The sequence below is a fragment of the Ipomoea triloba genome, chromosome 8 (genome assembly GCF_003576645.1).
Source record: "Ipomoea triloba cultivar NCNSP0323 chromosome 8, ASM357664v1".
In the NCBI taxonomy this organism is placed as follows: domain Eukaryota; kingdom Viridiplantae; phylum Streptophyta; class Magnoliopsida; order Solanales; family Convolvulaceae; genus Ipomoea; species Ipomoea triloba.
Window position 1 is genome coordinate 8,140,650 of NC_044923.1, and position 70,697 is coordinate 8,211,346.

The 70,697-nt window shown below is 34.6% G+C and overlaps 6 protein-coding genes, 1 long non-coding RNA gene and 6 other non-coding genes across 14 annotated transcripts; 8 read left to right on the plus strand and 5 right to left on the minus strand.

Moving 5' to 3' along the window:
• Positions 1-3,314: 3,314 nt before the first annotated feature.
• Positions 3,315-3,396, minus strand: TRNAS-UGA. Its single transcript has one exon. It is a non-coding gene; the product is annotated as a tRNA-Ser (tRNA).
• Positions 3,397-8,421: 5,025 nt separating this feature from the next.
• LOC116026891 (glycosyl hydrolase 5 family protein-like) lies at positions 8,422-11,757 on the plus strand. The gene is made up of 3 exons (XM_031268316.1): positions 8,422-8,772; positions 9,787-10,381; positions 11,324-11,757. The coding sequence occupies exons 1-3, from the start codon at positions 8,422-8,424 to the stop codon at positions 11,755-11,757; spliced, it is 1,380 nt and encodes a 459-aa protein (XP_031124176.1).
• Positions 11,758-16,258: 4,501 nt separating this feature from the next.
• Positions 16,259-18,934, plus strand: LOC116026542 (glycosyl hydrolase 5 family protein-like). Of its 2 annotated transcripts, XR_004099857.1 has the most exons (3): positions 16,259-16,830; positions 17,269-17,878; positions 18,875-18,934. XR_004099857.1 is itself a non-coding variant. In XM_031267857.1 (2 exons), the coding sequence occupies exons 1-2, from the start codon at positions 16,480-16,482 to the stop codon at positions 17,728-17,730; spliced, it is 813 nt and encodes a 270-aa protein (XP_031123717.1). In that variant the 5' UTR covers positions 16,259-16,479; the 3' UTR covers positions 17,731-17,931. The 2 variants fall into 2 exon arrangements, 1 of the variants encoding a protein (XP_031123717.1); XM_031267857.1 differs by lacking the exon at positions 18,875-18,934 and having other exon boundaries at positions 17,269-17,931.
• Positions 18,935-21,550: 2,616 nt separating this feature from the next.
• TRNAS-UGA lies at positions 21,551-21,632 on the plus strand. Its single transcript has one exon. It is a non-coding gene; the product is annotated as a tRNA-Ser (tRNA).
• Positions 21,633-22,297: 665 nt separating this feature from the next.
• Positions 22,298-24,813, minus strand: LOC116026892 (glycosyl hydrolase 5 family protein-like). The gene is made up of 3 exons (XM_031268318.1): positions 24,250-24,813; positions 23,373-23,973; positions 22,298-22,824 (listed from the first exon to the last, which is right to left on the minus strand). Exons 1-3 carry the CDS (start codon positions 24,811-24,813, stop codon positions 22,406-22,408), a joined length of 1,584 nt encoding a protein of 527 aa, XP_031124178.1. The 3' UTR covers positions 22,298-22,405.
• A 1,682-nt stretch (positions 24,814-26,495) lies between these two features.
• Positions 26,496-26,568, minus strand: TRNAA-AGC. Its single transcript has one exon. It is a non-coding gene; the product is annotated as a tRNA-Ala (tRNA).
• A 2,265-nt stretch (positions 26,569-28,833) lies between these two features.
• LOC116026893 (glycosyl hydrolase 5 family protein-like) lies at positions 28,834-31,349 on the plus strand. Its single transcript, XM_031268319.1, has 3 exons — positions 28,834-29,397; positions 29,674-30,274; positions 30,823-31,349. Exons 1-3 carry the CDS (start codon positions 28,834-28,836, stop codon positions 31,239-31,241), a joined length of 1,584 nt encoding a protein of 527 aa, XP_031124179.1. The 3' UTR covers positions 31,242-31,349.
• A 665-nt stretch (positions 31,350-32,014) lies between these two features.
• On the minus strand, positions 32,015-32,096 carry TRNAS-UGA. Its single transcript has one exon. It is a non-coding gene; the product is annotated as a tRNA-Ser (tRNA).
• A 1,279-nt stretch (positions 32,097-33,375) lies between these two features.
• TRNAA-UGC lies at positions 33,376-33,448 on the plus strand. Its single transcript has one exon. It is a non-coding gene; the product is annotated as a tRNA-Ala (tRNA).
• A 5,381-nt stretch (positions 33,449-38,829) lies between these two features.
• On the plus strand, positions 38,830-42,253 carry LOC116027283 (serine/threonine-protein phosphatase PP1 isozyme 6). The gene is made up of 4 exons (XM_031268808.1): positions 38,830-39,205; positions 40,810-41,369; positions 41,448-41,657; positions 41,755-42,253. The coding sequence occupies exons 1-4, from the start codon at positions 39,028-39,030 to the stop codon at positions 41,767-41,769; spliced, it is 963 nt and encodes a 320-aa protein (XP_031124668.1). The 5' UTR covers positions 38,830-39,027; the 3' UTR covers positions 41,770-42,253.
• Positions 42,254-47,475: 5,222 nt separating this feature from the next.
• On the plus strand, positions 47,476-57,157 carry LOC116027281 (probable serine/threonine-protein phosphatase 2A regulatory subunit B'' subunit TON2). Its single transcript, XM_031268807.1, has 12 exons — positions 47,476-47,809; positions 48,420-48,511; positions 48,659-48,721; positions 49,283-49,381; positions 49,622-49,780; positions 50,062-50,133; positions 50,246-50,378; positions 50,510-50,574; positions 50,785-50,860; positions 55,283-55,384; positions 55,629-55,821; positions 56,614-57,157. Exons 1-12 carry the CDS (start codon positions 47,668-47,670, stop codon positions 56,855-56,857), a joined length of 1,440 nt encoding a protein of 479 aa, XP_031124667.1. The 5' UTR covers positions 47,476-47,667; the 3' UTR covers positions 56,858-57,157.
• An 865-nt stretch (positions 57,158-58,022) lies between these two features.
• TRNAK-UUU lies at positions 58,023-58,094 on the minus strand. The gene has a single exon. It is a non-coding gene; the product is annotated as a tRNA-Lys (tRNA).
• Positions 58,095-60,867: 2,773 nt separating this feature from the next.
• LOC116027882 lies at positions 60,868-62,965 on the plus strand. The gene is made up of 2 exons (XR_004100016.1): positions 60,868-60,948; positions 62,217-62,965. It is a non-coding gene; the product is annotated as an uncharacterized LOC116027882 (long non-coding RNA).
• Positions 62,966-70,697: the final 7,732 nt, after the last annotated feature.

The window sequence follows — 70,697 nt, forward strand, 5'->3', positions numbered from 1 at the left end:
CGAGAGGTGGAGTAGCTGGAAGCGGGGAGAAAGACCTTGGAGAGGTAGAGTAACCTGGGAGCTGTCTTGTGAAGATCCTGAGGCTTGACGCGGGCTTGGTGATCAAAGGTCAAGTGCTCGAGAGGTGGAGTAACAAGAAGCGGGACGAAAAACCTGAGGCTTGAGGCGGGCTTCGTGATCAAAGCTCAAGCGCTCGATATTGTACTAAATAAGGGAAGTTTTTAGTGCAATCCTTCCAGGGAGTTTCTGGAAGAAGAGTGGACGTAGGCGGGTTGGCCGAACCACTTAAAAATCTCTCTTGCATTTACTTACTGTTTTTATCTCTCGCTAACCTCTCGATTGCACTGCATATAAACGCACTTCTCGAACTAACTCAAACTCGTGCTAACTAAAAGGGGATAACATTTCCGCTGCGCATAAAACTTTGTCTTCACCTCGTGAGGTATCGAACCTAAACATCCTAAGTTCAATACACACGAGAGGTTGAAAAGATTTGCAAAATCTTATACAAGTCTATTCACCCCCCCCCCCTCTAGACTTGTACCCCATCCTTTTGGGACCAACATGCCTAAGTGGGCAAAGAAAGTTTATAAAAGAAGGAGCATTGAGGATCCTTAAAGTTTATAAAATAAAAATTTTCTCCAAAACGTTTTGGTTACTATTAAAAAAAAATATTAAGTTTAAGGAGCCTTTTCGGCCCCTCATTACTGCACAATTGGACAATGAAAGTTTAGAGAAGAATGAGCCTTGAGGATCTTTAAAGTTTATAAAAATAAAAATTTTTCCAAAACGCCCTTTGTGACTATTAAAAAAAACTTAAGTTTGAAAAGCCTTTTCGGCCGCTCATTACTGTCCAAGTGGGCAAAGAAAGTTTAGAAAATAATGAGCCTTGAGTATCCTTAACGTTTCTAAAAATTAAAATTTTCCCCAATACGCCCTTGGTTACTATTAAAAAGAACTTAAATTTGACAAGCCTTTTTGGCCCTCATTACTGCCTAATTGGGCAATGAAAAGTTTTAAGAGAAGGAGCCTTGAGGATCCTTAAAGTTTATAAAAATAAAAATTTTCCCCAATACGCCCTTAGTGACTATTAAAAAAAAACTAAAATTTGACTAGCATTTTCGGCCCTCATTACTGTCCAATTGGACAATGAAAGTTTAGAGAAGAAGGAGCCTTGAGGATCCTTAAAGTCTATAAAAATAAAAATTTCCCCTAAACGCCCTTGGTTACTATTTATAAAAAACTTAAGTTTGAGGAGCCTTTTCGGCCCCTCATTACTGCCAATTGGGCAAAGAAAGTTTAGAAAAAATGAGCCTTGAGAATCCTTAAAATTTATAAAAATAAAAATTTTTCCCCAAAACGCCCTTGGTTACCATTAAAAAAAAACTTAAATTTGACGATCCTTTTTGGCCCTCATTACTGCCCAATTGGGCAATGAAATTTAGAGAAGAAGGAGCCTTGAGGATTCTTAAAGTTTATAAGAATAAAAAAATTTCTCCAAAATGCCCTTGGTTACTATTAAAAAAAACTTAAATTTGACTAGCATTTTCGGCACTCATTACTGCCCAATTGGGCAATGAAAGTTTAGAGAAGAAGGAGCTTTGAGGATCCTTAAAGTTTATAAAATTAACAATTTTCACCGAAACACCCTTGGTTACTATTAAAAAAAAACTTAAATTTGACGATCCTTTTCGGCCCTCATTACTGCCTAATTGGGCAATGAAAGTTTAGAGAAGAAGCTTGAGAATCCTTAAAGTTTGTAAAAATAAAAATTTTTACCAAAACGCCCTTGGTTACTATTAAAAAAAAACTTAAGTTTGAGGAGTCTTTTCAGCCCCTCATTATTGCCCAAGTGGGCAAAGAATGTTCAGAAAAGAATGAGCCTTGAGGATCCTTAAAGTTTATAAATATAAAAATTTTTCCCCAAAACGCCCTTGGTTACCATTAAAAAAAAATTAAATTTGACGAGCCTTTTCGGCCCTCGTTACTGCCCAATTGGGCAATGAAAGTTTAGAAAAGGAGCCTTGAGGATCCTTAAAGTTTATAAAATTAAAATTTTTCCACAAAACGCCCTTAGTTACTATTAAAAAAAAACTTAAATTTGACTAGCCTTTTCGGCCCTCATTACTGCCCAATTGGAATGAAAATTTAGAGAAGAAGGAGCCTTGAGGATTCTTAAAGTTAATAAAAATAAAAATTTCCCAAAATGCTCTTGGTTACTATTAAAAAAAAAACTTAAGTTTGAGGAGCCTTTTCGGCCCCTCATTACTGCCAAGTGGGCAAAGAAAGTTTAGAAAAGAATGACGTTTGAGGATCCTTAAAGTTTATAAAAGAAAAAATTTTTCCCCAAAATGCCCTTGTTACTATTATAAAAAAAAACTTAAATTTGACTAGCCTTTTCAGCCCTCATTACTGCCCAATTGGGCAATGAAGTTTAGAGAAGAAGGAGCCTTGAGGATCCTTAATTTTTATAAAATTAACAATTTTTCCCCAAAACACCCTTGGTTACTATTAAAAAAAAAACTAAAATTTGACTAGCCTTTTCGGGCCTCATTACTGCACAATTGGGCAATGAAAGTTTAGAAAAGAAGGAGCCTTGAGGATCCTTAAAATTTTTAAAAATAAAAATTTTCCCCAAAACGACATTGGTTACTATTAAAAAAAAAACTTAAGTTTGAAAAGCCTTTTCGGCCTCATTACTACCCAAGTGGGCAAAAAAAGTTTAGAAAAGAATGAGTCTTGAGAATCCTTAAAATTTATAAAAATAAAAATTTTTCTCCAAAACGCCCTTAGTTACTATTAAAAAAACTTATTGAGGAGCCTTTTCGGCCCTCGTTACTGCCCAAGTGGGCAAAGAAAGTTTAGATAAGAATGAGCCTTGAGGATCCTTAAAGTTTATAAAAATAAAAATTTTCTCCAAAACACCCTTAGTTATTATTAAAAAAAAAGAGTTAAATTTGACTAGCCTTTTCGGCCCACGTACTGCCCAATTGGACAATGAAAGTTTAGAGAAGAAGGAGCATTGAGAATCCTTAAAGTTTATAAAAATATAATTTTTTACCCAAAACGCTCTTAGTTACTATTAAAAAAAAAAGTTAAGTTTGAGGAGCCTTTTCGGCCGGTCATAAATACAAGTGTGAATGATGAATGAGTTTAAATCTGAGATAACCTTTGCAATCCTCTAGACTGACATTAAATATAATAATATATGTCATTAAACCTAAAACACTATAAATAAATCTTCAGAATTCACAAAACATGTTCCAACGGAGAATGGAGGAAAACAGTGAATTAGTTCGTAGGTTACTAAAAATCGTCGAGAGCAGGGTTCGAACCTGCGCTGGCGAAGCCCAACAGATTTCAAGTCTGTCTCCTTAGCCACTCGGACATATCGACTTCTGTTGCCTCCGACTAGGGCTAGTTATACTTGAATTAGTTTAATTAAGAGCTCAGTGGCTTGTATATTCTGGCCAAGATCCAAAGCCTTAGGGTCGTTTAGCAACTTGGAAAAATGGAGAATTGAAGAAGTCGAAAAAGGAAATTTGGAGAGATTGTTTACTAAATTTCTTCTTCCAACTTCATTCTCCACTCCATTTTTCCAATTCCTATACAAATTTGGAGAGATAGAAATCAATGTTCTCCAAATCGAAGAATGGTTCACGTGGGTGAACAGTAATCCGGATGCACAATGTGCGAGGTCATGGGATCAATTCCTGCCTGTGGTGTTTTTTCCCACTTCTTTCTTCTTCTCTTCTTTTTCACCTCCGTGTTCCTTCTTCTTCTTCTTCTTTTTTTCTTTTCATTTCTTTCTTCTTCTTCTTTCTTATTATTATGGCAAATTGCGAATGATTTCTTTGGACTCCAAATTTTGACTCTTTCTTCTTCAGACTTATTATTATTATTATTATTATTGTTGTTGTTGTTGTTATTATTATTATTAAATTAATTTATTACTATTATTAATGTTATTATTATTATGTGTTAATACCGGGTCCAAACTTCTTCAGATTTATTATTATTATTAAATTAATTTATTACTATTATTAATGTTATTATTATTATGTGTTATTATTAAATTGACCACCCACTGTCCGTTAACTACTTTTATTACAATGCAGTATCTGTTCATAACTACTTTCTCAACCTATTGAAGCACAAGAGTAAGTATTGCCTCCAATAAAGCTCGAACCCACCACCTCCCGTATAAAGGGAAGGGTTTGATGCCACTGGACCACAAGGTCCTTGGCATTTCCTTCCTCTTTATACACAAAGATTTGTTGTTGTTGTTGTTGTTGTTATTATTATTATTATTATTGTTATTATTATTATTATTGTATTTAATAAAATTAGAAAATTAGAAAAAAGAAGAACTGGAGAAATGGAGAGATGGAAAACTGGAGGAATGGAGAAGGAAAACTGGAAAATTGATTTTTGTTAACAAATTAAATGCAATGGACTTCCCTTTCTTCGAAGGAATTTCATCATACAAGCTAAGATCTCCCTTTCATAAGCCTACAAATTTCAATTCACATAAGTTGAGCGAACGTAAGTTTGGAGCAAATTATACTCTGGACTATTAATAAAGGTACATTTTTAATATACTGAATGTACATTATTCGGTAGTATATTAAATAATATATTTTCTAGGGAAAATGGCACTTTTTCCCCCTATGTTATGTGCTTATAGCACTTTTTCCCCCTATGTTATTAAAGTGGCAGTTTTTCCCCCTTAGTTATTTTAAAAGTGGTAGTTTTCTCCCTTGTAATATTAAATTGACATTTTTGCCCTTAAAAATAACCATTTCATTTAATTTTATTCTTCAACCAATTATTACTAATATGTATGGAAGATCACAGTTCGATGCGAACCTAATTGAACACTGTAGCAATTGAACTTAAATAGTATAGACGGTTACGGTTACGATTCAGAACCGAAAAAATAAAATAAAATAATTGTTGAATTTAGACTATTTTTAAATTAGAAATAAAATTATAAATATAAATAAATAAATAAGTTTTGATTGGCGGTTCAAAATCGAAATTGGAACCGAACCGTACCGATTTATCAAAATAAGTGATTGATCATTTTTACTATATATGATTGTGGTTAAGTTCCGGTTCACGGTTCAACAATTATTTAATTTTATTTTTTCGGTTATGAATCGTAACCAGAACCGTCCATACTATTTCGGTATGATTGCTACAGTGTTTGGTTAGGTTCGAACCGAATTGTGATCATCCATGCCTATAAGTAATAATTTGTTGGAGAAGAAAAATAAATGAAATAATTATTTGTAAGGGTAACAATGTCAATTTAACATTTCAGGGGAAAAAACTGCCACTTTAATAACACAGGGGGAAAAAGTGCTATAAGCACATAACATAGGGGGAAAAAGTGCAATTTTCCCTTTTTTCTAAAAATAAATATTCAATATATTAAAAATGTACATTATATACGGTGAACCATGGTTCACGGTATACTGTATAATGATGAACTTTTTGCTTATCCTAGCCAGTGTACTGTTCTTTTGAATGAGAGTAATTAAGCTTCATCCTAAAGCATTGAGGCAAGAATCTCAAAATCTTATTGGACTTTGTTTGACATTTTTAGTTGAAAAGCTAGTAGCTAATAAGATAACTAATTGATCAAAATTGTCAAGCACTTTGTGTTCAGATGGCATATAGTGACTCTCTCATATAGGAGGTTATGAGACCAAGTCTTAGTGGAGATTTTGTCAAACAGAACTTATAGTTTATTTATAGTTTAAAATAAGTTATAAACTCTACCTAACAAGACGATCTTTTTTAAAGGGAATGCTTCACCCATCAATAATGGTTTCGATTAAAATTAAAGATTTTGAACTCAAGTGTTGAACTGGACTATGGTTTCATCTTCCCTCACCCTGAATCGCTCAAACTTCGAATGATTCTACTGCAACTTTGACTATTGCATGGAGCATGTTCCATCATTGATTCATAGGTAGTTCATAAAATTTCCCAAGCCCCACCTCTGCTTCAATGCAACCAACAATGAATGAGAGGCCAGGTACTAAGGGTCTTATTATTGCAACTAGTTTTTTCATTGCGCTAATAAAATAATACTCAATGTTTATTTTTAAATAAGTATTTCAAAGTATATTAATGCAAGATTATATAGGAGATGTTCATGCATATGTAATTGAATGTTGAATTTGTTTATTTAAATTGGTAATTCAAAGTATATGAATACAAGATAATATATATGAGAGATTGATTATAATTGTTATTAAAATAAATGTTTACAATTTTGTAAAAACGCTAGTCTAAATACATAGTTTAAAAATATAATGATAGTCTACATAAATATTATTTTTGGTTTGAATTTCTCGAAGTCTTTTTAATTCACTTTCAGATAGTATTGTCATTGTCTTCCTCTTCAGTACTTGTTTATTTATTTATTTATTTATTTATTGATAATGTGTCATATGCAATTGGGTTACTAGTGGTAGTATAAAGGACAACGTCATGCAATGAAATTATAGTGTAGAAAATTGTGGATTTGCCTCGTTGTGTTTGTGTATATGACTGGAATCTTAGAGTTGTATTATGAACTCTTGATGTTGCAAGCGTCTGTTGATATTTGGCAATGGTAGTTTTTTCCTACATGTTTCATATGTTGTGAGATGTGTGTCGTACATTCTCATGTGAAAGTATTGAACAAAACATTAATATTTATTATATTTGTAGAAGGTTAATGAGTAGTACTTTTTGTTCTAGTTTCATAACTTCTTTACTTGATAGTAACAACAATGACTTTGTAGGTAGTTTAAATACTAATGCCGTAATATGTCTAGTTTCATCAACCGTTTCTACATCCATTTTGCACATGCTCATTTTGACATTCATATTTTTTAAATTAGTATGAATGAGTGTAGTACTTGATTTTGTGTGTGCATGTGTATCAGTGTATGTGTGTGTGTGTGTGTTTTTTTTTTTTTTTGTAAATTTTTTGTTGTTGAATTGTTACTAATCTTGTAGTACCCATTGTTGTCTTTTCACTACATTAATGCATGCAGTTAAATAGTTTGTCACTTTGTGCATAAACATTTTTAAACAGTAGTGGTTACATCCTATATACTAATTAATTTTTTTTGCCAAGATTGATGGTGATTTTAATTTTCCTTTAATCCAAACAGGTTGAGTGTAGAAAATGAAATGAACTGCAAATTTATATTAGTTCTAATATATTTAAAGGATGAGCAATAAGTATTTTACATTCAGGTTTAAAGAATGTTGTAACGATGGATATTTTTTAAATTTCTTCATTTTTTTGTATTTGAAAGATTGATTCCAACAAAGTTGTAGTTTCAGCATCTTTTCAATGAGTTAAGTGTGTCATAATGTTCTATTGCCCTACATTGACATTTTTAATAATGAGTTTTAAATATAGCTACGTAAGATAATGATCTAATTACCATTTACATATTATTATCAGTATAAAAACATACAAGTCCTTTAAGTGTTCTGCCCGAGGTACTTTTGGTTCAACCATTATAGGCTATGGTTGGCAAACCTAGCTGAAAAGTAGCTTAAAACTGAAAAGCTATAAGCTTGAAGCTGAAATATGAAGAGATGTTAAGCAAGCTGTTATGCTTAAAAGTGTTTGGTAAAATTAACTTTTTGATAATAAGCTTTATAAATGTAAAAAGACTAAAAAGGACATCTTCATACAATTTAATTAGTTTTAAATTTGAATAGGTTTGTTTATATATTAAAATATAATATAGCAAAATCAAAATAGTGAAATAAAAAATAGCCTAAGGAGTCCATGTAATGCAAAATAGTCTCAATTCTAGAATTCTTTGAAAAAATAAATCTTTTTTATGTGGGGTTTGATTAGTTTTTTTTTTACTTCCATATCGTGGTGTTTTGTTTTAATTTGTTTTGGATTTAGGGCTGAGAAATCGTTTTTCAACACTCTCAAACCAAATTCTCCCCTAACCCCTCAAACCAAATTAACACCTCTATATATTATATTACTATTCTCATTCCTTAATTAGCTTGTTGTTAGAGCTACCTATACACCTTCTAACCATCACCTGTGTTCTTTACAACTTCATTTCTTTTTTGTCTTGTTTAATTTGTCCTAGCAAGATTGCAAGTTTCTCATCTCATTATGTTAAAAACCATTCATTTGTAACAGGACTAATCCACCATTTCTCCTAACTTAACATGACACCATTCCTAACAATCTTGCTACTTTCCTTTGCTTCTCTCTCAAACTCTCTACCTCTCTCAGCAAGCTCAAGATGGATCACGGATGACCAAAGTGGGGAAAGGGTGAAATTGGCCTGTGCTAGTTGGGCAGGCCACTTGGAACCCATGTTACCCGAGGGCCTAGACAGGAGACCTTTAAGCCAGATTGCCACGCACGTCTCAACGATGGGTTTCAATTGCGTGCGGCTCACGTGGGCCACCTACATGTTCACTCGCTACGCCAATATGACGGTGGGTCAGTCGTTCGGGGATCTGGGATTGACGGAGGCGATTTCGGGTCTGGCCAGTAATAACCCGAACCTGTTGAGCTTGAATCTGGTGGATGCTCGGAAGGCGGTGGTTGAAGAGATTGGTAGACATGGGATCATGATGGTGCTTGATAACCATGTTAGCAAACCCATGTGGTGCTGCGGGGACCGCGACGGTAATAGCTTCTTCGGCAGCGTATACTTTGATCCTGATGAATGGTTGCAAGGCCTCGCCATTGTTGCTAACATCTTCAAGGATACGCCCATGGTATATATATGTGTTTAATTTGTTACACCAACTATTATCAATGCTAACCAAAACAAAATACTGCTTTTATCACTCACTTTACTTTTCTACAAACAGTTAATGCAGATCAAAATAGTTAACATAATTAGTTATTCACTATGCTATTTTAATTGTCAAACATCTCTAAACCAAAGTCAAAAGAATCCACTTTTATATTTTGATTATTGGTGGAGATTAATGTACACTTTTGCTATTTTACGTACTTTAGGTTCATTGGTATTAATTACTTATGATACATGATTCTATTGATAATTTGATAGACATGATCTGCGAAAATCCCGCTCAGGCACAGATTAATAGGCGCCTAGGTGTTGACCGGTCACGTAGCGTATCACCATAATCGGTGGTCTAGGCAGTCGACTAGTCCGCCTAAGCGCGGATCGCCTAGGCCTCATAGGCACCAACTAGGTCGCCTAGTCAGTGGATTAGCTATTGTCGTTCCCGTCTTTTTTAAATGGGTTATTTTACTCAAAGCGAAATAATCCTAAATTGTTCAATAAACTCTAATGTTTTTAGGTTAATATTTAATATTTTAGTATAAACTATTAAAATATTAAATAGTTTATAATTATCAAGCCTTAAAAAATTAAAAATCTAAACAATTAAAAAAAGATATACACAGGCACCTAAGCACTGATTAATCGCTGCCTAGGCGCCCCCGAAGGAGCACCTAATTTTTTCAACCATGGAAAGATAAAATTTCATTACTTTAATTTACTTCTAGACATGTTTATTTTCAGATAATAAAGTCGAGTTTGAATCTTATTATATAATGATATATCCTTTTAATTTGTCATTGAAAGTATTGAGTACAACTAAATATGGTATACCAAGTTGTAAAGAGCATCATTAGCACGGATACGGTGTTAACAATACTCGATACAACGGAGTATGATTAGATACTTTCTACTGGCATGTTTATTGATTCAAAACACAAAATTTCAATTTGTTGTTTTGCTTGCATGCCCAATTAAGGTGGTAGGCATGAGCTTGCGCAACGAGCTACGCGGCCCCTTACAGAACGTGGATGTATGGTACAAGTACGTAGAGAAGGGTGCAAAGACGATCAACAGCGCAAACCCAAACCTCCTGGTAATCATCTCGGGACTGAGCTACGATCTGGATTTCAGGTTCCTAAAGCAGAGGTCATTGAAGCTGAAGACGATGAAGAAGAAGGTGGTTTACGAGACGCATCGCTACGCGTTCACCGAGGGGCAGTCGAAGGCGTGGGTGGCAGGGCCATTGAACAAAGTGTGTCACGACATCACACGAGAGATGGAGGAGAAGGAAGGGTTTTTGGTTAGAGGGGGAAATCCCCTGTTTGTGAGTGAGTTTGGGATTAACCAAATGGGAAATTCTGAGGCTGACAATCGTCACTTGCCGTGCATGCTTTCGTATTTGGCTGATTTGGATTTGGATTGGAGTGTTTGGGCTCTCCAAGGAAGCTATTACCTTAGGGATCGGCATCATGGTCCTGATGAAACATATGGCATGTTTACTGCCAATTGGACTGCCCTTAGAAATCCCAATTTCCTCTCGAAATTGCAGTTTCTGCAACAAAAGCTCCAAGGTATGTACATACTTTCTTGTACATAAATAGGTAGAGATGTTCAAATTAACCCCCAATTATAGGACTGTCAAAGTGGGCCGAAACTTGCGTGTTGGCCTGCATTCACCCGCGGTGAGGTGGACTACGACTACAAAAAAGATAATCCGGGAAAGAGCGGGCCTAACGGGCCATGCCCCCTAAGACCCACGGGCCGCGCAAGTTGCGGGCCAGACCCTACTTAAAAAATTTATATATATATATATATATAAGTAAATAGTCCTGAAGATACTCGTACTTTAATCATTGCAAAAGTGAAGAATATTTAATGAAGACAAAGCCAAGTGCACCACATCTTTTGAAAAAGAAATACTCCATTAAATTTGTCTCAAAGGCCTTTGTTTTTATTAATCTAGGGAATTAGAAGCTGATGAGGTTGATTTCTTGCACAATTTTTTTAAAAATATTTTTTTAGAAAGAAATAAGTGTCCACCCGCATGGCCTTCCAATCCGTATAGGGTGAGTTAGGGTCACACGATTCTTAGCCTACGGGCTTGACTAGCTGGCCAGCAAAAGTCCGTGGTGGTGCATGCAGGTCTAATGGGATTGGTCGGCCCGCTTTGACAGCCCTACTCCCAAGTCCCAATTATACGCTGAGGGTGCTCCAATGTTTCCTCTAATTATGCAAGGTTACACATCCATATTTAAGTCATTAGTTTTAGTTAAAAATGAAAGTAAGTCAAATGTAGAATTTAAAATGTACTAAACATAATGTAAACTGTTTAATGAAATCTATCACTTAAGGTTATCAAATCACTCTTTCGGTGCATCATTAGGGTGACAAACACTAACTCTCATCATCAAGAAATTAATTTGGATCAGAAATTTCAATTAGCCATAAAATTAACATTTTAAACAAAATATGTTATTGACATGACTAATAATATGTTTTACTCGCATATGAAGATCCGAAGTCAAGCGAACCAACTTATCACATATTGTACCATCCACTAAGCGGGCGATGTGCACGAGTGATCGACGATCAAATACACATGAGCGATTGCTTGGGTGCGAGTCGATGCATCCAAGAGGCAGATGGGAAGCCAATACAGATGATTGGGTCTTTGAAATGCTTGGCAGTTGTTGGGGAAGATCTTCCCCTCACCCTCTCCACAATCTGCAATAATGATGGGCAAAGTAATAATACATGGAGCTTGGCTTCCAATTCAATGTTTCAACTAGCTAATAGGGGTGACAATGGATTGGTATTGTGCTTGGATTTCGATTCCTCGTACTCCTCCTCGACGATTTTGACAAGGAAGTGTGTTGGTTTGGAAGAGGGTGACATGAGAAATCCTCAAACTCAATGGTTTAAGCTCATTGCATCGAATACAAAGTAGATAAAGATTGCGAGAGTTGCATATAATTTATATTTAAACATGTGTGGTGCAAAATGTAACATCTAACATGCATAATTAGGTTGGCTTTACAAAGTAAACCATAACAAAGGTTCAGAGAAAGGCAAATTATTCAACAAATAATAAATTTTCATGTTTATTTCTTTACAATATTTAACAAAAGAAAACTGATAAGAAACAACACGAGTGAAGAAATACTAATTGATGGAGAAAATAGAATTCTCCATAATAAAAAATATGAATACTATAAAGTGAGTATTTATAGGAATTGATAATAAATAAGCAAGACATACACAAAAATAATTAATGTGGAAACTGAAACGGTGAAAATCATGGGCCTTTTTAGGATAAGTCAAGTCATAAATGTATATATGTGTGTGTGTGTGTGTGTAAACATACATGGTGTTTATCTAAAAGGTTTAATGTGTTTGGATGTAAATGGTCTTAGTTCTTAACCAAGACGTTAATGATTCAATTCTTAATCTACACAAAATAAATTAATTTTAATAATATTCATTCAAAAAAATTAATAAAAAAAATAAAAATTTAAAGTTAATAGGCTGACGGGCTGGGCCAGCCCGTCCTACACGGGTTGGGTTGGCCAAATTCCAACCCATGGAAAAACGGCCCAGCTCGCCCCAATCCGTTTTCGGATCAACCCGAGACGAGCCATCCCGTATGGGCCGGACTTGACCGTTTTGACAGCGCTCTCTCTCTATATATATCTACACTTAAAATAAGAGCCAATAATGTTAGACCCTTAACTGGAACTAAAAAAAAATATTGGTGTAGTAGTATGCTATAACATATTGTACTTTGTGTTTTTCTTATTGTGCAACTTCCAATTAACTTCCTAATATATCCTAATCTTTTATAATTTTACCAAATTTTCCGTTAAATATAACGGAAGTTTAACATTAAATTCTTTAGGCAATTTGTTTCTTTATTGCAGTTTTCAAACAAATTGGCAATATTCTATAATACAATTCTGTATGGATTCCTAACTTAAAATTAGAATATTTAAGTATTAATAAGATTATATAATACAATTTTGTATAGATTCCTAACTAAACCATTATTCTACCCAAAACAACAGTATATAAACTCATCCCTTTCTCACTGGTATTCACCTAAAACTAAACCTAACATATTCTGCAACACACTATCTACTTGACATTCTATCTATAGGTATGATTGTCAAAATATTATCATGCTAATTCTATTATTTGTATTTGTACTCATAATGATTACAATTTTTTTATAAAAAAAAAATCAATGATGGTATACTCATTAATTAGTATAACTTCAATATCGTTATGTAAATATATCTATTGTATAAAAAATCTGTTCATCTATACTTGTATCCTTGTATGTAATGTTGTGGTTCTCATTATATTCCTCTATAATGTACACATTTTAGTTACTCCTAACTCCCTAATCTATGATTTTGAATTTATGTTGTGGTTCCCATTATATTATTTCATAATATCCTTTATGAACATATTTTCCATGACACAAGGATATTAGTAATGAAAAATGCAGTAAAGTTAATTGATATTGACACACAAACTGTGGACTGGAGTTGTACAGTTCATGTCATTAAGAAAAACGAACCAAAAAACGCTATTGGAACGCTTGATAAAAAGTATATGCTCATTGTACTTGAGGATGAAACAGTAAGTAAATAGTAAAATTTTTCTCCTTTTATTATTATTATTATTATTAAGATGCTCTCATTCACCACCAACATCATTGTAAATATTATATCTAAATGCAAGGAATTTGGATTCAATAAATTGTGTTTGATAATGCTCACTTTACAAACCAACAAATGGTACTTCATCTCTAATGTCATTGTCAAACATGTCCGGACGAACTATAAAGTACTTGATCACAAATACAATTACACAAATGGTCGGACCGGTGTCCAGACAAGTGACAATGATGACACGCCATTTGCTCCCATGTAAGTGGTTTATTTGTTTCTACTTATTTTAGTTGCGATTTAGTTATTTACAATTTTGTTATGTTTTATTAAAATATATAAGCATCGAAACTATTTCTTTGATTTTTATTAATTTAGCATTTTTTCCTCTCTCATTATTATATAACTACTTTAACCAATTAAGGAAAACTAATTTAAAAATACGTGTTGGGCATTGGTTTAATCGCGCAACGCATGTGTGATAACTAGTATGTATATATATATATACACACACACACACATTGGCTATTAATTGGACAATTATTTGCTCAAATTCGACCAATGATAACATTAAAAAACATAATCGATCAAACTTAATTCTTCAATTGCACTATATAATACATATTATAGCAAATGCATTCCGTGCAACTCACGGGCGAAAATACTAGTTTCTCAATAATATATTTTTTTGAGTACTAATGACTCTGTTACAATGTAATATATGTTCATAACTACTTTCTCAACCTACTGAAACACAAAAAGTCAATATCGCCTTCCATATGGGAGTGCAACCGAGTGCCACTAGACCATAAAATCTTGGTCGTTTCTCAATAATATATAATTTCTCCAAATATTATTATTTCACCAAATATATCATATATAATTCTATCATATTCTATAATTTCACCAAATACCATAATTCATAAATTCATCACATTCCATAACTTCACCAAATACCACAATTTCAATAAATATCATAACTTCACCAAATATAATAATTTCAATAAGTATCATAAATTCACCAAATATATTAATTTCAATAAATAGTATAAATTCACGCATTATTCATAAATTCACCAAATATATAATGTCAACTGGGGGTGGGCACTTCGGGATTCGGTACGGTTTTTTTCGATTTCGGTATCGGTATCAGTATTTCGGTATTACACAAAATGATAACATTCGGTTTTACAATAAAGTTCGGTTCGGTATGAAACGGTTCGGATTCGGTTCGGAATTGTTTCGGTTCGAGATTCGGTTCGGTTTAAGATGTTCAATTTTCAACATTTACTAATTTTCCAAACAATACATATTCGCATAATCCAAAGTCTAAAATATAAATATTACATAAAAACAAAACAATTCAAACACAAAATTAACATAGCAATCCAAATTGTAAAGTAATATCTTGTTCATCTATCATCCCCTCATCACGGATCAATATTAATTATTATTTTTTATTATATATATTTAAAAACCGAATGGTTTTCGGTTCGGTTCGGTAAAAAACCGAACCGTTCGATTTCTCTATATTAAGTACCATTCTGTTCTTTCGGTTTATACTGAACCGAACCGAACCACTTCGGTACGGTTCGGTTTGGTTCGGTTCGATTTTACCGAACCGAAGTGCCCACCCCTATTGTCAACCAATATTATAATATCATCAAATATTATAATTCCAACAAATAAACTAATTTCACCAAATATTATAATTTCCACAAATATAATAAATTCACCAAATATCAACAAATATTCTATTTTCACCAAATACTACCAAGTATAAATAATATGTGCATATATCCAAGTATTTCACATATAACCTTCAAAACACAATAAATTTATCATTTCAATACTTAAAGAAATAATTAATTTCAGGTAATAAAATTTTGGTAAGAATAAACCTTACCTTCGTAGCCAAGATTCCCGTAAACTCCCAAATAGCATGCATCCTAGTTGCTGCTTCGGAGTTAGATCTATCGTCGATTTGGAAGTAACCACAGCTCGCCGTAGGCCGGGTCACGAGAGGTATATTCTACAAATAGACAGAGAGAGGTTGCTGCCAGCTTATCGTTCACGAGAGAGACCAAATAGATGAAGCTAACAAACAAAAACCTATTCCTCTTTCATTCGGTGCCCTTTTTCCTTTCTATTATTGTTTTCATTATCACAATCAAACACGGATTTCTCTAGATTAGGTATGCACACAATTATATGAAAAGATACTGGCACTTTTGATATTGGCTTATTTTATTATTATTAGTTGGTTGATTTTGATTAAATCAATATAAGTATTTGGTTAATAAGCTTTTTGTAACTCCAAAATACTAAATTTGAAAAGGCTACTCAAAGCAGCCTTTTCAATTAGCCTTTTGAGAAAAGAAATTATACCAAACAGCTATCAGTTAACAGCTAATATTATCAATTAATTATACATTCTAACTTAATCAGCTAACAAAATCGTTTTCAAAAAAAAAAAAAAAAAAGCTAACAAAATCAGCTAACAGCCATTTACCAAACGGGGCCACTATATCACATGGCTCAAGAATTACCTACATAGCATATCCAAATCAACCAAGTTTCTCATCCCATTATTTTTTTTGATACTACTGACTCTATTACAATACAGTATCTGTTCATAACTATTTTCTCAACCAGAGACTCGAAGCCACCCCTTTCATATGAGAGTGCAACCGGGTGCGACGTTTCTCATCTCATTATGTTAAAAACCATTCATTATATTCAGCATTTCTCCTAACTTAGCTTGAAGTTGTTAATTGAGCAAAACCCAGCCATGATACCATTCCTAACAATCTTCCTACTTTCCTTTGCTTCACTCTCAAACTCTCTACCTCTCTCAGCAAGCTCAAGATGGATCACGGATGACCAAAGTGGGGAAAGGGTGAAGTTGGCCTGTGCTAGTTGGGCAAGCCACTTGGAACCCATGTTACCCGAGGGCCTAGACAGGAGACCATTAAGCCAAATTGCCACACGTCTCAACTATGGGTTTCAACTGCGTGCGGCTCACATGGGCCACCTACATGTTCACTCGCTACGCCAACATGACTGTGGTTCAGTCGTTCCGTGGTCTGGGACTAACGGACGCGATTTCTGGTATGGCCAGTAGAAACCCCAACCTCTTGAGGCTCAATCTGGTGGATGCTTGGAAGGCGGTGGTTGAAGAGATTGGTAGACATGGTATCATGATGGTGCTTGATAACCATGTTAGCAAACCCATGTGGTGCTGCGCTGACCAAGACGGTAACGGCTTCTTCGGCAGCGTTTACTTCGATCCTGATGAATGGTTGCAAGGCCTAGCCATTGTTGCTAACATCTTCAAGGATACACCCATGGTACGTTTGTTACACTATTATCCCTTTTTTTTGGTTGCCCAAAGGTGTCCTCCAGCCAATAGCCAGAAGACTAATCATCCGTCTCAACATCATCACATTAAGTGGTAGGAGACTAGTCAAATGGTTTGCTACATTCACATTGGTAGAGATCAAATCCCCAACCTCATGCTTAAGGGACAATGTGTTGAACCAATATGCCAACCATGTTGGTTAAACTGTCCCCAGCTGGACAGTTTGTGGAGTAGTAAATTAGCACAAGGAGTCTCCTTCCCATATTGTCGTGAGTGAGATTCGATTCTTAGTCTCTTGACAAATTTTACCTTTGCCACCACTTAAAATTGCTCGTGCCGACGGAGCATGATATACCTGATTGTATTATTACACTTTCTAATTGCATGTTTATTGATTCAAAACATGAAATTTTGTTGTTCTGCCAAGGTGATAGGCATGAGCTTGCGCAACGAGCTACGTGGGCCCATACAAAACGTGGATGTATGGTACAAGTACGTAGAGAAGGGTGCAAAGACGATCAACAGCGCAAACCCAAACCTCCTGGTAATCATCTCGGGACTGAGCTACGATCTGGATTTCAGATTCCTAAAGCAGAGTCCATTGAAGCTAAAGATGATGAAGAAGAAGAAGGTAGTTTACGAGGTGCATCGCTACTCGTTCAACGAGGGGCAGTCGAAGGTGTGGATGGGAGGGCCATTGAACAAAGTGTGTCACGACATCACACGAGAAATGGAGGAGAAGGCAGGGTTCTTGGTTAGGGGGGGAAAGGACGATGCAGCCCCTCTGTTTGTGAGTGAGTTTGGGATTGACCAAATGGGAGAGTCTGAGGCTGACAATCGTCACTTGCCGTGCATGCTTTTGTATTTGGCCGATTTGGATTTGGATTAGAGTGTTTGGGCTCTCCAAGGAAGCTATTACCTTAGGGGAGGGCAGTATGGTCCAGATGAAACATATGGCATGTTTAATACCAATTGGACTGCCCTTAGAAATCCCAATTTCCACTCGAAATTAGAGTTTTTGGAACAAAAACTCCAAGGTATTATCTTATACATAATTACCTTTTATTTTATCTAGGTAAAAATGACACTTTTCGTCTCTAAGTTGTAGCGATTGTAAAATTCATCTCTATTAATTTGTTGGTCGTGCTCACTTCAATCTTGCCCCTAAGTGATGTTCATCCTTTTTTCTAATAAAACACTAGGGACGAGAAATGAGTACTACCTATTAGAAAAATGACAGAAATTTACAAAGTCAATTATAGCTTAGGGACGAGAAGTTAGTACGACCAATAAGTAAAGATGAAGCTAACAATTACTCTATAACTTAAAACAAAAAAACACGATTTTCACTTTTATATAGGGAAAATTGCATTTTTTATTCCTAAGTTATAGGGTAATTGTAGAATTTGTCCTTAAATTTTGGTCATATTCACATTTTGTCCCTAAGTTATTATTGGCGTTGCACTTTTCATCCCTGAGTTATACTAATTGTAAATTTCATCCCTAAGTTATCATTACGTTGCACTTTTCGTCCCTCACTTAAGTGTGCAAACTTCAGTAAAATTTTGATTAAAAAATAGTTAACCAAAAAACTTCGATAAAATTCATTAAAAAAATTGGCGTTGAACCGAAAAAGTTCGATTAAAGATTTTTTAATTAATAAAAAATTTACCGAAGTTTGTACACTTAAGTGAGGGATGAAAAGTACAACGCCAATGGTAACTTAGGGACGAAAAGTGAGTATGACCAAAGCCTATGGACGAATTCTACAATTACCCTATAACTTAGGGACGAAAAGTGCACTTTTCCCTTTTATATATTATATTAGTATATAAGCTAATTTAACATGATATATTATTCAAAAGTACCATGAGACTCTTACAATTACCACTCTTTATTAGTTACTCACTGATGTATCATCATTTATCGAATACCTAAATTCCTTATTAACTCACGGTAAGCCAATTCACCCATAATCTATTAAAATAAATAGTTTTCCTCTAATAATTTTGTTTTTACTCATGTATATGAAGATCCGAAGTCAAGTGGACTAAGGGTGCGTTTGGTTCGCACATGGGAATCGGAATCGGAATGGGTATCAAATACTTGGTAATGGTAATGGGTTTTGGTGAAAGTATTTAACATGTTTGGTAATTGGGTGGAATGGGAATGATTATTAATAGTTAAGGAAGAAAAGAGGAAGAGAGATGAAACCCTTATTTAATAAGGGTATGGGTTTTGTCATTAATGAGTTATTCCAAACCATAGTAGCATTCACAAAACCTATCAACCAAACACAAACAATCACTTTCATACACATTCCTTATGCCTAAACCCACCAACCAAACACACCCTAACTTATCACCTACTATATCATCCATTGAGCGGGCGATGTGCACAAGTGGTCAACGATCAAATCCACATGAGCGACTGTTTGGGTGCAAGTCAATGCATCCAAGAGGGAGATGGGATGCCAATACAAATGATAGAGTCTTTGAAATGCTTAACAGTCGTTGGGGAAGATCTTCCTGTTGGCCTCTCTACAATTTGCAATGATAGGCAAAGTAATACGTGGAGCTTGGCTTCCAATTCAATGTCCTTTCAACTAGCTAATAGAGGTGACAATGGAGTAGTATTGTGCTTGGATTTCGATTCCTCGTACTCTTCCTCTACAATTTTTACGAGAAAGTGTGTTGGTTTGGAAGATGGTGACATGAGAAACCCTCAAACCCAATGGTTTAAACTCATTGCATCGAATAAAAAGTAGATATAGATTGAGATTTACATATATTTCATCTTTAAATTCGCTCAGGTAAAAACTTGTGTGAGATCGTCTTACGAGTCTCAATCTGTGAGACAGGTCGAACTTTGATTAATGAGGTAAAAGATTCAACGCATCAATCAAAGATCCGACCCGTCTCACAGATTGAGACTCACGAGACGGTCTCACACAAATATTATGGTACAAAATGTAACGTCTAACATATAAAATTAGTCCCGCTTTAAAGAGTAAGACATAATAAGGGTGTGTTTGGAAACCCGGAAAATGATTTCCGGAAATCATTTTCCGGGTTTTTGGTGTTTGGGAAGGAAGGGGAAAATAGAGTCAATGGAAAATGAGCCCCATTTTGTGGAAAATGACTTCCCCTTTTTTTGGGGGGAAGTCATTTTCCGGATTGCTTCTTCCTTCCCCTTGGGCTCCCTTCCGCCTCTTAACACAAACTGATCGCCGACGGACGGCGAAACCAGTCGGCCGACGGTGACTGGTCAGCCGACGGCGACTGGTTTCTGACTGGAAACCAGTCAGCCACAACGGCCACGACTGGTTTCACCGTGAAACCAGTGACCAGTTGGTCACTGGTTTCCGTGAAACTGTTTTATTTATTTATTTTTAATTTTTTAAAATATTTTTGTTGTGATTTTGTTGATTGTTATATTTGTTATAAATGTTGTTATATTTAAATAAATTAATTAAAATATTCAATTTTACAATTTTGTTTGTTTTCCTATCTATTTTCTGGAAAATGAACCAAACACTCAAAGACAGTTTTCTGCTTTGCAACCAAACACAAGAAAGGAAAATGTTTTCTGAAAAACTCATTTTTCAGAAATCATTTTCCAAAAGTCATTTTCCAGCTTTCCAAACACACCCTAAAGGACAATACAAAAGTAAATTGTTCAACAAATAATAAATTTTCCTATTTATATTTGATGAGAATTAGCTCTTTAAAAAAATTATGTAAGAAACAACCAGAACAAATACTAACCAAGTAAATATACTCTAAATATATATTTCACTAATTAATATAATATAGACATCCACTTTAGCAGTACTTTAACGATTTCATTTTTTTTTTGTAATACAATATATGATAATGGGTTTGGGTGTATGTATTGCAATGATAAGAATAGCCTAAAGTGGGTTCCATTAGTGATAAGAATAGCCTAAAGTGGGTTCCATTTTTGAAAGTGAGTGAGTATTGCAGTGATTAGGATAGCCTAAAGGGTGACTCATACATAGGAATTGGAATCGCAATGGGAATTAGATACTTGGTAATGGTAAATATTGGTAATGATGGATGAAAGTATTTTGCATGTTTGGTAGTATGATGGAATTGAAATGATTACTAATATTGATGTTTGGTGATGTATGACCCTATAATGAAAATAAATATTTTAAAAATACAAAAAAAAAAACAAAAAATCAGAGCAGATCCTAATATAATGACATCAAAGCACTAAACAAAACAAAACAAAACAAAACAAAACAAAAGAAAAAAAGAAAAAAAATCGGAGGATGTAATGAGTATAGGCAAGAGATAGGGACGTGACATATGAGGAAGCTAGGATAAAATGGAAAGATACACGTTTTTAATTAGAGAATGAGATTTTAAATTAAAGGGATAATTAAATATCATAGTTGTGTTTTAAAAAATTATTAACTAAATAATAACTTTAATTTCGATTCTCATTGCTAATGTGTAAACCCAGGAAATTACCTAAATATTTACAATGCCATTATCTAATATTTACAACCCATGAACCTACCCTAATAAGTTCATTCCTCCTACCTCAATACGCACCTACATCCAGCCAAGATGCCTTTTACATATTTGAAAATAAAAATAATTAATGGCGTCAGATTTAGTCAATACACAAGTCAGAATTATAGTTATAAAATAATTTTCTACTTGCTAGAGCCCGTAGATGTCGATATGTCCGAGTGGTTAAGGAGACAGACTTGAAATCTGTTGGGCTTCGCCCGCGCAGGTTCGAACCCTTCTGTCGACGTTACGGAGGTATGAGAGTTTTACACCGGGAACTGAAGGCCGGAATCTTCAATAGCATGAAACATTACTCTTTTTTATTTTATTTTTATTTTATTGCCAAAGTTTATTACTTTAGCTAAAGCCAGCAATCACTAAGCATAGAGACAACACTTGAAGGCATGAATTAAAAATGGAAATTTCATCAGCCTCTTCATGCATAGCTCATACCTCTTTAGGTAGGAATAAGAAATAAGTTAATGTAAGTTGAAACTTGCAAACTACAATTTCATGGATATAATCCATGCATTTTAGATTCAAAATAGGCATGGATTAAAACATTTAAGAATACTCCAGAAGTTAATTTGATAAATTAGGGGTATAACATTGAGACTTATTATTTAGATTTTATTATTATTTAATAGAAAAAATTCATTTTTATCATCCACTATCGACTATTGTGGTATTGTTACATTTAGTTGTGGTATTGCCAACCAATTGTTGCTCCTTGCATTGATTTAATTTGTCATTAGGCCACAATGAAAATAAAGTTACTCAAATTCATGCAATTAAATAAAAACAAACATTTATATGTATAAATGGTAGAATAATAAAATTATAGTCAAATTTTATAATTTTTATAATGTAATATATAAATAATGATATTAAAAATTGGACATTAATATAATATAACCACACTAAAAATCTATTTTATTTATGCGATTACAATTAAGTTGAGAAATTAATATCTAGTCTAGCTAGTATAAACTAATCTAAAATCTAAAACCTAAAATCTATCTATTTGACATTCGCTGCAATGAGCTTAAACCACTGAGTTTGAGGATTCCTCATATCACCCTCTTGCAACCCAACACACTTCCTCGTCAAAATCAAAGACGACGAGTACGAGGAATCATAATCCAAACACAGCTCCACCCCATCGTCTCCTTTGTTAGCCAACTGAAGCATGGAAGCCAAGTTCCATGTGCTCCCCTCGTTCATGCAATCGCCGGAAAGGGTAGCCGGATGTCCATCCCTTTCGGCCGCCAAGCACGTCGACGTTCCCAACAGGTGTATCGGCATCCCATCCGCCCCGTGCGCCCACCGGCTCGCGCCCAAGCAGTCGCTCATGTGCAACCGCCCGCTGTCCACTCGCGCACATTTCCCACTCAATGGATGGTACAATAGGTAGTAAGTTGCTTCACTCGACCCTGGATCTTCACAACATAGAGAAAAACATCTAAGTTAGTCATTCTGTCAATCCTGGACCGGACCGTGGCCTACACAGCTGTGTGGTGTGGATCATACTATCAAATAATATGCATTCATTATATTAAAAATGTACATTATATTCAGGTCATGTACATTATTTGTGTACTGAAATAATATACATTTAGTATATTAAAAATATACATTTTGTTATGGTTCACACAGCACTATGTGGACCTATATTCAGGTCATGTACATTATTTGCGTACTGAATGTACATTATATTGTATAATGTACATTTAGTACGCAAATAATATACATTTAGTATATTAAAAATGTACATTTTGTTATGGTCCACACAGCACTATGTGGACCTATATCCAGGGAATATACATTATTTGTGTACTAAATGTACATTATATTGTATAATGTACATTCAGTACACAAACAATGTATATTTAATACATTAAAAATATACTTTTTGTTATGGTCCACACAACAATATATGCAAAACAAAAAAAAATGTTAAACTAAGATAGGAAATATTGATAATTACCTTGGAGTTTTGTTTGGAGAAACTCTAGTTTGGAGTGAAAGGTAGGATTTCTAAGGGCAGTCCAATTGCCATTGAACATGCCAAATGTTTCCTCCATACCACGTTTGCCTTCCCTAAAGTAATAGCTCCCTTGGAGAGCCCAAACAGCCCAGTCCAAATCTTTATCAGCCAAATAGGCAAGAATGCAAGGCAAGTGAAGGTTGTCGGGCTCACTCACTTCCCTTTGGTCGATCCCAAACTCAGACACAAACAGAGGGGCAGCGTCTTTCCCTATAAGCAAGAACCCTTCTTTATCCTCCATTTCCTGTGTGATGTTGTAGCAAACCTTGTTCAATGGCCCGGCCTCCCACATCTTCGATTGCCCCTCCGAGAACGCGTATCGATGCGTCTCGTAAACCATCTTCTTCCTCATCATGTTGAGCCCCAGTGGCTTTTGCTTTAGGAACCTGAAATCAAGATCGTAGTCCAAACCTGAGATGATCACTAGCAGATTTGGGTTTGCCCTGTTTAGTGTTTTTGCTCCCTTCTCTACGTTCTTGTACCATACGCTCTCATTTTGCAACGGCCCACGCAGCTCATTCCTCAAGCTTATGCCCACCACCTATCACAAAAAACAACAAAATTTTATTTGTTTTGCATATTAGATAACCATTCATGTTTTTTAGATGACAAGAAAAAAACACGACCACTACTAAGGGTATTTGAATTAGGTAAATTCTACTTTAGAACAATGTCAACAATATAAAAAATCAAAAACCACCACCCCATCAATTCAAAAATCTACTTTCAGCAAAGATCTATTCAAAAGTCATTGATGTGATTACCCTTATGACTCTGGCCAGCAAAGACCATAGGAATGCATGCAAATTAAACATACCATGGGTGTATCTTTGTAGAGGCTAGCAACCGTGGCTAGGCCTTGCAACCATTCTTTGGGATCGAAATACTTGTCGCCGAAGAAGCCATTACCGTCGTTGTTAGCGCAGCACCACATAGGCTCGCTGACCTGGTTATCAAGCACCATCATGATGCCATGTCTCCCAACCTCTTCAATCACTGCCTTGTGAGCATCAACCAGACTGAGGCTCAAAAGGTCGGGATTGTGCTGGGCTAGACCAGCAATAGACTCATTCAAACCGAGATCACCAAACGATTTGGCCACGGTCACGTCGGCATGCCTGGTGAACATGTAAGTTGCCCATGTAATCCTCACACAGTTGAATCCCATGTGTGCAACATGGGAGGCAATCTCGCTTAATGGTCTCCTGTCTAGACCCTCAGGCAACATGGGCTTCAAGTGACCTGGCCAATTAGCACAGGCCAACTTCACTCTTTCACCACTCTCCTCATCTATAATCCACCTCGAACTTCTAGAGAGAGGTAGAGAATGGGAGAGGGAAGCAATGGAAGCAATAAGCAAAATGGCTATGATTGGCTTCATGGTTTTAATTTGGTTGAAGATGATGAATGGAGTGGATTGCTGGCCTGCTGGCTATTTAAACTGTTAGGGGCCGGGATGGTTAAATTCAAGAATTTTATCTAAATCTCATAGGGCTTATCTTTAATCATCATTGTATCTGTATATATCATATCAACTATTAGAATTAGAATCCTAATAATGCAAATGTCTTTTTTAGCATAATTAGATTATAAGAAGTTAGGTAGAGTGAGATATTTCAGGAAGACCACATTTTTATTTTCACACCAGCTCAGCTTGCACATTCATTTATTCTCATCATAATATATGTTTCATATTTCTATCTTTGGCTCAAACATATTGTAAATCTGAATTCCTTCATTTAGGCCGTTATTGAAAATTAAAAAAAATTAACATTTATAGCTTTGTGAATATGTTATATATATTTCATAGTGTCTCCCTCCATGTTATACATCTATCCATACCATTTCATGTATTAAGTAGCTAAGTTGGTTGAACTCCAAACTTAACATTTGTTCTGATTTTCTCTCGTTTATTTTATTTCTTTCATTCCTACACAAGATAAATTAAATATTATTTAGTCTACCTTTTACGAATCATTTAATTAACAAATTAAATGCTCTCATAGTCTATTTTTTCTATTAATCATTTAATTAATGTAGTGTACAAGTTTATATTATACTCCGTACTTCATTGTATTTGGATTAATTTAGAAAAATTTAAAGTTGATCTAACTAAAAGAAATTAAAATTAAAAATTAATTATGAATACAGTGTAATTCAAATTATTTTATTTAATTGATTATGTTTCATATTTTGTCATAAATATTTTTCACATTTTTACCCACTCAAGTATAATTTTTGCTATGACTCTAACTATCATGTAATCTATCAAAAACATTCTATTGTAATGTATAATGTATTTTGTATTTTAACATTATTATGATTGTCTAATATTTTGTCAATGACATTTCTAACGTCATTTAAACTTCGCTCCATTTAGTTGATTTTCTGGATCCGCCCCTATATAGGTGTATGTGAATAATGATGAAGTCATCAATATAATGTTAGAATTAAATACTAATGGAGTTATAACGGTGTAAGAGTAGTTTTGTCTAACAATAAAGTAGTAGGGATTATTTTTTCCAATAAAATTAATGTAGCAATTAATTTAAAATATAATGCAAGTATGTAGCAATTAATTTAAAATATAATGCAAGCATGCAACTTTTCTTTTAATTAAGATAACAAGCCATTCGTGCTGATAACGTGTTGTGAAATAAGATTCTTCTCCTAATTGATCTTTGGTTAAAGTCTCTTTAAGCATGCGTGATAAGATAGAAAGTAAAGGAAACTAAAACAGAGGAAATATGCATGAAATTTTTTTTTCATTCATCACATAATAGAAAAGTTCTTACAAAATATATATTCCTGAAAATAAGAAAAATATAACTAACCTCTAAAATAATGAATAATGACCACACATTAATGAAATAGTCATAACAAGAATAATATTAAAGTAAAATTGGAATTTGAGTTCGGTGAAGAGAAATTTATTATACTTTCGTGTTTGTTTGTTTGTTCTTTAAAAAAAAAAAAAAGAAACAAAAAAAACAAACAAACAAAAATGGATACTATTATCCTGTCCAGGACTAAAAGACCTTATAAATGCACACCGTGAAAAAATGGAGATGCGGGGTATCGATCCCCGTACCTCTCGCATGCTAAGCGAGCGCTCTACCATCTGAGCTACATCCCCATGCTGCTTTGCCATGTTATATCATTTATATAGCGTATAATTTCATCCAAATATTCTATTTTAGGGAAGCCAAAAAAGGTGAGCTGGTCGCCTTTGGAAGCGTTCGCCGGTAACCAATGCCACAAAAACTTCTCCTGCTATTTCTTACATTTATAAGTTTAACGGTGTGTAAAATTAATACTCCGTCTTACTTCTATTTTATTGTTTTTTTTTTTAAGGTACTTCTATTTTATTTTTTTTGAACTGTAGTTTTGCTTTAGGTGTACTTTTAGCGCTACTTTCTCAACCTACTGAAGTACAAAGAGTCAACACTTGCCTCCATTGAGGCTCGAACTCACTCTCATCATCCATGTGGGAGTGTAAACCGGGACACTGGATGCCACTAGACTACAAGGTCTTTGACACTTTTAGCTTTTGTTAAAATTTCGTTTTTGTAAATATATTTATTTGCTCTTTTTTGTATAGAGTTAATTCCAAGAATGGTCTCTTAATTATTGTCATTTATCAATTTTTATCCTTGGACTTTTAATTAGATCATAAATGGTTCATTGACTATTGATCTTTACCAATTTTTGTCCTCGACTTTCAATTTAACCATAAATGATCCCTTGATTATTGATTGTGTTCCAAATTTTATTCTCTAGTTCAATATCATATTAATAAACATTAAATTTAAGGGTAATAATGTAAATATTTTAGTTCTTCACAATGATGAACTCAATTTGTTCATCTCAACAACAAGCTAATTTTTACATTATTAATCTTAAATTTAATATTTATTAAATGAATATTTAACTGAATGACCAAATTTAAAACAAAATTAATAGTCAATGGACTATTTACAATCAAATTAAAAGTCGAGGATGAAAATTGGTAAAGATCAATAGTCAAGGGACCATTTATAATCCAATTGAAAGTCGAAAGATAAACTATCGATATGACCCAGCTTCACCCAAAAGCTTGTCATCCACCTATCAAGGTGATCTCGGACGAGCCGTCCCGCACTGACTAAGCTCGGACTTGCTTTTTATACACCATTTTTGTTAAACTTCAGTCATCTATCCCTCATAAAATAAAAACAGTTACTTATTGTAAATAAATTGTTCCAATGCATTAATATTTGATATCGGATAAATAGATTAGATAAAGTAGTTATTAATATTGATATAACAAATATTCATTAATAAGTATTAAATAATAATCAATAGAAATTAAATGTTATATAAACAAAATTCCATTTTGTATACATAGCGACGGACAACTATCCGTCAATAAAATGTAAAGGTATTCTCGCTTCTAAATGTAGCGACGAATTTTAAAATTTTGTCGCTATATAGCTACGAATGTTAAAATCCGTCGCTACATTAATTTTTTAAAAAAGCTAGCTTTACGAATGTAGCGACGGATCTCAATATCTGTCACTACATTTTAAACTCGAAAATCTTCTTCTTAATATCTAGCGACGGATATTGAAATTAGTAGCTACATTTTAAACTGGAAAATCTTCTTCTTGAATATCTAGCGACGGATTCATATATCCGTAGCTATGGATAGATGTATAACATGAAGGGAGACAACATGGAATATAACATATATTCACAATAATTGTTATACCATAGATCATAGTTCATATTGTATTATGAACCCTAATATAATAATTACCGTTCATTAACTCACATTCTATACCTACAATTAATCGTTTTTGTACATGTAAACAAATAACTTGGTATTTGCTGGCACATAATATGATAGCTACAGGTGCAGAAATTGTCAACTGCATGTACAGAATATGTCGATACAAAATTTGAATGTTATTTTTGGACCAAGGTTTAAAATGCAAGGTAGACCTTAATCCACGGTATAATTTGCCTATTCACAAAGCTATGAATGTTAATTTTTTCAATAATGCCCCAAATGAAAGAATTCAGATTTACAATATGTTTAAGCCGAAGATAGAAATATGAAATGTTATGAGAATAAATGCATGTGCAAGCTGAGCTGGTGTTAAACTAAAAATGTGGTCTTCCTGAAATATCTCACTATACCTAACTTCTTATAATCTAATTATGCACAAAAAGACATTTGCTTTGTTAGGATTCTAATAGTTGATAATAAGATATATACAGATACAATGATGATTAAAGATAAGTCCTGTGAGATTTAGATAAAATTCTTGAATTTAACCATCCCGGCCCCTAACAGTTTAAATACCCAGCAGGCCAGCAATCCACTCCATTCATCATCATCTTCAACGTAACCAAAACCATGAAGCCAATCATAGCCATTTTGCTTATTGCTTCCTTTGCTTCCCTCTCCCATTCTCTACCTCTCTCTAGAAGTTCGAGATGGATTATAGATGACGAAAGTGGCGAGAGAGTTAAGTTGGCCTGTGCTAATTGGCCAGGCCACTTGAAGCCCATGTTGCCTGAGGGTCTTGACAGGAGACCATTAAGCGAGATTGCCTCCCATGTATCACACATGGGCTTCAACTGTGTGAGGATTACATGGGCAACTTACATGTTCACCAGGCATGCCAACGTGACCGTGGCCAAATCCTTCGGCGATCTCGGTTTGAACGAGTCTATTGCTGGTCTAGCCCAACACAATCCCGACCTTTTGAGCCTCAGTCTGGTTGATGCTCACAAGGCAGTGATTGAAGAGGTTGGGAGACATGGCATCATGATGGTGCTTGATAACCAGGTCAGCGAGCCTATGTGGTGCTGCGCTAACAACGACGGTAATGGCTTCTTCGGCGACAAGTATTTCGATCCCAAAGAATGGTTGCAAGGCCTAGCCACGGTTGCTAGCCTCTACAAAGATACACCCATGGTATGTTTAATTTGCATGCATTCCTATGGTCTTTGCTGGCCAGAGTCATAAGGGTAATCACATCAATGACTTTTGAATAGATCTTTGCTGAAAGTAGATTTTTGAATTGATGGGGTGGTGGTTTTTGATTTTTTATATTGTTGACATTGTTCTAAAGTAGAATTTACCTAATTCAAATACCCTTAGTAGTGGTCGTGTTTTTTTCTTGTCATCTAAAAAACATGAATGGTTATCTAATATGCAAAACAAATAAAATTTTGTTGTTTTTTGTGATAGGTGGTGGGCATAAGCTTGAGGAATGAGCTGCGTGGGCCGTTGCAAAATGAGAGCGTATGGTACAAGAACGTAGAGAAGGGAGCAAAAACACTAAACAGGGCAAACCCAAATCTGCTAGTGATCATCTCAGGTTTGGACTACGATCTTGATTTCAGGTTCCTAAAGCAAAAGCCACTGGGGCTCAACATGATGAGGAAGAAGATGGTTTACGAGACGCATCGATACGCGTTCTCGGAGGGGCAATCGAAGATGTGGGAGGCCGGGCCATTGAACAAGGTTTGCTACAACATCACACAGGAAATGGAGGATAAAGAAGGGTTCTTGCTTATAGGGAAAGACGCTGCCCCTCTGTTTGTGTCTGAGTTTGGGATCGACCAAAGGGAAGTGAGTGAGCCCGACAACCTTCACTTGCCTTGCATTCTTGCCTATTTGGCTGATAAAGATTTGGACTGGGCTGTTTGGGCTCTCCAAGGGAGCTATTACTTTAGGGAAGGCAAACGTGGTATGGAGGAAACATTTGGCATGTTCAATGGCAATTGGACTGCCCTTAGAAATCCTACCTTTCACTCCAAACTAGAGTTTCTCCAAACAAAACTCCAAGGTAATTATCAATATTTCCTATCTTAGTTTAACATTTTTTTTTGTTTTGCATATATTGTTGTGTGGACCATAACAAAAAGTATATTTTTAATGTATTAAATATACATTGTTTGTGTACTGAATGTACATTATACAATATAATGTACATTTAGTACACAAATAATGTATATTCCCTGGATATAGGTCCACATAGTGCTGTGTGGACCATAACAAAATGTACATTTTTAATATACTAAATGTATATTATTTGCGTACTAAATGTACATTATACAATATAATGTACATTCAGTACGCAAATAATGTACATGACCTGAATATAGGTCCACATAGTGCTGTGTGAACCATAACAAAATGTATATTTTTAATATACTAAATGTATATTATTTCAGTACACAAATAATGTACATGACCTGAATATAATGTACATTTTTAATATAATGAATGCATATTATTTGATAGTATGATCCACACCACACAGCTGTGTAGGCCACGGTCCGGTCCAGGATTTACAGAATGACTAACTTAGATGTTTTTCTCTATGTTGTGAAGATCCAGGGTCGAGTGAAGCAACTTACTACCTATTGTACCATCCATTGAGTGGGAAATGTGCGCGAGTGGACAGCGGGCGGTTGCACATGAGCGACTGCTTGGGCGCGAGCCGGTGGGCGCACGGGGCGGATGGGATGCCGATACACCTGTTGGGAACGTCGACGTGCTTGGCGGCCGAAAGGGATGGACATCCGGCTACCCTTTCCGGCGATTGCATGAACGAGGGGAGCACATGGAACTTGGCTTCCATGCTTCAGTTGGCTAACAAAGGAGACGATGGGGTGGAGCTGTGTTTGGATTATGATTCCTCGTACTCGTCGTCTTTGATTTTGACGAGGAAGTGTGTTGGGTTGCAAGAGGGTGATATGAGGAATCCTCAAACTCAGTGGTTTAAGCTCATTGCAGCGAATGTCAAATAGATAGATTTTAGGTTTTAGATTTTAGATTAGTTTATACTAGCTAGACTAGATATTAATTTCTCAACTTAATTGTAATCGCATAAATAAAATAGATTTTTAGTGTGGTTATATTATATTAATGTCCAATTTTTAATATCATTATTTATATATTACATTATAAAAATTATAAAATTTGACTATAATTTTATTATTCTACCATTTATACATATAAATGTTTGTTTTTATTTAATTGCATGAATTTGAGTAACTTTATTTTCATTGTGGCCTAATGACAAATTAAATCAATGCAAGGAGCAACAATTGGTTGGCAATACCACAACTAAATGTAACAATACCACAATAGTCGATAGTGGATGATAAAAATGAATTTTTTCTATTAAATAATAATAAAATCTAAATAATAAGTCTCAATGTTATACCCCTAATTTATCAAATTAACTTCTGGAGTATTCTTAAATGTTTTAATCCATGCCTATTTTGAATCTAAAATGCATGGATTATATCCATGAAATTGTAGTTTGCAAGTTTCAACTTACATTAACTTATTTCTTATTCCTACCTAAAGAGGTATGAGCTATGCATGAAGAGGCTGATGAAATTTCCATTTTTAATTCATGCCTTCAAGTGTTGTCTCTATGCTTAGTGATTGCTGGCTTTAGCTAAAGTAATAAACTTTGGCAATAAAATAAAAATAAAATAAAAAAGAGTAATGTTTCATGCTATTGAAGATTCCGGCCTTCAGTTCCCGGTGTAAAACTCTCATACCTCCGTAACGTCGACAGAAGGGTTCGAACCTGCGCGGGCGAAGCCCAACAGATTTCAAGTCTGTCTCCTTAACCACTCGGACATATCGACATCTACGGGCTCTAGCAAGTAGAAAATTATTTTATAACTATAATTCTGACTTGTGTATTGACTAAATCTGACGCCATTAATTATTTTTATTTTCAAATATGTAAAAGGCATCTTGGCTGGATGTAGGTGCGTATTGAGGTAGGAGGAATGAACTTATTAGGGTAGGTTCATGGGTTGTAAATATTAGATAATGGCATTGTAAATATTTAGGTAATTTCCTGGGTTTACACATTAGCAATGAGAATCGAAATTAAAGTTATTATTTAGTTAATAATTTTTTAAAACACAACTATGATATTTAATTATCCCTTTAATTTAAAATCTCATTCTCTAATTAAAAACGTGTATCTTTCCATTTTATCCTAGCTTCCTCATATGTCACGTCCCTATCTCTTGCCTATACTCATTACATCCTCCGATTTTTTTTCTTTTTTTCTTTTGTTTTGTTTTGTTTTGTTTTGTTTTGTTTAGTGCTTTGATGTCATTATATTAGGATCTGCTCTGATTTTTTGTTTTTTTTTTTGTATTTTTAAAATATTTATTTTCATTATAGGGTAAAACATCAAAATTTTCATCACATGAGTTCCAATGGGACTGTCAACATCAAAATTTTCAGTAATAAACTTTGGCAAAAAAAAAAAAAAAAAAAAAGATTTCTTATTTGTAGATCAGACTTATATAATCCATTATCCAAATAAGAAATCCATATAGTAGAACAATATCATTATTTTCAACCCCCAAAGATTCATCATTAGGAACTATAGAGTGTCTTGGTTGCGTTGTTTAGGGATAGAGGTGCAATGATGAAAATTTTTAAAACATATTATATGATGTGTGTATAAAGAGAAGGGAACAAAAACAAAAAGGAAAACAAGCTAAGGGCGGTCGTTACAAAAATATGTTATTTTGTGTGTGAATGCAGTAATGGTTTTTTTTTTTTGCGAGTTCATCCCAAACAACAATAGCCTGATGTCAGCTTCTACCGCATAAGCTTTAGATCTATCAACAAATAATATACATTTCATAAAATTAAAAAAAAAATTGTTTAAATCTCAAAGGTATAGGTGATTTGAATTTGAGCTAGGGAGTTGAGTTGATGAGCACTGAATGATGAAAGTGTCCAACATTCCTCCATCAAATTGTTTTGTCCTTAGGGTATAAAGAATCAACAATCAATCAAACCATGCATCCAACCAAAAGAGATAAAATCCAATGCAACTTAACTGTACAGTGATTGTATTAACATAGTAATATGTTTAAAGAGAAATGGAGAATAAATGGGGATGTAGCTCAAATGGTAGAGCGCTCGCTTTGCATGCGAGAGGCACGGGGTTCGATCCCCCGCATCTCCATCGAGTTAGCTTTTTCCTTTAAAGCTATTTCTCCACTACCCACTACAGAGGCTGCAACGTAACTCTGCAAGCAAAGTCCTGCTTTGAATCTCTTGGCAACCCTCGTGTAACCAGTTATGCATATTAATATGTTACACTTTTGCTTTTTAACTGTATAATTAAATCTAACAAAATAATAAAGACATTTAATCATAACATACCAATATACCATAAAGACTTTTTAAAAAATAATAATAATAACATACCATAAAGACTAAACACTAACTTATCATTACTTACATGACTTCGTTTAATACTTTAATTCCTTACCCATTTAGTTGGTTCCCGTAGAATATATATATGTCAATCACTATATATTCTTGTTAGTACGATTTATAAATTGATGTACTAGTTTATTTTGCATATATATTGACATATGTTGGATACTTGGATCACGTTATTTTTATATAAATATACACTAGTATAGAATTGCACATCCGCCGCTACTGTAAATGACTTTTCGTCACTGTTGTACAACAGTGGCGAATGGCACAATCACTGATTATCATTGATTTTTCGCCACCATTGTAGAGCAGTGGCTAAAAGTTTGGTCATTCGCGACTATTCTTCACTTGAACGGTCGTAGATTAGCATTTTAAAAAAATTAGCTCATCCGCTACCGTTCCTAGCTAGGAACGGTAGCGGATGATTATATATATATATATATATATGAAGGGGTTCGGGTGAGATAAGCCGCAGGTGAGAAGTGAGATAGAATTTCAGCCCTAGATCAAAAAAAAATCGTCACCTACGAACTTCAACAATGTGCACTGTAAGGCGTAACAACGTGTACTGGAAGAAGGAAAATGTGCACTTGAAGTCAAAAAATGCGAACTGGATGCACAAAGATGTTAAACAATTATTGAAAAAATTAAATTTAATATAGGATCTCCAACACAAATTAATTGATCTTTAAAAAAAGTTCAATTCATCAATTGATCTTTTAATTGATCTTCAATAAAGGATCTTCATAAACGACCATAAATAATAAACAAACAATATTCAACTCAAATTAGTAATTAGTGGTCATGATTAATTGATCTTTTAAAAAATGTCATTATCTACAATTAAAAAAAATGCTCTGGAAGGCATAACAATGTGTACTATATGGCATAAAAGTGTGTACTGAAAGAAGGAACAATGCGCCTGTATGGCACAACAATGTGCTTTGGTAGTTGCAACAACCACTGCAACACACAAAATTGACCACCACCATATTAACACAAAATGCACAACACTTTCCCACAGAATGCACAACATCCTACGATGCACTCCCTCCTAAAATCACAAAGAAATCAACGAACCTAATCAAAAGCATACTCTAATGAACCCAAAAAAAAAAAACAAACAAAAAAAAATAACAAAAACAAAACAAACAAAAAAAACAAACAAAAAAAAAACAAAGAGAACAAACATGAAACTATGATGAGCAGTCACCACCATTGTCAGAAAAAACCAAGATAAGAATGAAGGGAAACGACCGAAAAAATCCTTAGGTGGGAATGAAATTGTAATTCTCTCCAACCAAACGACATGTAAAAATAACCTAAAATCAAGGAGCATAATGTATTTGAAAACTCCGTGAAAGGAAGAACGGAACAAAATTACTCCTATACTCTTGCCATTTAAATTAATAAAAAATGGTTAAAGAAAACATATAATTTGCCAAAACTTTGTGGTCTAGTGGCACTCGGTTGCCCTCCATATGGAAAGGGATGAGTTTGATCCTTAGTGGAGGCGATATCTTGGCATGAAAGACTGATTTTTTTATTTTTTATTTTTAGATTTTGGATTTTCTTTTTCTTATTTAATTAATCAATGGTGGTTTGGTAATTTGTCATGTTTTGATTGGTTGAAATTTTATTTCTTGCCATTTATGCATTTTTTAACATGCTCTATTTATGGTATTTTAGGATTCTTTTTTTTTTTTTTTGAAAAGATTTTAGGATTCCTTATGTTGTAGTATCCATCTTTTCTTTGAAAGTGTTTGTTTGTTTTTGTGTGTGTGTTTGTTTTCTTCAACCATTTTTTTAATTGTCTATCATTTTGAGTATAATGTTCTCTATTCGTGTGATTGATCAATGTGTATGTTTGTGGGTGGCGTGTAATGTACTAGTGTGCATTGAGGCCTCCGTAGGTGTGCATTTAAAGGAGGAAAAATGTCATCCTTTAAAAAAAGAGGATTTATCAGTCACATTTAAGGTTCATCAATGAGTGGTGTTTTTACTAAAAAAACACTGGTTAAATTTATAATTATTGAAAACTTTCAAATTTTCAATGTTTATAATACAAATCCCACCCCTTTTCCCTCTAGTACAATTGTGCAATGTGGCCTTCGTAGTTGTGTAACATAAAATTTTACACTACACCAAAATGAATAATCTCATCATATTCTTACACCAAAATTTTTCATCTCCAATCCATTACACCAAATTCTGCAACACATTTTATTCATTCACTAAAATGATTTGTATTATCATAATTTAAAACTTCATATTAATACTTTAATTATATTAATATAAAATATAATTATAATGCAAATAATATTTTTATTCCACAATAATATAGCATATAGCATCCATTACATTTTTAATTGATCTATATTAAATATTAGTCTTCTTTTAATTGTCTTGATGAGATCTTTTCAAACGATATAATTTACTTTTAATAATATATAACTTATGTCAATCACCTTGTGCTCATATGGCATGTAGTGACTCTTCCATATGCGATGTCATGAGATCGAGCCTTAGTGGAGACTAAAAAATATATATAACTTATGTTTAAGTATTTAACAAAATAGGTAAATATAACCCTAAACAAAAACAAAAACAAAAACAAAAAAGATACAAAACGAATTAATAAAAAAGTTCTCAAATTCTTGCCGTAACCACCGTAAAATTTTGTCTTAAATTTTTGAGTTAATTCCAGCCATGGTCCTCAATTTTGTCTTAAATTTTTGAGTTAATTCCACCTATGTTGATTTTCCAAAATTGGTCATTGTGTTTTAATTTGGACGGTCTTAAATTTTTGAGTTAATTCCAGCCATGGTCCTCAATTTTGTCTTAAATTTTTGAGTTAATTCCACCTATGTTGATTTTCCAAAATTGATCATTGTGTTTTAATTTGGACGAAAAAGACACTTGACTATTGATTTTAAAAGCTAGTTAAATGGACGTCAAATGGAGGGGCAAACCCGTCTTTTCACATACTCTGCCTATAATACTTGTCGGCGACTTCGATTCACTGTGCGTCACCGGTTGCAGTCCATCGCGACTTAGGCAATAGAGCACAACAGCATTGAATACTTGCTAGGGGAGAAAGAACTCCCACTAATCCCATTTGCATTGATAAGAGCTAGACGTGCCAAGGCATTAATCTCCATTGTGTACCGGAAATGAGGTTGTAATAGTCTGAAAATGGGGTGCACCGCACTAAGCTGCCGATTACTTGCAATTATATATGGCTCTGTAGCACAGTGAGTTCTCAACCTAAAAACATCACAAACAAATTATTATTATTTTTTTGAAAACTCACAAACAAATTAATTAATTCCCTAAAATTGTAAAGTACTTGGTAAAAAGATCAGAAGCACAACTTTAGCATGCATGCACTTACCAATGACTGACTAGTTGGTGATAGCCAGAGTCATGAGCAAGAACATGGGCTTTAGCAAGCTTCCATAGCCAGGCACCAGTGGAATCCCAGGTATGGCGCAAAACTCTTGCTTCCGTTGCGGTTTTCCATCTACAGGCGGTCGAGTTAGCTCATTGGCTACGGGCATCAAACAACCACCGGGTGTCAAGAAAAACACTGTCCCCTCAAGTTCGTTCACCCTATTAACCAGGGGTAATAGCAAATCATGGTAATCCATATCTAAAATGAAAAACTTCTTCTGCTTTACAGCCTACAAATAATATAATATTTGTGAAGGTAAACAAAATTACACTATGTTGGATGCTAATAATCTTTGGCTTTTTTACTATCCAAACCTTATCAGATACTGTTTTTCAAGTCAATACATACATTACCACAGCAAAAATTCGGAGATCAAGTGAGTACTAAGTATTAGAAAAGAGATACATATACGTAGGTGACGTCGCCATGGATGAGAGGTCGACGATGTAGCAGGTGCCGTAGGTGACATGGCCGAGGACGAAACAGTGGGCGACAGAAGTGAACGTAGAGAGGATATCGACGATGACGAGGGAGGAGGGAGATGGCGGCGTTGAGAGCCGCATCATTTAGTATGGAGTGCGGGATTCGGTTCTTCACGAAATGCATAGGGCGCGGCAGTGCCTTCGGCGACGACGATGACCGCCGTAGAAGTTGAGTTTTCACAGAGTATGTTAGCAGAACACTCTTGCGTATAGGGAGGAGATCGACAAGTATTATACGCAGAGTATGTGAAAAGACGGGTTTGCCCATCCATTTGACGTCCATTTAACCCGCTTTTAACGGAAGGACTAATGCCGGAACAAAATCAATAGTCAAGTGTCTTTTTCGTCCAAATTAAAAGACAATGACCAATATTGAAAAATCAACATAGTCGGGTACTATTGCTGGAATTAACTCTTAAATTTTTTGTCCAAATGTCATTTTTCAAGATTGGAGATGGTGTTATAATGAGTGTGCGTAGAATGGAGAAAATGTCAGGGATACAAATAGTCTAACTTCTTGGGAAATTTTGTGTAAATATACTGGAGTAGATTGGACAAGTACCTGGACCACCTTGTAGGCTGGTACCAATCAAATTGCTATGTTACGTCTAATTAATGCTAATAATTTATTTTTTTTAGAATAATGTTCTTAGAAAAATGTACATTAAAATTATGAGTTAAGATAATGTATTTTTATAAGTTAAAATAATGTACATTATAATTTAGAATAATGTACATTATGAGTTATAAAAGTGTATGCTATAGTGTGTCATGTGAAAAAATTATACGAAACGACGTCATTTTTGGACAGTGATCCACAGCTGTGTGGACCATGGTCTATGTAATAACCTATTGATTACATGGACTGCTAAATCTTACTGTTTAAATTTTACTCCATGATATGACGGACACTAATAAATTATTTTTAATGTGAATCCTAATACAAATATCTACATCAAAATTTTGTGTATGGAGTGCAAATTAAGAGAGCCGAAAAAAAAAAAAAAAAAAAANGTGAATCCTAATACAAATATCTACATCAAAATTTTGTGTATGGAGTGCAAATTAAGAGAGCCGAAAAAAAAAAAAAAAAAAAAGCCCCACGTGCAGAGCGCGTGCGTGCTCGCTAAACTCAACCAACCATCCAGATAGGGTTTAAAAAACATTTGTCATAGCATAACCTCCGCTCCATATTTCGGCGCTCTGTTCTCTTCTCTTCTCTTCTCTTCTCTTCTGTGCCACTGAATTTCAAAAGCGGGAATTTTTTTTCTTGGCTTTCTCTGTTCTCTTTCCTCTGTGTGTCTATTTCAAGGTTTCAGGCCAAGATTGAGTTTTATCAGATAGGATAGGGTAACTGCTAACTAGGGTTTGGGGCCTGCGATGGATGAGGGTTTGCTTGATGACATCATTCGGAGGTTGTTGGAGGCGAAGACCGGGAGGGTGCCGAAGCAGGTGCAGTTGACTGAGGCAGAGATTAAGGAGCTTTGTGTCGCGTCCAAACAGATTTTTCTCAGCCAGCCAAATCTTCTCGAACTCGAAGCTCCTATCAAGATTTGTGGTAATTTCAAAATGAAGTTGATTTTTTTTGACTTGTTGCTCGCTGTATATATTGTTAACCATAGTTCGCTTAATATCTGTGTAAACTATATTCCGCTTTATTTGTTTATTTATTTTAGTTTTTTTTTTCATTTATGTACATTGTTTTTGCTCTTAGTTTATTTGTGGCTTATTAATTGCACAAGAGCATAAATTCTTGTTTGTGTATTCTTTAGCCCTTGGAGTGTGAAAGTTCTGGCCTTTTGGCCTCAAATGTTCAAAATTATGTCTTTGGCTACTGTGTCGCGGAATAGTGTAGTGGCTGGGACTATTCAAATTTATTTCTTTGACGACTGATTGAAATATTGAATGATTATGCACAGCTTGGTAGAATAGCATGGTTTGGCTGGTAGTAATTTATGAACTGTTCACATTTGTAATAAACTAATAGCAGCTGATTGGTTATTGGTACACTATAAATATGGTTACTCCTAAACATGAAGTTACATAGTGTTTTCTAGTAAAAGATTAATGGAAAGACTAAGTTTTACTCTATTTAACTGTGTGTGTTTATCGGATAGCTTACATAGTTAATCTGTAAGTGAACACTTTAGACGTGGTGTAGTTGTTGTATTTCTAGTGCATAAGTGAATAAAAGTGCCTGGATAATTCCATCTATGTTCTAGTGGGTTGCAATATATGTATAACCATATCTAGATTATCAAATATTATTCATTAAATAAAGCTTGAACTTTGCTAAAACAATGCAAGAGGCATTGAATGTCATGCACCGTCAAATTGTTGTATGTAGAATGAAGAGAAAAATAGTATTGCAAGGTATCAATGTACTGGTTTGAACTCCCTGTGATGGGCATGCTTCCTTTCTGTGCAAATTTGCATTTTGTCGAACTTCAAGTAGCATAAGATGATAAGAATGCTTCGACTGACCAGCTCTATTGATATGAGAATCTACAAGGTACTTAAATTACTATGGAATTTAAAATCCAATGCTTAGTTGTTTAGTAACCATGCTTATATTATTGTTGTTCACTGATTTTTTTATTTGATTGTTTATATCATTACTTTCCTAGTATAATGGTTGGTAGTTCCTTGGTATGATATCCTTTAAGGACATTCTTACTTATTGAAAAAGAATGCATATATTGACTTAATTTCTTGTAAATTCAACTTCAATGTAAAAGCAAGAACTTTTATCATTTGACATGTATGTGTTCTTCTATTGAGGGTGAGTTAGCTAAAATATCACGTTCATTTGTCTTATTTTTTCCATGTAGGCTAATAATCTCTCTTTTATAATATATATATTTTTTATGTGTGCTTTATTTTCTTTGTAGGAGTTGTTTGCTTTTATTTTATGGACAAACAGTCAGATAGGAAATTTAGATGTGTATTTTTTGAACTGAAGTGACCCTCTTCTAAAAACATATGTTTAAAACCAATGCATATGACCTATAATTTTATTTGCAGTCTGAGTGAACGTTACTCTGGTTTTACTTATTAAATATGGAGTAAAAGGCTACTCAATGTTTTGTTATCCAGAAAAATGTTCTAAAAATATTTGAAAACTGAGTTATTAAAAATAGTGTCCCTGGTATTATTCTGCAGGTGATATTCATGGCCAGTACTCTGATCTTCAACGATTGTTTGAGTACGGTGGGTATCCGCCTGAGGCCAATTATCTATTCTTAGGAGACTATGTTGACCGTGGTAAGCAGAGCATAGAAACAATTTGTCTTCTCCTTGCATACAAGATTAAATACAAGGAGAACTTTTTTCTCCTCAGAGGCAACCATGAATGTGCTTCTATCAATCGTATTTACGGGTTCTTTGATGAGTGCAAAAGGAGGTATAATGTACGTGTTTGGAAGACATTTACAGAATGCTTTAACTGCCTGCCTGTTGCTGCGCTTATTGATGAGAAGATTCTATGCATGCATGGAGGACTATCTCCTGACTTGAAGCACTTGGATCAGATTAGGAGTATACCCCGACCTATAGATGTACCAGATCAGGGCCTCCTATGCGACTTGCTGTGGGCTGATCCTGACAGAGATATTGAAGGATGGGGAGAGAATGATAGGGGAGTATCATATACATTTGGAGCTGATAAGGTTGCTGAATTTCTTGAGGAGCATGACCTTGATCTCGTATGCCGAGCTCACCAGGTAATATACGCCCTCCTTGTTGTGCTCCTTTCTTTATCCAATTCCCTGAATAACTCATTTTTCCTTTTAACTTCTCAGGTTGTGGAAGATGGATACGAGTTCTTTTCAAACCGACAGTTGGTAACTATATTTTCTGCACCGAATTACTGTGGTGAGTTTGACAATGCTGGTGCAATGATGAGTGTAGACGACACATTAACATGTTCATTCCAAATCTTAAAGGCCTCTGAGAAGAAAGGAAAATCTGGGTTTGGCAATATGCCGAGGCCAGCAACACCACCTCATAAGGTAGGTAACAACTAAGAAATAGCTCGGGGGTGTCTTCCCTACTCTAATTGATGAAATCTCATGTTTGAATTTTTTGCTTCGCTCGATGATGTTTCAGGGTGCCAAGGGCTAACTAAATGGTGTGCCAACAATTATGTGTTTGGTCAAGATTGCTACAAGGTGAGGCAACTACATCTAATTTGTCTACTTAAAAGTTGTGTTCCCATTTCCCAATCAGTTTTGCATCTCACAATCTATGGATTGGGGAGAGAAGCTCGATTGCCCAAGGTCCTATATTTTTTGTTCCCACAAAAGGGTTCCAGATGATGTGAGGAAAATGCTGTTCACCTATGTAAAACTAGTATTTTTTTTTTTTTTTATGTAAAATGATGCTGCAACACAAACATCCAAAGGGATTTTGTTTCTTTTCTTCGTTTTACTCCCCTCTTCTTTATTGTAGTACACTAGTACTAGTGTTTCCATTTTCTTGTGAAACAATTAGACGAAATCTGAAGACTACTGCAAGTTGGCTTTAGTTAACTGCACACATTGTAATTTTTCTGTCAAAACTACATTGATAAGTACTCATTTTATTTCATACTCTCTTATGTATTCAACTATTCATTGCTTTTATTCCATGGAACATGGTTTACACATTTGTGTATACCATAAATAAAAAGTATATTTTTAATATACTAAAAGTACAATATTTGTATACATAACGTACATTATTTGAAAGTACATGATTTTTTTTTATATATTATCAAATAATGTACATTTGGTACACAAATAATGTACTTTTAGCATATTAAATATGTATATTGCATTTATGGTCTACACAATAATTTGCTTTGCTTTTATGGGGTGAATTAACTTTTTTTTAATCCCTTGACTATTTGATTTAAAAAAAATAAAATTATCCTTCAAAATTTACAACATGTTTGGTTAATGGAATAAATCGAAATGAAGTAGTCTTCTTGGAAAATTATTCAGTCCTTTTGTCATTGAATACTATTCCCATTAATGTTTCTTTTTCTAAGTGAATAACTTAAATAATTGATTGTTACTTATGATGAAAAATGTTATACTTTTGATGTAAAATGTAATACTCTTAAATTAAAATGTAATATATAGAGGTTGAAAAGTTACTTATGAAAAAAAAGTGTAATACTAATTATGAATAATTAATTAATTATTAATTATGAAAAAAGTACAATATTAGTCATAGATAAATTGATTATTACACATAAAGGAAAGTGTAATACTTATTAAAAAAAATGTGATTTTTTAAAATTAAAAATGTACTCCGTAATATTTAGGGGAAGAGATAAATACTTATGAAAAATCTAATCCGTATCATAGATAAGTATCTATGCAATAGTCTCATATGAGATTTTGCATTTTTGTAATGCTTAATTTTGCATTTATTATTTTTGTTATAAATTTAAAAAGTCATTATATTGTTGTTGTTGTTATTGTTATTGTTCTTCTAACTTATTTTACACACATGCCAACTACCATGTAGCGTGATGACATTCCGGTTATCATTCCAAATGGATGGTCGTAGGTTTGAATCTCGGTGGTGGGGCTTAGATTCTTTGGGTCGAAAATGTTTGATAAAGTATAAAATAGAACATATATTATCTTGTAAAGAATCATGAATATTTTTTTTCCACCTAGGCGTCGGTGGGTGTTCCAACTAAGGGTAATTCCCCTTGTGTTCCCTTCACCTAGGCGCTAGGCGCCAGTCGCCAATTTGGGGGCTAATCGCCATGCGCTAATTCCCCTCAACCCTTAGTTATGGCATTTGAATCTTGTGTTCCAAGATGGCTAATCGCCAATTTGGGGGCTAACATGCCACTTTCGTAATCTAAGCTAGGCCAAATTGAATGACGAGGATTGCCCCATTGTTGTAATGCATCAACCCTCTCAACAAAGCCCAATTAATTTAATCTCTCAAAATTCCTTACTTTCGTAGAAGAACATAGAGGTTGCTAGATGGGACTTTGGAAATATCAACCCAACTTTCGTTGTGGAAGAATTTCCTACAAGATTAGTGCCAAGGATGTCGTGCAATACACCTTAACACAAGAACACAAAGAATTTCCCACAACATGAGGAACCCTATATTGGGTTTCACCCCTTTTATCCAATAGATATCAAATAGGCATTATAATCTCATAAATACTTCAATTCCAAGTCCTAGATAGGACTATCCACTACTCATTTTAGTCAAAAAGGTAAAAGCATTAAAGGAAATCATATCAAGCAATAAATAGAACAAAGAAATAAACACTTATCTCCAAATAGGATGAATCTACAATCACTTTTAGAATCAAATATGCAAAATAAGAGAATTTCTTCCTTTTGGAAGAAAGGAAAAGTAATTCCTTTTCTAAAGTGTGAAAATCTTGCCCTACACTCTCTACTCTATGCTACTCTTACTCCTATTTTTGACATTTGACTCCTCTCTCTTTCAGATCTAGAAATAACATATTTTATTCGTGCATCAGGGTCTGGTGCATGGGCTTCAAGACGAGCGTATTGATGCCCGTGAGTGGAGACGGTCACGTCGCGAGCGTGTTGACGCCCGTGACAGGTGCAGGCCTTCTTCACGGGCGTTACGACAATTGTGGCGCATGTTGAAACCGTGCCACGACCTTGTAATACTAAATCCCCCACGCGCGTTCTCTCCTTTGGTTAACTCCAAGTGACCTTCTGCTCCTTTTTCGTGCACTTTTTGCTTTCAATCGGTCAACTTTGGTCCAGTTTTGCTTCCTCTTCATTTTATTGTGCATTTAATAGAAATTGTATGTCAAGGCACATTAGCTTTAGTTCAATTCCCTATTAAACACATCATTTTATGCACCTAATAAGCAAAAGCATGGGGAAAAATATAGTAAAAAATGGGTGTGATCAATTAATGTATTATATATTTGACTTTTTATTATAACTCATTACTTTATTAGCTATTATTGTGTTTAACAAATTACAAATGTATTAATGTATGCTTAAATTATCCAAATTATTTTAATATACACTTATTTACACTTTTATATTAATTTTAATTTTAATTTTAAATTTTAAAATTTGGCGACCCCCACGATAGCCCGCGGGACTAAAGCAGGGTGGGACGACCTTTGTTAGGCCTATCGCACCAAATGGCGGGCTTTAGTGAGCCCCACCCCACCGTCCCACTTTGACGGCTCTATACATCATATGTATTTTCATTCACTTTATAGTAGTTTCATAATAATATAATATTCATAAAAACAAAGTTTAATATACATAAACACTATACTAAAGTAATGAGTTTATGTACCTACAATTTTTTTTTAATTAAAATATATCAACATGAGTGTTATTTAAAACATCTCAATTTGATCTATTTAATGATATATTTTTATACATTAATTTTATTTGTATAAAAGAAAAAAAATTTTAAAAAATTTAAGTTGAAAAAAAATGTATAGAACAAATAGGGATGTGTTTGGGTGCATGTTGCTACATGTACCCTAATCCATGATAACTATTATTCTTAGGGCATCTACATTGGTTCTTCCCTTTTCTCCCCAAATTATGGGTCCAATTCCCCCACATCACTTTAATAATCTCGTATCCTATTTCCTCCCCAATCATCTCTCATTTTCTCCCTTTTTGTGGGCCCTACTTATTCAAACTCCTATACATCATTTATTATTTTATTCACTTTTTCTTTCTTTTTTTTTTTTTTTTGAAAAATAAACTTCAATAAACCTCAAGGAAAATAAATGTTCAATTCAAGGAGGAATAGAATACAACCAAATCGAAGGACCAGAATTAGAACTCATCGCTCTAGCTAAAGCATGAGCAAGTTTGTCCGTTGATCTAGAAAGAAACTAAAAAGACACCGCTTCAAAGTGTTGTTGAAATGTCTAGCATTCTCTTATCACACATTCTACATACGATAGATCAGACAACGAACCATTGAACAATCTACAAACCATTTTATTCACCTTTTTATAATTAAATAATTTTAACTTTACTATAACTTTGATTTTAAATAAAAATAAATTTAAATAACGAAATAAAAAATTTGAAAACAAATTTTAAATACTATATATACCAAAAATTAATAAAAGTACAAATTTTAAAATAAATTTTAATATAGTAATTTATAACCAAAGTATTGGAGATGCCCTTAGTAGACAAGTAGATAACCAAATTTTAAATAACATTTAAGTAATAAATTAATTAAAGAATAAAAAGGGGTAATTGTTAATACTCGGGCGACCCTTTTTTCTTTTTCCTTTTTTTTTTAATAATAAAGTTAATTCATTGAATCATACCAGAGAACCTCATACAAGGTAGGAAAAGGAATGGATAGTTATTCCATACAATCTATCAAAGAACTAGTGGAATGCTTGGTTCGCAAATTGTTTAACAACATTACAACTAATATTAAGAAAAATAGCAACTTATTCTTTAATATCATCAATCAAAAGACCAAAAGAGAGTTTATAGAATGGATAGATAGAGCATTGTAGACCAACAGGGCGTCCATTACAATTTGCACTTTGTCCATGTTCAAATTCTTTAGCCAACTCAAGGCCTCTTTCACTCTCATAGTTTCAGCTTCTTTAGGTTGGAATGTCCCTTCCCATGGTATCCCCTTTGCATTACAAGTTTCTTAAAACAAAACCAAAACCCATTATGTGATTGGGATAATCAAGAGCAACATCAACATCCATCTTTAGAAAGCCCACTGGTGGTTTGGTCCATCTTTCAATCTAATTATGTCTAGCATTAGGAGTTTGAAATCTCTCTGGTTTAGCTTTCCTCTAGCTATGAAGAAACGAGAGTGTCATTGATAATGTTATTATGAGATGTGTGACGTTGTTCCACACTTTATTGTTTCTAGCTTCCCAAATGTCCCAACAAATAATTATCAAGAGGCAACACTTTTCGTCATCTAAGTTTTTAAAATTCATAACGACCTACACAGAGAAAATAGTGCATTGGACAGCAAACGCATCCGCAAAACAATTCCAACAACTTCTCACCATAACAAATTTCACAAATAAGTGAAGACTAGTTTCAAAATTTGAGTTACAAACGTGACAGATTCTGCTATAGTTGACATGTTTAGTGGCTAAAAGATTGTAGTTGGTAGGTAGTTGGAGGCTTGGAGCTAGTATGCCTGCCAAAAGAAGTTTTTAACTTCCGGAGGAATATTTACTTTATTTAGCTTCCACATTAACGTCCATTCCAGGGACTCTGTACCTGAGAGGTTCACATACAACCTTTTATATCCAATCTTGACATAATATATGCCATTGATTTATGCCAAAAATTAAGTCAACATTATCCATACAAACATGCAACATCTACAACAACACTACTTGATAGTAATCTATAAAAAAAAATATACAGATTGTATTATTTTTTAAAGTATCAAATTAGACATTTTTTTAGCTTAATGCACCAATTACATAATCTCATATAATTAATGAAACTATTTTACCTTTATACCTTAAATTAAATATGTTATTAGATATAAGTCATCACCTTACAACTTAGCTTCACTTCAAAAAGAGTCAATTTGGTAGCATCCCCTTCCTCCGCCTGGTACTATTGACTTCAAAGTTCAGTCTAATGTTTTTCTTTCTTAAGTGGACAACATATCATTTTCTTGTATTTATTTATGGTAGTTAGAAGTTTTCTTCAAAAGTTTTGGGGGTTAAAAAGGAATTAAGATTAACCATAGTGGCAACTATGAAAATAACACGAAGAAGATTTCATAATTTCATTGCAGAATATAGTTCAAATGTCACCCAAACAAAACATTTTATTTACACAAAATAGCCCCCCTCCATCTCTCTCAGAATCGAGCTCCAAAATTCAAATCAAGAAAGGCTACAGAGCTAGGGTTTTGCAGCAGAGACTGATGTGCGGAAAATTGCCACGGCATTGAACTGCATTTTGAAGATAATTACCGAAGCTCGAAGCTTTACGTGGATTTAGAGCTCAGTTCAGTGAAGTAGCTGTGGAAATGTACAGTGGTTCAAGCGATGGCGAAGGGCATGACCCATCAGGGACCCGGAAGATTCCTTCACCTTCGTCTATGCTCTGGGTCCGTAATCTCCGACGCTTCATTGGGTCCGGGGTGGGTCTTGGCTCCGAAGCTCTCATGGGTCAGTCCGTTACTACTTCCAATCACTCATATTTCTTTCGCTTAACCACTCCTTTGGTTAACAGAATTCCATTTCTTTATATATATTGTGAGATATTCAAAGTGATGTGTGAATTGCATTCAATGGAAAAATTAATGTGTGTATTGCCGGTCATGATTAGATGGTGTTGTTAATTTGAGCTAATATGCTCTTTTCTAGTGTAGTTCAGTTATTTAAATAGTTGTAGCCTTTTGATAAAATGAGGAGTTTAGGACTGGAATTTGGTTCATATAATGAGACCATCTCAGAGTTGTGTACTTGTTTATTACTCCCTCTCCCATTTTACCTGTCTTGTTTATTATTCATTGGTCAAACCAACTCTTTCCTCATTGCTTATTTTCTTTAATAATTTTTAATTATTTTTAAATTTGATTTTTTGTGTTTAATAGTACTTTTAATGTAGTTTCTAAATATATAAATTTTATATACTAATACTAAACATAATATTATGAAAAATTGGATTAAAAATAACTTCAGTCAAGCCTCGTTAACCGAATCAGACAAACAAAATGGGACGAGGTAGTAATATATTTCCTAGCTGACTATGTTTGTTTCTATTCAATCGCTGTAGAACTTGAAACGAAGAGAATCTTGCTAGATATTTTTAAAGAGAAGCAACAAAAGAATCAGGAATCTGGCAAAATCCCAACCTTCTATAAGAAGGTAAATTGATATTTTTTCTTCTTCTCATTTTTATTTTTATTTTTATTTATTTTTTAAGTAGGATAGCTTTACTATCTTAATGCTAACTAATGCTTTGTTTTGTTTTGATTTAAAAAAAATGTTGTGCTGTTATTCTCTATTGTTCAGAAACCTGAAGAAGGATCCATAAGTCAAAGAGTTCAGAGGCTGGCAAAATATCGATTTCTAAAGGTGATCTCAAAGAGTTCTTAGATAGTGTTGTAAAACTTGGCCTAGGTGGCCGCCTAGGCGCTAGGTGCCCCTAGGCCAAGTCAATTTTGGCCTAAGTTGCAATTTTATCGAGCAGAGTAGCAGACTGAGACTAGGGCTTTTCATGTTTGTGTTTTTTACTTTTTTTTTTTTTTTTTTGCTTAATGGCTAATTTTAAATGAATTTGTTAATTGTTAAATTTGTATTTCATTATTTCTTAATAGCTAATGTTTAATATTATTAATTAATCATTTAATTCTATTAATTGACATAACGACATTTGGACTGATTTGAGTGATTTACAGATCTTGTGTGTGTGTGTGTGTGTGTGTATGTATATATATATATATATATATATATATATATATATATATATATATATATATATTTACCTAGGCACCCATTGGGCGCCTAATGCCTTCTACAACACTGCACTTAGCATGAAATGCAGTTCAATTTTTATCTAAGGAGTGAAAAATAAATTTAACTGTAAGTCTTCTTATTGTTTTTTAATAAATTTTAATTTATTTTATTTTTATGCAGAAACAATCTGATCTTCTGTTAAATGCTGATGATTTGGATTCTATGTGGGTATGCCTAAGGGAAAACTGTGTGATTGATGATGCAACTGGTGCTGAAAAGGTCTTGAATTAATCCTATTTTGATTTTATTGCATCTTTGTTCCTAAGTTAACCCTGTTACCTTTTTCACTTCTGTAACTATTAATTACTCTTGTACAAACTAGTCTTATACTGTACTAAAGTAAATTTTCTTCAGTGCTTCCTATTTATAATGCATGACCAAAACATTTCTTCGATCTCTTTTATTTATTTTCTATATATGGGATCATGCTAAAAATGCATCTTATCTCTTGTCTTTTAGATGAACTATGAAGACTTCTGCCACATTGCCTCGGTCTGTACAGAACAAATAGGACCTAAATGTCGACGCTTTTTTAGTCCTTCAAATTTCATGAAATTTGAAAAAGATGAATCAGGGAGAATAGCCATTCTGCCCTTCTACCTTTATGTGATGCGTACGGTAGGTCTTACTATCTTATTCTCATTAAATAATATGCTTGCATTTCACCATTAACCTTTCATTGTAATAAGTGTTTCTATTAATGATGGTTCCAACTTAAAACTTTCATCCCTTTGTCAGCTGCCAAACATTAATGAATTTACAGTTGATACTACTCAGACGAAAAAATGGACCCACCCTCCATTTATAAGTTTGCTTGAATTCTCAGCATGGCATCCTCCCCTTTTCCACCTCAATGTAATTTGCAGTGACATATAATTTACTTTCTTCGTTACTATTAGGTTTCACTTACTCAGGCAAGGATTGATATGAGTGAGCTTGATGAAGATTCTGATGGCTTCCTTCAACCTCATGTATGGCTTTTTGATCTATTCTTCTATGAACTTATGAAGTTGGTTATCTTTGTTTACACATTCAGTGTGCTCATGGTTAAAAGCAGCTTACTTTATGTAATTTACCAAACAGGAAATGGAGGGTTACATACGGGGCCTTATTCCTAATTTGGCACAACTGCGAGACATGCCTGCAGCGTTTGTGCAAATGTATTGCCGCATTGCTGCCCACAAATTTTTCTTCTTCTGTGATACCAACAGGCGAGGTTTGCCTCTAGTTTTACTTAGATTTTGCAGTTCTTCAGCCGTCAACAGTTTTTCAATATAAACTTCTTTTTTTTTTTTTTTTTTTTTNTTTTTCTATTAAGCTCAAAAAGTGCTGTGTTGTCTTCAACAGGAAAGGCATGCATAAAGAAGATACTGCTCAGTAACTGTCTTCAGGAGCTGATGGAATTACATCAGGTAATCTGCTACTGTCTTCAGGAGCCATAAATAACTTTTAGAGCCTTGAAGTAGCATTGCATTTGGAGCAGTTCGTGATGACTTCATGTGATGCTAAAGTTTAAAACATTTCATTTTGATGTCATACTTTAGGAGTAGCTTTTGCTTTGTATTTCCTCTAGCCTCTAGGCTTCTAGGGGCTAATATATTTTTACTTTTTCCTGTCACTAGGAAAGTGAGGAAGAAGTCACTGACATGGAGCAAGCTGAAAACTGGTTTTCATTGACTTCTGCACAGCGCATATGTGGTGAGTACAACTGATCACATTGCTAGCTTATGAGGTTTATTCCTTTGATTCTCCTGGTATTGTTTTCTTGTTGGTCAATGAAACTACTCCATCAACAATATTCAACATGTCTAGTCACTTTATCATTAAGAGACAAAAAATGACTGAGTGCTGGACCCTGGTATACTTCAATAGTATTTGGAAAGCTTCTCCTGTTGTTCACAGTAGTAGTTGTTTCATACATAACCTTCGTAACTCTTATGTAATCATGCCCACTTCTTTTTTCTCCTAACACCCACCCAAAAAACCTGGCTTAGTACCCCCCCCCCCCATCATACTATTTCTATGAATGGTTTGCAATAGGCCCTAGTCGGGCAGTAGAGTAGCGCCTAGGCGGCTAACTAAAATAAAGAAAAAACAATGCACGTGTGTGGGCGTATGTCATATATATATATATGTTGAATCAAAAGGTTGATCACAATTGTTGGCAAAAAGAAATTCCAATTCGAGTCAGAAAAGGAGTACACCAAGATTAGAAATCAAATCACAAACAAACTAGGAATAACACCAATACTGTTTTGGTTCTGATTAGTTGGCTATTTAAAGGACCTCTCACCATTACACCAGACGAATTCCCTAGCTAATATTGTGAGGCATAAGAGAGTTTGAGAGGATTCTAAATTCCCCTAGAAAGTAGTACATGTGTTTAGGTTACAATAGATTAGATAGGAGAAGATCAATCTATTGTGTAATTTCTGGTCCCAAAACTATGTACTTTGAATATTAAGCTTTTAGTGGATTTAGGCAAATTCTCAAGACTGAGAAGTGCCTCGCAGAATAGGGTTTTTCCCAAACTGCGTTATCAAGTCTCTTGTGTTACAACTATTGTTTTAACATCTCTGTGTGCTGCGCATTACATTTTTCAATTGGTATCAGAGCCAAACTGCTTAAGTTATTAGCAGGATCCTAATGGAGTTTCCCAGGGAAGGACTATCAAACAACAGACCACCAGCCCTAAGTAGTACAAACTACTCCTATTGGAAAGCTAGAATGAAAATCTACATATTAGCCCAAGGAGAAAGAGTGTGGAGGGCTGTTGAAAACGAATGGAAACATCCCCTTGATGACAATAACAAAGCAAAAGGTCGTGCTGATTGGAGCGAAGAAGAACTCAAAGAGTTCAACTATAACTCAAAAGCTATGAATGCCATCTACGGAGCCGTGAGTGAAGAAACATTCAAACTAATCGCTGCCACAAATGTAGCAAAAACAGCATGGGATATATTGTGTGATCATCATGAAGGAAACTCGACAGTCAAACAATCAAAACTACAAATGGTCCAAACTCAGTTTGAAAATCTGAAGATGGAGGAAGAAGAAAATATCACACAATTTAATGGAAGAATACTAGAAATTGCTGGGGAAGCCTATAACTTAGGAGAACCCATTCCTGAAAACAGGTTAGTAAAAAAGGTGTTGCGATCATTACCAGAAAGATTTATGATGAAAGTAACAGCTATTCAAGAAAGCAAAGATCTCAATACTTGCAAGTTAAGTGATCTAATGGGAAACCTTAAAACATATGAGCTTGAGATGCTGCAAAACAAAAAGCCTAATGGCAAAGGAATAGCCTTTCAATCAAAACAAGACACCAACTCAGATGAAGATACTGAAAAAATGGAAGAATCCATTGCTGTGTTGACAAAAAACTTCAACAGAGTTCTCAAGAAATTTAACAAATTCAGAAATAAGAACAAGAGTTTCTCAAATAATCAAGGGAGTCCATCATTTGCACAAAACCAATCCGTCAATCCCAAAAAGGAAGGGAATCCAAACCTAGATGGAATACAGTGCTATGAATGCAAGGGATATGGACATATTCAGTCAGAATGTCCAAATTACCTAAGAAGGAAGAACAAAACATATGTAACAACCTTGAGTGATGACTCAGATAGTGAAGAAGAAAACAACACAAATTTTGTGGCATTTTTTACAAATCATGAAGACGATGATGAATCAAAGGAGGACATGCAAGATCTATTAAACTCCTATACACAGCTGCACGCCAAGTGGGAAGAAATCATCAAAGTAAACTTAAATCTCATGCAAGAAAATCACTTCCTTAAAAGTGAAAAGGAAAATGAAATACTTCTTCACAAAGAAACCCAAGAAAAGTTAATGAAATCACTAAAAGAGGAAGACAAGTTGCTACAGGAAATAAGAAGACTAACTGAAAATGCAGAACAATCAAACTTAGCAACAAGGAAAGATTCTGCAGTCGAAAACAGAGAAGTGTTACAACATCACTTTCAACACCGTAGAAGAATCAGATGTTACTACTGTCACAGATTGGGACACATCAAGGCACACTGCTACAAAAGACAAAATGATCTCCATAACAGAATCTGGCCAAAGCAAGAACAAAAACCAGCCCAAAGAGTCTGGGTCAGAAAAAATCAAACACCAGTCACAGCCTATACTTCAAAAATCAGTAAAGAAACAAGTGTTTGGTACTTCGACAGTGGATGTTCAAGACACATGACCGGAAACCCAAACAATCTAGAGGACATCCATTACAAAAGTGAAGGACATGTAACCTTTGGAGATGGAGAAAGGGGGCAAATCATTGCTAGCGGAACACTAAATGTCCATGGTCTCCCCAGATTATCAAGAGTCTTCCTGGTACAAGGCTTAAAAGCAAACCTTATCAGTATAAGTCAGCTGTGTGAAGATGAACTAAGGGTAGAATTCTCAAAAGAAAATTGCAAAGTGTACAACCAAGGACATGAATGCGTCATGATGGGAAAAAGGTCCTCGGATAAATGCTACACATGGGATAGCCATTTAACTTGCAACCAAGTCACTATCAATCAAACACTTCTGTGGCATCAACGTATGGGGCATATAAATTTTCATGATATGAAAAAGGGACTAAAAAGGGGAGCATACCGAGGTATTCCAATACTGGACATTGATGAAAATAGAAAATATGATGCATGTCTTGAAAACAAAATGACAAGGAGTAGCCACAACAGAACACCAGGAGTTCACACTTCAAAATTATGGAACTTCTCCATATGGACCTCTTTGGACCCACTCAAACAGAAAGCAAAGTTGTTAGAACACCTGTTCCAACAACAGAGAGGATCTATAAAGATCCAAAAGGAAAGAAGGTGGAACAAACTCTGTATCGAAGCATGATAGGGGGTCTACTCTATTTAACAGCGAGCAGACCAGATTTAAGTTTTGGGGTAGGGATATGTGCCAGATATCAAGCCAATCCCATGGAAACGAATTCAATTCTGACTTTCTGACTCTTTTTGATGATCTACTGAAGATCTGTTGATGATGAAATCTTTTGCTGAATATTATGCTGATGATGAGGTTTTTTTCTAATATGCTGGAATGATAAGAACATATTTTTGTGCTGCCGATGTTCATATTCTTGTGCTGCTGATGTTATGAAGTCCAGAATACTCTAATTGGTAATACTATAATCATCTCCTCTATCTCTCAAAAACTACCATACTGACCTGAAGTCACAAAGACTCAAACAGAAGATTCAGGACCAAAAGAGGAAACACAAGAGAATCAACTAAGGGGGAGAAATCAAGGTTTTTGCCAAAAATTTGACAAAGGGGGAGAGTGTTGAATCAAAAGGTTGATCACAATTGTTGGCAAAAAGAAATTCCAATTCGAGTCAGAAAAAGAGTACACCAAGATTAGAAATCAAATCACAAACAAACTAGGAATAACACCAATACTGTTTTGGTTCTGATTAGTTGGCTATTTAAAGGACCTCTCACCATTACACCAGACGAATTCCCTAGCTAATATTGTGAGGCATAAGAGAGTTTGAGAGGATTCTAAATTCCCCTAGAAAGTAGTACATGTGTTTAGGTTACAATAGATTAGATAGGAGAAGATCAATCTATTGTGTAATTTCTGGTCTCAAAACTATGTACTTTGAATATTAAGCTTTTAGTGGATTTAGGCAAATTCTCAAGACTGAGAAGTGCCTCGCAGAATAGGGTTTTTCCCAAACTGCGTTATCAAGTCTCTTGTGTTACAACTATTGTTTTAACATCTCTGTGTGCTGCGCATTACATTTTTCAATATATATATATATATATATATATATATATATATATATAATTAAAAAAATTAGTAAGGCCGACTTGGCTGAGCTAACTAGGCCGAGTTCGCCGCCAACTCGGCCAAGTTGGGCGCCTAGGCGGCTGGCCGCCTAGACGGGCACCTGGGACTCTGGGAGGTAATTCGCCGGCCTAGGGGCGTTTTTTGCAACAGTGTTTCTATGTCATTTTCAGTAATTTTCACTCAACCTCCTCATACTGAGAATTATTATTAGTTTATACTTTATTAGGTTGTATTGCTTTCATCTTGTTTTACGTTGCTAAGAATGATGCTTATTTAAATCTTCAGATATGTTCCTTGCTCTTGATAAAGACATGAATGGAACATTGAGCAAACAAGAGCTCCGTGAGTACGCAGATGGGACACTGACAGATATCTTTATTGAGCGTGGTAAGAGTTGCTAATTGCTATTTATTCTAGGTGTACATATTTCAAGATAAGTGCTTAAACAATACTTGCACATTTATATAGAGTAAATCACTAAATGTACACTTTCATTCAACTTTATAGATTTATTATATGTTGTATTATAGGACCTTGTTCATCTTCATATATAGCAGGAGGATGAAAATTATATTCCCTTTCCTCTCTGTGGCTATTGTTAATGCTTTTATTGTTAACTTTCCCATAATAGTTTTTGATGAGCATGTACGACGTGGGAAAATTGGAGGTGGCAATACTCGTGAGATGGATTTTGAAAGTTTTCTTGACTTTGTTTTGGCTCTTGAAAACAAAGATACTCCTGAGGGATTAACATATCTGTTCCGATGTCTCGATCTGAATGTGAGAGGTTTCCTAACCACAGCTGACATTCACACGCTATTCAGGTAAAAAAGACAGTAATATACGAATCTATTTGGAATTTATAATTCATTCAGGATGAAGTATTTTTATTTTACATTATATATATATTGATTAGTTTTGGTAAAATAAGAATCTGTGTAGTAGTTCATATATTCTTGCAGACTTGCAGTACGGAAGATTTTTGTTTCACATATATTGATTTCGGCTTTCATGTCTGCTATGCTAGATGACACCAAAGTTCTATTTGTCTCTGGCATTTATTGATGTTAGGGAAAATACAATATCCAAATATGGAACTCACCCACAACATTTAGAACCTAATTCAGTAAAATGAGTTAATACCCAATTTAGTTCTCAACTATAGTGGTTTTTTTCGATTTAGTCATAAACGACTTTTTGTGCTTAATTAAGTTCTCGACTTTGATGATTTTATCCAATTGAGTCCTCAGCGGGTGAGAAAAACCACTATAGTCAAGGACTAAATTGTGTAAAACCATTGTAGTCAAAGACTAACTAGGGTAAAACTACTATAGTCGAAGACAAAATTATAGGTATTAATAGAGGTGAAATTACCAAGCTATCTTAACAAAGGACTCAATTAGGTAAAAGCATCAAAGTTGATGACCTAATTAAGCACAAAAAGTCGTTTAGTGCTAAATTAAGAAAAACCACTATAGTCGAGGACTAAATTAACTCCCAGTAAAATATTGATCCTAAGCTTCCTTTGCAGCTTGTTCCCTATGTTCTTCTGTAATTACTTCATTTTATTAATCTGTTGTTTATCCTCGGACATGATTCTTTTTATCACGAACCAGAGATGTACATCAAAAGTGGATTGAAGGAGGGAACTACGAATTGTGCATTGAGGACGTAAGAGATGAAATTTGGGATATGGTGAAACCCATTGACCCGTTAAGAATAACACTGGCTGATTTGCTGACATGCAAACAAGGCGGAACAGTAGCAAGCATGCTTATTGATGTCCGCGGCTTCTGGGCACACGACAACAGAGAGAATCTTCTCCAGGAGGAGGAGGAGGAGCCCGAGGAAGAAGGTTAAAGGATGCTCGATACAAAATGATTTGTGTTTGTGCTGAAGCTAACTTAACTTTCTTTTTAGTGGCATAGGAGTAGATATCACTACCTTTGTTTCCAGAATTCAGTTCATGCTGTGTCATCAATGGAAGTGGTTGATTATCTTGCATTCTGTACTTCTGTAGTTTGAGTGTTGTATGCAAGTATGTATGTTAACACAGGACAGTAGGAAGATCCTTAAGGACTTGTAATAGATATATCAACTACTAACATTTTTTATGTTTGATCCAAAATCCAAGTTGCATCTGCCTATTTTTTAAGTTGATACTCAAAATGGTTCATGATTGTTTCATAATTTTCAAAATTAGTCATCAACTATCAATTTATTCAAAATATACCTCAACTATGTAAAATTGGAAAAATGGTAGAGGTGGACTATCATTTCGTTCGGGACAAGGTCTCCATAGGTTATCTTAAAGTCAATTTTGTCTCGACAAATGATCAGTTGGTAGACATTTTCACCAAAGCCCTCTCGACTTCGCGGTTTACTGATCTACGTGTCAAGCTTGGCATTGTCCCGTGCCCAACGTCAGCTTGAGGGGGTGTATTGAGTAGTTAGAGAGTCAGGAGGGTGGTTAGACTAATATGCTTTAGTTAGCTCATTCTGTGTTTCCCTTGTGTATATACATATCCTGTAAACTCATATTGTAGCATACAGATATACAAAGTTATTCCTTTCATATTCACTCATCGGTATAATTTTAGTCCAAATGTTATTAATGATTTCTATAGCAGGACGGTCATTACATGATTCTACTTGGCCAAAGAGGGATGAGAAGAAAGCTGGTGATCTTGAGTCTCGCTTCTTTACCTCAAGTTTTCACCCTGATATTACATGATTACATGATTCTACTTGGCCAAAGAGGGAGCAACGAACAACTGGTTGCTGCTCATTATGTTTCCACTCGCTTCTTTACCTCAAAGAACAACTGGTTGCCCAGTATTGCTGCTCATTATGTTTCCAAGAGGATGTGTCTCCAAATGTTGGAGCTGTCAGACTTAGATTAGTTATTCTAATTTGTTAGCCTTCATACTGTTTTTTGCCTTCATTAATTATGCAAATAGGGCAGATATGTGATGTTCAGCGGTCTTAAGTGTTGCTTGGCCGCAATGGCGAAAGCTTTAAAAACCGCCGTCTGTGGGGATCGAACCCACGACCACGTGGTTAAAAGCCACGCGCTCTACCACTGAGCTAAGACGGCAACTATTTATTATATTTTTAATATTAATTTATATTAGAAAACTTGTAATTACACTTAAGCCCCGAATTCCCAAAAAATTGATGGTTGGGATAAAAATTTTAAAATCATAAATAGAGATGTAAGGTATCAATCCCCGTACCTCTTTCATGTTAAGCGAACGCTCTACCATATAAGTTATAACCCCATTTGGTTATTAGTTATAAATTTCCTTATATCAAAGAAATGAAAGCAGAAGTCTTATTCATTGGTTCATGAAATGTAAAGAAGTTGGGAATGGTGATTCCTGCATAACTACCAACCCAAAAGATGATGATGATTAGTTGGTATATGAAAGTTAGGTCATAGCTGTTGTATGGAAATATATTGAATCGTGTATCATCTGTGATCATCTAGTGGGGTTGAGTTTCACCTTTGTGTGACCTCATAGACGTAGGAGAAATTCTCTTAACTGCGTAAACATATTCTGGTTCATTTATCTTTTCATGCACTATTTTAATTATCTATTTTGTTTCTAATACAAAATTAAATACAAATAATTAATTTAATTAAAAATCAAGTAGAAACCAGATAATAATTCACCTGCAATCAAGACTTACAAATTAACAGAGTCTTACATTGTATAACAAAGTATTATTATTATTATTATTATTATTAGACTTACATTGTAATAGAGTCAGTAGTGCTAAAAAAAAGACTTTATACTACTTTTTTTTTTTTTTTTGAAAATAAAGAAGCTAATTCATTAATTATATGCTGAAACGTTTACAATAAAGATCGATGGAATGGTCAAACATTCCTTACAGTCAGACATAGAAACAATTTCCCTAGCATAGAAAACTTGATTCGCAGACTGTTTTACAAATTTGAAGCTGAATTCTTTGAACGAACTTAAAGCTTCTTTAATGATTTGGTCAAACGTACCCAAGACTGACACTAGTTGAATAGTCTTGCACACCACCTAAGTATCTATTTCCATTCTTCTATCCATTTACAATATCTCCATCGTCATTCTTCTATCCATTGACAATATCTCCATTGGGCTGAACTACATATCATAGTTCATAGGAGTCTCTTTCTCATTGTCATGTTTGATATCCAGGATGAGATTCACGTACGCTATGACTAGTTTTATCGTTTCACGCATTATGAAAAAAGAACTCGCCAAGTAAACGAGAGGAAGAAACTCGTCAAAACAACAAGAGGAAAAACACAAAAACTGCAAACAAAATTAAACCAATAAAACAAAGCAAAGGGAAAAACAGTGCGAAAATAAGAGAGTAACGACCGGTAGCGGTGGAGATGGAGGAGAAAACAATGAATGCAAAAAAGACAACGAAGATGGACGCTGCCTGAGGTGGAGATAACAGCAGGGGAAGACGATTGGACGCTGCCTCCGATCCGCTTACTTCACGGAGGCGGCGGCCGTGAAGAAAACAAAAAAGGAGAGAACTTCACTAGGGTTTGCTATGAGGAGGCGGCGACTTTATACTACTTTTTTCCTTTCAATTCTCGTGTATAACAAACAATGGAATTGAAATTCATAGTAATTTTGTTCCTGCAAACCAAATACGAAGTTTAAATTCCACTTTATTCTCGTATTATTTTTTTCACATGGAATTAAAATTTCTTTCTCTCCTAATTCTCTTTCTCTTTCTCTAACCAAACACTCCGTTAGGAAAAATATGAATTGAATCATGGTGAGAGTTATTCAATAGCTAAATTAAAATAAAATAAAGACTTCTAATATTTGAATTTCTAAATGTGAGAAATTGGTATATAATGTAACATCGGCACAATATTGTCCTCTAAGAGTGTGTTTGGTAGCCTGGAAAATGATTTTCGAAAATCATTTTCTAAACTTCCGGTGTTTGGCAATGTCTGAAAAATGCGATGAACGGAAATTATTTTCCCTTGACCAAAGAAAATCAACTAGTTTTTTTCGAAAAATGACTTTTCGAATTTTTTTTTCGGAATGGTCAAAATGGTCATCTCTCCCGTTCCAACAGACTGGTTTTTGTCGGAAACCAGAGCAGTTTTGCTTTGGTTTCCGCCGGAGCCAGTCTTTTTTTTTTCTTTCTTTTATAATAAATAGTATTATATTATATATTTTATATTTTAAATAAAATCTAAAAACATAATAAGTTCCAATCAAAGTTATATCCTTGATTTATGTACCTCTTTTTATATGCTAATAAAGGTATACATTTTACTTTAAATGTTGTACACTTCAGTGTTATTAGATAAAATTGTCCACTATATTATTGTTAGACGAAACTAACATTTACACCGTTATAACACCGTTACTGTTTAACTCTAATATTGATGACTCAATCATTATTACCATACACTTATATCTACCATATCTTCTTTCTATTCTTTAATTATCATTTTATTAAAATCATTATATAATTAATTTAATGATATGTTATATTTTAATTACATTTTTATGAATGGTAAATCATATATGTGTATGTATAAAATACATATATTATTTGTGTATATATATAATCTGAATTATAATTTAATTATTTGTATTTATCAATGTTTTAATATTGGACATGAATTTTCGGGCATCACGCGTACACAATACTAGTAATAAAAATATATAATTATATAATTACACTCATTTTTCAAAAAATGAACCAAGCACACACAAAAACGCAGCCAAACACAAAAAATAAAACTATTTTTTAAAAATGGCTCATTTTCTAAAAAACATTTTTCATAAATCATTTTCCTACCTCGACGCAACCTAAAACTTTTAATTCCAATAGCATCCTTTTTGCGCGATACTGAGCTATCTCAATGGCCTCTCCCACCCTTGCTGGGATGCTCAAGATTAATGCATTATGAGGTTCGCTTCTGCTTGAGGTCCCACATTTGCTTATCAATCTCTACTCGTTTATGTGTTCTGATTCTTTGTGCGCAAGAATTGTTTCACTAATTGCACTTAGCCTGGTTGAAATGTGTGCACAAAAACTGTTTGATTAATTGCTTCAACGAATATGAGTTTTTCTTTGATTTTTGGGTACGTAGTCTTTTACCTTTCTTTTCGTGCCCTCATAATTCACCAAGATATATTAATGGCTAAACAGTTTGGCCGTAGTTGTTGCTCCAAGGTTGCATTTTTTTTTTTATAGAACCCATTCCGTTCTCTTTCCTGATTGCATCATTTTATCTTGTTTAGGGACATCAATGGGTGATGGTGGGATTTAAATTTTCTTGTTTAGGGACATCACTGCTTAATGTTTTTTCTTTGTTCTTGCCAGTTATGAGGAATGACTCTTTTTTGTTTTTCATCTGGTAATGGTATAAAAGAAACTTGCTATACTTTGAAGAAATTTGAACACCTGTGGTTAAAGAAGATAGTATGTATAGCCTAGTGAGTCTTTGGATTCTTGAAAATAAATTTGCCATTTCTAAATACTAACAACTTACATTTAAACATTAAAATATGGACATGCATTACAATAGATATCATTAAAAGGGTTGCTATTTCTTTATTTATTTAAATCAAACATCAAATACATTAGTTGCTTGTTGATTTTGTTCACCTCAAATTTTCTCTGCAGGATGTTGGTAGCCTGCATGGTAAGTATGTTTCAAAGACTTGGCCACTCTTTCATGTCCATCACCAAACTAGAAATTGCATTGGGTATTATTGACTCATTGATTGGTGTTGAAAACAATATTGAAGAGATTGAATCTAAACTCCATTCTTGTACTATCCTCCATATTGCTAAATGCTTTCATGCCCTTCTTATATGGAAAGGCTCCGAGTATTTATGTCTGCACTAAACTTCTAAAACTTTATGCCTGCTTGGGTGATGTTTCTTTTTCTCGCAGTAGTTTTGAGCATATAAAGAAGAAAAATACCTATACTTGGAACTCAATGATATCAGCTTATATTCATAATGGCAGATTCCATGAATCTCTTAACTGTGTATATGAAATGTTGTCATCGCCAGATGTTCGACCTGACTTTTATACCTTTCCTCCTATTTTGAAAGCTTGCCATAATATACTCGATGGAGTAAGGATTCATTGCTGGGTTTCAAAACTAGGTCTGGAATGGGATGTATTTGTAGCTAGTACTAATGAAATATATCTTTTTGCTGGCAGTTGGTCCCAGAATTGAATTTGCTTATTTCCTGGTATAGCCAAGCAACTTAGAATTGAACTTGACCCATTCATTAGTAGCAGAATCTGTTATAAATTATGGCTACTCAGCAAAAAGGAGAAGATGATCAACAATCAATACATGTAGAGATGCAAGGGACAGGCTCATCTAATGGTAGCTGGGTGGGAAGGATCCAAGAACAGTATAGCAAGATCAAAGAGAATGCAGAAACTTACCCTTATGTGTGGGGTTCGTATATTGTTGTGTACGGGGGATTTGGCCTCTGGTTTGCCTACAGATGGAGAAAACTCCGCAAAACTGAAGATAGAGTCGGAGTTCTTCAAGAGCAGCTCCGCAAGCTCGTTGACTCTCAAGAGCCTGGAAGCTCATCTGGTGCTGCCACTAGCAGATCACGGCCACCACATGATAAACCCACTGCTTAGATGGTTTATCAGTTTCTATACCCTTTCAAATTGCATTATTTTTCTGTCTTTCCCTGACTTTTTTCTGAAGTAGATCTCCACATTGAAAGTAGAATCACAACTTAATCTTGAAAATGTCAGGTCAGCTGTTAAGCTGCATTTCTTGCATGTTTTGTAAGCCTAATGTCACAGCACATAAACAGAGTTGGCAGAAGGAAGCTTGAATGTCCTTCTGTTGTAGGTTTCTTATTCCTTGTATTGTATTTAAACTGCATTATACTTGCAACCTCTTTAAAGAAATGCACTATCTTTTTTTTTGGTGATTTGCACATGAATTGTTTTCTTTCTTATATTCTTTTTTTTTTTTTTGGGTTTTTCCCAAGGTGTCCCTCCAGCCGACAGCTAGAAGACTAATTTCCCGTTCCAACGATAAGCACACTAAGTGGTAGGGGACTGGCCAAATGGTTCTTTCTTATATTCTATTTCATAATTCGCAGTCTCTACAGTGCTTGCTTCTTCAATTTGTTTTGCAACATGCACAAGCAACTCACCCGTCTTCTTCAATCTTGTAGTTTAATGTTTGTTGGAAAAATTAATGACATTTAAAGTGGTCGTTTTGAGGCATAATTTTGAGTGGATTAAAGTGTAATTAATTATATATATATATATATATATATATATATATATATATAATATGACATACACCCACACACATGCATTAATTTTTTTTTATAGGTCACCGCCTAGGCGCTAGGTGCTAGTCTACTGCCCGACTAGCTCCTAGCGACTTTAAAAAGCAACAATTTAGTCCCCTGACTATCGATTTTTTAACGGATTTGGTCTTTCCGGCCAAATCACCGGCCAAATGTCGCCGAAAAAAATATACTTTTTTAAATTATTTATTCATTCATGGGGCAAAATGGTCATTTTACGTTTGAAATTGAAATTGTTCTCTTACTCCCCGGCCAAATCACCTGGGTCAACGACGATAAGCTTGTCTAGGGTTGGAGTTATTAGTGTAAAATGACCATTAAGCTTGTCTAGGGTTGGAGTTATAAGTGAAATTGCTCTCCTACTCCCCGGCTGGAAAAAATATAAACCTTTTCTATTTTTCTGTTGGAGTTATCAGTGTGCAGCGACGAACTCCTTGTCGCCGTTGTAGAAGCGGCGGTTATCGACGTCATGGTTGTTAACGGTGGTGGCAAACGAAGTAAGCTACTATTTTTTTCAAATAAAATTAATCACTTGCAGTTAGGTGAAGATGAGTTCAAGAATGTCAAAATAAACTTCATGTTGGGTTGGTTTTAGTTGATTGTGTGCAAAATGAATTTATCTTGTTTTTCTTTTTCCGCTCGTCGCTGCAAGAAAGGAGAACAAGAACGAATAAGCTAGGAAGGGAGGAGAACAAAAGAGAGCTTGAAATGACCCATTTACCCCTATGAATAAATAATTTAAAAAGATTTATGCTTTTCCGGCGACATCTGGCCGGTGATTTGGCCGGAAAGACCAAATCCGTTAAAAAATTGATAGTCAGGGGACTAAATTGTTACTTTTTAAAGTCGCATACTCAAATTAATAGGACCTCAATAGTCACAGGAACAAAAGTGTAATTAACTATATATATATATATATATATATATATATATATATATATATATATATATATAGATTTACATTCCTGTAAAAACATGCCTTAAAATACAAACTTGTGGACATATCTAGAGCATTCATTTTTGTATCAACGGTTATGATTTGTTAATATTCTTTGGATTTTTTCTTTTTTTTTTTTTATTTGTGGCGTGTGTTTATGTTTTTACCGTTTTTATTTGGGTTGGGGGCAATTGGGGCTTTTAATTTTATTTTCTCTCTCTACTTAGTTCACTCGCCGTCCTCTCCCATCACACAACACGTCCCTTTGTTCCTCTTCAATCGCAGAAGCTTTTGGTTCGTTGTTTCCACTCCCTTTCCACGGAGATGGTACTCGTTGGGCAACATTGCCAAGGCAAATAGCAAGGACCACCGGGTACAGTTGTCGGTCAAAGTATGTCTTCCCCCTTTTGGCCGGGTACAGTTGTCGGTCAAAGTATGTCTTCCCCCTTTTGGTCGATCTAGTGTTGTTCTTGGTGTCGTTAGTTTTTTTTTTTTTTCGTGGGTGGGTGATTTCCATCAATTTGTTGGGTTCTTGGTTGGGTATGTTAATCGGCGGGGGCGGGGTTGCCGAATTTGCCACGATTTTGGGGTTTTTTTGGTAGATTAGGGTTTTAGTCTTTAGGTTTCTGGTCTGTTGTTTTGTTTTTTTTCAGTTGTTTTTTTTTTGCTGCTCCAGTTAGGGATTGTTCTCCAATTGGTTAGTGCATTTTGATGGATTGTTAGCCTTGCACTTGATTTTGTACATTCTATAATATTTGTTGGTGTTTCATGTGAATAAGAGATGAACTGGTGATATTTGTGGGGTGTTTCATGTGAATAAGAGATGAACTGGTGATATTTGTGGTTTCTCGTTTTCTTTATAACATCTGGTTTTTGCATTTGATTGATTGTTTGCTTGCATTTGATTTTGTAAATTTGGTTTTTTTTGTTGCTTAGTGTGCTGTTGAAGGTGTACTCGTTGAATGGTGTTCCGATTTGTCTATGAATTTTCTTACATGTAAACACTGGTGTACGTTTATAATGAAACTGAAAATATTTAAATTATTTAAGTTTAGAGAGACAAACTGAACAAATGTTTTTTAAAATAATAGACATTTTGGCTGTGTTACTGGCGTGTGTTTTGCAGGTGTGTGCACTCGTATGCACACTCAATGCCATATAGGGATCTTCAGCTCATGCATTACAATTTATTTTAATTCGTAATGTCTGTGCGCATTATTCTGTGCGGCTGTGTGCAACCCTGATTCCTTTTTTGTGTCTGTTGTTTTCTTTTGTTATTTTGGTTTAGTTGTTGATTATTCCTGTGACCTTGTTGTTTTCCCTGGTCCTGTAGTGTAGTGAGTTTTGTGCATTTGTTGATGTGAATGTGTGCTATTTACTAATCTTTGTGTTTTTTGTGTATTTAAATGTGTGGGTGGTTGTTCTTCTTTTGCATGTTGGCGGGTTGCTGTAGGTAAGAAAATCAAAGTATCACATTCAGAAGCTGATGGCTATGGGGGTTTTAATGTGTGACGATGATTTTGTGGCGCCACCTTTGGCGTTCCTTGCAAGGCTACAACAAGACTTTGTGTTGAATGCCCAAGATTATGAACTCACTGCGGAGGTGGCGGCTAGGTTTCATTCTACTCCGCTGGCTGATATTTAGTGTTGCATTCCAGATTATGACTTCTTTATGATTAATTATTTTTGGGAGAACTGTACTGATTTTGGGTTATGCTTTTTGCTGGCGTTTACTTTTTGACAGTTACATTAGCTTTCTACCTAGTGTATCTCATTTGGTGACCTATGTCATGGGCGTTTATCATGTATCATAAATTACTACTATAATAACTTTGCTTCCGCCCTGTGTTCACTAATGTCCAAAACAGTGTGCGGTGGGTACATGGCCACATGGGGATTCTACGCGACATGCACATAGGTTAATTTATCTTTGCAAATGTGTGCGTTCATGTGTTAGCTAATGTGCACTCTGACACTCAAATTACCCCTAACAGTTTTGCCATAATTGAATTAGCCTTCCAAAACTAAGGCATGCACCCACTTAAACCCATGCATGCTCAAACCTATTTTCCCATGACCACTGTGTGCACACGAACTGCTATCTTTGTGCACAGGACAATATTAATTTAATTCATGTGTATTTTTCATTCCAATATGTATACGTTTTTATACATGTCTACACTCCATTAATTACCATTACTACTATCCATCAGGGGAACCTATTTCTTTTTTTTTTTTTAATTACTAAATGCTCACATTTCACCTAACCTTAATGTAATTAATTTTCAAACATCTCATCTAGGGTCAGTGTAAATAGTTTTGAACTCAATCAATGAAAAAAAAAACAAAAAACAAAAACATGTCTTCCAGAAAATGATAAAAAAAGAAATATACTAAACGAATACTAATTTGTCCGGACAATTGCCGCTATCATGGTGGCCGACGTCGTCGCATGTATGGCACTCCCTCCCCCCTGTTTTCTTCTTCTCGGTTGATTTTTATTGGTTGCTTTTAAATCTCTTCCCACTACGCTGAGTGCACTTGAGACTACGTGCGTGTGCAATTTGCCGGATAACACCGTACCCATTTCTAACAATTATTCTACCATTCTATAACCATGTGTGTTACGCAAGGTGCACACATGTGTATGTGCGTCTGCACATGGCCGGATATTTATGCACACAAGGCAGGCCGTGTGCACATATTCACGAAGGTGGAAGCATTCATTTGTTGTTTTTGCAATTCTCGACCAAACGCACTACGTTGTGTGCACTCGAGACTATATTATTTTACTTATTTTTAAAAGTTCAAGTGTTACATTTTGATGGTCATAACATATTGTACTACTTTAATGATTTTTTTTTTAAATATAATCTAATTTGCTAAAATTTAGTTCATGTTATCAAAAACCTTTGCCTAATTATATTGTTTCTCATGGGCTGATTGTGTGCACTATTTAATGGCTCTGTGTGCACACAATACTATATCGCGGTGTTCCGTGCTTGCATGCTACAGCCAAAGCCACGTAATGTATCCTTCAATTTAATCACATCTAATTAAGTCATTAGTAAATTAAATAATCAATTTGCAGTATATTAAGTGCGCACTCTAAGTATCTAAAAATAAACATATTCGTATTAAAAACGGTATATAAATTTATTCTTCGCTGTTATTTTGAGTGTCATGTTTTTTTTCTTTTGCCTCAATATTTACACTGCCTTCCTCCTTTCTTGCTCTTTTCTATTGCTTTTTGCTTGGCGCTTTTGAACCGTTTGCCACTCTCTTTGTTTTTGGCTATGGTAGGAGGCTTTACGTACACTTTTCCCGCTACACTTTTACCAACTACTAATTCGAGGATAGCTTGTTTGCTGTTTGATTCCCATTATGACAGTGCGTAGGCATAGATTATTGGGATCGCACTGTGTGCATACCAGCACTTAGGCGTGTGCATAGTAGGACCCCCAGTATATTGGGACATCCTTTCTCATATGTATATTCTATTTCCTAACCATGATCACACCATTTTCTAATTATTCCCTTTTCTTCATGTATATATAAATTATCGCTTTGACAACCCTGTGTTGTTCTCCCATTCACAGTTCAAGCATGCACATGGTTTGTGTAGTGTGTGCATCCAGTCATATGTGATTCTCTGTGTGCATTACATTGTGTAATTGTATGCACGCTTGAGCCCATAACTATGGATTTATTTTCTCCTGTTCGTTTATTCATCTTGTAGTCCGTAATCACACTGAATTAATGCCTATTTTTATTCGTCGTGTGCACACGCATTGGTTTTTTTTTTTTTTTTTTTTTTTGCTAACAAGTTCATCACTTCCTCAACATTCCATCCTGTATTTGTTTTGGCGTTTCGTAATCCCTTGCTTGGATTGCTTTGGAATAAATAGAATTATGTCCTTTTTATACCACATATTCCTTCGCTCCTAGTTGTTGCTATGTATGTTGACGCTGGGTGGAGGGGTTTTCCGATGTTGAAGGAGCAATTATTATGCAAGGTCGCATCTGGGGAAGGGAATTACCAAATCACAATGGAGTCCTTCCTTAATTGGAACACTAATATTGTTGCGTGAGATTGTATTCTTATATTTATCCATATTTAATGTTTGCATGATTTACCCTTTCTACCCCTTTTTCAAAAATCAAATCCTAATTACTGCATGATTGTTGGATTAATCTGTGCCACACGTAACACTTAATCTTATGGTCTTAATTTATCCACAAGTTTGTATTTTAAGGGTGTTTGCATGTGAATGCAACCCTATATATATATATATATATATATATATATATATATTATGACATACACCCACACACATGCACTAATTTTTTTTATAGGTCACCGCCTAGGCACTAGGCGCTAGTCTACTGCCGACTAGCTCCTAGTGCCTTCTGCATTCATGTCCTAAACGTTTCTAATTTTCCTTACTAAGCAATAAGGGTAATCAAACCATAACTTTTGAGATACAAGAAGATGCCAAATTTCTCAGGTTGCTTTTATGATAAATTCACCAAGGAAGTAACTTGAGATTTTTAATTAATATGTAAAAATTCTTTCGTAAGCGTTGCAATAGCTTAGTCAAGAATCATATATCTTGACAACATATGAAAATTCTATTATATATATATCTATCATCAGACATCCCCTCATATATTCTCTTAAAAATAAGAGTAATTTGTTCTTCCTTCAGTTCTTTAGTTTTTATGACAACAATGAGAAAATGTCTGATGATGGATATGTGTGTGTGTGTGTGTGGATCAAATAAAAAAGCTTCTACAGGTAAAAAAAATGCGCACAATTGCTAACCGTAGATGCAATCCAAATGAACAGTCCAGATTGAATATTAATTAAAAAAAATGCGCGGTGGCATATTTGTAATTTTGAGTAAGTCATATTGTCTTTTGTATGCACATTTTTCTTCTTCGAGTGCATATTTTTCCTTCTTCAAGTGCATATTTCTCTAATTTGAGTGCATCTATTTTGTTTCAGTACTTAATTAGTTTCTCATTTGAGTGCAAAACTTTGACCTTCAACTGCACGTTTTGTAGCCTTCAAATGCATGTTTTCCTTTCTAAGAGTCCACAAATAATTTTCTTTGAATTTTCCCTTTTAGAGTCTTTTTTTTTTTTTTTTTGGTCGTCCTTGCCTTCTAGTGATCCTCTTTATACTTTCAAGTGCTCAATTTATTGCCTACAAGTGTATGTGTGTCTTAATATTGTGTAAAAAAAAAAAATACTTAGCATTCAAGTGAACCATTTTTTTTCTTTAGTGCAGATTTTTTTTTTTTTTTTACTTTTAAGTGTACATTTTTATGCCTTCAAGTGCATGTTTCTTTGCCTTCAAATGCACATTTCTGGGCAGTATCTTGTGCATTCTTTTCAATAACATATAACTAAATTTCAATTAAAATTTGTGAGATTTAGAAACGATTTGTATGGGTAATTGATTTAATAACACTTACGTTGAATAAACTCATTTTTTTGGAATAGATAACCTCCCTTTTTGGTACCAAAATTGCATTAATTGCACATTTATTTGCCTTGAGTGCAAATTTTTGCCTTCAAATGTACATTTTTGTACATTCAAGTGTATGATTTTGAGCTTTCAAGTGCACATTTCATATAGAATTTATTTTAAGAGAGTCATTTATCATGGTTCATCGCATTTTCACACCGAAAATAACTTGCATACCTGATACTAAATAAATATACATATAGGAATGTGCGCTAATTTATATAGAAATACACGGAATACAAAGTTGTATTCACTAAGGCCTTCCCCAATAGTGATATTGGGGAGGGTTTTGAAACAGTAAAATCTTGAGAGTAAATTTTTTAACAAATGTGAGAATGGTGTTTTGATGGTATTTTTCTCCTGCAAGACACCAAATTTTGTCAGCCCAGTGGGACCCACTGGATAGCAGAGCAGAATGTGAGGCGCAGATTCACTGCGTACTTGCTTAAATAGTTTTTTATTACTTCTTTTTCTGTTTTTTAATTTTGATTTACTTTTTACTTTTCTTTTCTTTTTTCACCCCTATTTTCTCTTTCCTAATCACACTTACAAAAACTCCTCAAAAGCCACACCAAAATACCAACTATTGTGGAAGGCCTAAGAGCAACTACATCAGTGTATAATAAGTGGATATTAGTACAATTGCTGCTGACTTGGAGGAGTGAGAAGTTGGAGGAGTGAGAAGTAATGTGAGATTAAAAAAAGTCTCCCTGCAATGAAGGTTCATGGAACAGTGAAAAGCAATTAACAAACGGGAAGGGGAAGCGCATGAGTCACGCGTCAGGCGCGCCATGTGCGCCCAACGGGCGCATGCAGGCGCGTTTGTCGCGCTTGACACGCGACTGAAATCTTCATTTTTATTATTTTTTCTTTTCAAA

Excerpts from the sequence above, each read along its gene's own strand:
- LOC116026891 (XM_031268316.1), top strand. The coding sequence starts at position 8,422 with ATGGGTTTCAATTGCGTGCGGCTCACGTGGGCCACCTACATGTTCACT. Across the intron at positions 8,773-9,786 it reads TCTTCAAGGATACGCCCATG|GTGGTAGGCATGAGCTTGCG; the intron begins GTATATATATGT and ends TGCCCAATTAAG. Across the intron at positions 10,382-11,323 it reads TCTGCAACAAAAGCTCCAAG|ATCCGAAGTCAAGCGAACCA; the intron begins GTATGTACATAC and ends TCGCATATGAAG.
- LOC116026542 (XM_031267857.1), top strand. The coding sequence starts at position 16,480 with ATGGGTTTCAACTGCGTGCGGCTCACATGGGCCACCTACATGTTCACT. Across the intron at positions 16,831-17,268 it reads TCTTCAAGGATACACCCATG|GTGATAGGCATGAGCTTGCG; the intron begins GTACGTTTGTTA and ends TGTTCTGCCAAG.
- LOC116026892 (XM_031268318.1), bottom strand. The coding sequence starts at position 24,813 with ATGAAGCCAATCATAGCCATTTTGCTTATTGCTTCCATTGCTTCCCTC. Across the intron at positions 23,974-24,249 it reads TCTACAAAGATACACCCATG|GTGGTGGGCATAAGCTTGAG; the intron begins GTATGTTTAATT and ends TTTTTGTGATAG. Across the intron at positions 22,825-23,372 it reads TCTCCAAACAAAACTCCAAG|ATCCAGGGTCGAGTGAAGCA; the intron begins GTAATTATCAAT and ends TATGTTGTGAAG.
- LOC116026893 (XM_031268319.1), top strand. The coding sequence starts at position 28,834 with ATGAAGCCAATCATAGCCATTTTGCTTATTGCTTCCTTTGCTTCCCTC. Across the intron at positions 29,398-29,673 it reads TCTACAAAGATACACCCATG|GTGGTGGGCATAAGCTTGAG; the intron begins GTATGTTTAATT and ends TTTTTGTGATAG. Across the intron at positions 30,275-30,822 it reads TCTCCAAACAAAACTCCAAG|ATCCAGGGTCGAGTGAAGCA; the intron begins GTAATTATCAAT and ends TATGTTGTGAAG.
- LOC116027283 (XM_031268808.1), top strand. The coding sequence starts at position 39,028 with ATGGATGAGGGTTTGCTTGATGACATCATTCGGAGGTTGTTGGAGGCG. Across the intron at positions 39,206-40,809 it reads AGCTCCTATCAAGATTTGTG|GTGATATTCATGGCCAGTAC; the intron begins GTAATTTCAAAA and ends ATTATTCTGCAG. Across the intron at positions 41,370-41,447 it reads TCGTATGCCGAGCTCACCAG|GTTGTGGAAGATGGATACGA; the intron begins GTAATATACGCC and ends TTAACTTCTCAG.
- LOC116027281 (XM_031268807.1), top strand. The coding sequence starts at position 47,668 with ATGTACAGTGGTTCAAGCGATGGCGAAGGGCATGACCCATCAGGGACC. Across the intron at positions 47,810-48,419 it reads TGGCTCCGAAGCTCTCATGG|AACTTGAAACGAAGAGAATC; the intron begins GTCAGTCCGTTA and ends CAATCGCTGTAG. Across the intron at positions 50,379-50,509 it reads CTGTGATACCAACAGGCGAG|GAAAGGCATGCATAAAGAAG; the intron begins GTTTGCCTCTAG and ends TGTCTTCAACAG.